The sequence below is a fragment of the Azolla caroliniana genome, unplaced genomic scaffold (genome assembly GCF_043228905.1).
Source record: "Azolla caroliniana isolate FFs.n. ecotype wild unplaced genomic scaffold, voAzoCaro1.0.p SCAF_1, whole genome shotgun sequence".
NCBI classification, from domain to species: domain Eukaryota; kingdom Viridiplantae; phylum Streptophyta; class Polypodiopsida; order Salviniales; family Salviniaceae; genus Azolla; species Azolla caroliniana.
In genome coordinates, this window is record NW_028230436.1 from 926,900 (window position 1) to 998,988 (window position 72,089).

A 72,089-nucleotide genomic window follows, 5' to 3' on the forward strand; every position below is an offset into this window, starting at 1 on the left:
TTTACTTCTCTACTTGCTAGTTCTTAAAAGAGAAAAGGGAATGCATTGCCTGCCGCATTGCCTGCCGGGTGCTCCTTTTAAAGAAAGGAAATTTAGAAATTACGGATAAAAGAACAAAGAAAAAGGAAGGCGTGTGAGTATATGTGTATGTATGTATGCTCAACAACATCCTTAATTTTGCCATTTACTCAAATTTTGATAAGCAAAAAATAACACAAAAGACGAAGGATTTCTAATTATTATTTTTTAGATTTTTAAAATTTTTAAAATGTTTTTAAATTTATTTCTTTTTTATTTGGGGGCGGGGGGGGGGGGGGGGGGGGGGGGGAGGGGCTTCATTGAATGCTCTGCTCTCGTTCTTTCTGAGATTTATTCACATACATACTTAAAATGGAGCGACAACAACACACACTTTCTTCAGTTCACAGTTCACTTATTCTCCTTCCTTCCTTCACAACCTGGAATCTCAATCTTAATCTCAATCTAAACCTCGATCTCAATCACAATCTCAACTCTCAAGAGAGCCAAAAGTCCATATGTCCTCCCAACCCCCAAAATCACCACCATCGTAAAGTGACTGACTGGAATGAATTGGACGGCCTTTTTCTGTTTGCTCACCTCCAAATGGAATGGGCCCCCAATCCCAGAAGTTGACCGCTCTCCCTTCCACACACACACAGACACACGTGTGCCACACCCCACCTTCCTCTACCCACCCTCCCGCCTTCTTAAAACAACAAAATGAATGAATGAAATGAATACATACATGATACATATACATACATAATACCCTTCCTCCCTCCCTCCTCGTCCTTCTTCCCATTCTTTCATTCTCTTCTCCTCCAGCCTGCTTCACCCCTTTCTTTCCTCTTCGCTTTCTTCTCTATTTATTTTCTGCACACCCTCCCTCCCCCCCCGCCCTCCTCTTCTTTCTATACGGGTGACCCATATTTATTTAATTCCTCCCTTTCTACAAATTAAGAAATAAGAACAACAACAATATATTATTATCATTATTTAAATTTACTATTATCCATATTTAATCTAATTCCTATCTAGTTAAATATATATATCTCTCATATTGTAAGTCGGAGACACACACTCACTTCTCTCCCTATCCCTACATCACCAAAATCTTATCATTCTTATTCTTATTCTCTCATTATACATGGTGAATTAAAAATGCTTATCACTAGACACTCCATATTATACATCAATCATTCAATATATGTATGTATACACTTGGTTGGATTAAATCCTGTGATAGACGTAATTAACTAATCATTTTCTTGTACTAATTCGCTAATTACTTGAATTAATCCATGATGAAGCCATCGGCACACTGCAGATCGAATCAAGATTGAATTGTTGCATCATAAACACAACACATATCCAGCCTGTTGATATATTAATTATGATAGCAAGAAGAAGTGGATACATAGACCGAGCCTAGAAGAAGTCGATATACCTAGATCAATCAGAAGAAGTACGGTCGTTTCAAATATGTGCCTAAATTAGTGTTATTTATTCAGGTTACAGAACACACAATTCCGGGAACAGCCCAGATCATCATCGTCTTCTTTAATCCTCATCTAATCGCGTCGAACAAAGTTAATAAATATTACATACTGATATTTAACGACAGTGAATTTATACATGATTTGAGAAATACAGTCTAAGTCCTCGTCATAGATAAATCTAGAGAATGGCCAATCATCAGCTTCAGGGATCGAGGTTATTATCACATGCGGGTCCTAACAGCATGTTGCCAGGGGGTGTTCATTCTGCGTATGGTAGCCACCTCAGTAGTCAGCAGCATCATCAGATTCATCATCATCAACAGCAGAATTCGGAGGAGGAGGAGGAGGAGGAGGACACGAGCGGGAATAACAGTCCGGGGGGCCATAACCACCTGGCAATCACGACAACAGGAGGAGGAGGCGATGGGGGCGGCGATTCGGGCGGATCACGCCGGCCCCGTGGACGGCCCCCAGGCTCCAAAAACAAGCCCAAGCCTCCCATCATCATCACGCGCGACAGCCCCAATGCACTGCGCGCGCATGTCCTGGAGATCGCCAATGGCTGCGACGTGGCGGACAGCGTGGCGTCCTTCGCCACACGACGGCAGCGCGGGGTGTCCATTCTCAGTGGCAGCGGGACGGTGACCAACGTGACGCTGCGCCAGCCAGCGGCTCCAGGCGCCACCGTCATGCTGCAGGGCCGCTTCGAGATCCTCTCGCTCACCGGCTCTTTCTTGCCACAGCCGGCGCCGCCGGGGGCCACGGGCCTGACCATCTACTTGGCCGGGGGACAAGGCCAAGTGGTGGGAGGCAGCGTGGTGGGCGCCCTCTTGGCCTCCGGCCCCGTCGTCGTCATCGCAGCCTCCTTCCTCAATGCCTCGTACGACCGCCTCCCCTTGGACGCCGACCCAGATGAGGGGTTGCACCACCATGCCCACGCTCACGCCCACGCCCACGCCCACGGGGGAGGCCCACAAGCACAAGCACAAGCACAAGCACAAGCACAAGCGGCGGCGGCAGCAGCAGCTAGCCTCCTGGCCGCCGCCCAGATGCAGCAGAACGTGGACCACAACAACGGGAATAACATCAACATGGGCACCCTCTACAGCAATGTGCCGCCCAACCTCCTGTCCGCCAACTGTGCCCCGCCACTCAACCCGTCCGATGTGTATGGCGCATGGTCTGCGGGGGGTGGGCCGGCCGGGAGATCGTCGGGCGGACCCTACTGAATTAAATGACCATTTCCACGCCCACCCGCCCACCCCCTTCCATATACCCAAGGACCACCGCCTGTCCAATACCATAGAATCCTTCCATCAATTACATAACCCTGCTGCTGCAAATTCTTACAGAAGGAGATTATAATGTTACTCAAGTATGTGGTTCTGCTGCCAATATTGACCCACCACGATCCTACCTAAATTTGGACCAGAGTCCTCGCTTCACATCGAGGGTTCGGAAGTAGTAGTATGGCGAGAAATCGTGTTCCTGGGATCCCAGGTACCACCACCAGATTGAGATTAGGCAGCCAGGATATTTGCTGGTTTCCGTCAGTCAGCGGTCAGTCTTTGGGGTGTATTTTTCAAATAAATTGGTGTGTGTTTTGGTTCGTCTTGGTTAAGTTTCTTTTCTAGTTGTTTCAGTTTCTGTGTAACTTTAGAATATGCACTTTGAATCCACCGTTTTCATGATTGATCAATTGGTTGATGAGGAGGAGGAGGAGGAGAAGGATCATCAACTATTATTAAGAAGGGGAGATGGATTGACCACACACAAGGTCATCAACCGACTAATGACTCCGATTATTAATAACGAAATTTATGAATTCAGTTTACAGTGGATTTTAGATTTTCAAACGTAGGTTTGATTTTGAGCCATTATTTATGTCTATTTTGCACATTTTTGTTTTTTTCAAAATATTTTGTCTGCTGATTTTGCGTTTTCTTTTATGTTAATTGTTTTCTATATGTATTTTGATTTGGGGGAAGTATGTATTTATTTGAGAATATCATCAGAAGGGAGAGGGCATTTATGTAGACAAGAATATGTAATACATATATAATATATGTGTGTGTGTGTGTGTGTGTAAGAAAGACAATCCGATGAAACGTAAGCCAACACAGGATTTAGGTGCAAAATTCAGAGTATGTACATATGTATATATGTATACGTAGATACGTACGTGTGAGAAAGAGATGCCTTAAGTTTATTTAGTAAGTAGCTTCTGCTTTTTCTTTTTTGGAGGGATTGCATGTGTGGACGAATTTGCGTTTTCTGCTTTTTCTGGATGAAACTGCACTGCGTTGAGAAGAGAGAGAGAGAGAGAGAGAGAGAGAGAGAGAGAGAGAGAGAGCCCATATTCAAAGAGAAGAAGAAGAAGAAGAAGACAACGAAGGGCAAAATATCGTGCTGTGTTTGTTGTATGGAGAGAGCTGTTACAAACGATGACGTGGCGATGACGCAATCAAATGACGTGGGTGACAAGTACACAAATAATGCATGGGTAATGAAGTGACCCCACACGTGCTATAGACTTATTCCTTTTAATCCACATAATTGACCTCGACCTAGAGTACATAAGCTATGTAGATAGATCGTTGGAGTGCCACTCAGATCCAATGTGTTACCGGATGAGAGATTGACATAGAGATCATGCTACTTACTCCTTTGATATTTGCCCCCCCCTAGTGGTTACGGTGAAGACGAGATCTTTATAAATTGTACCTTGCCATGCAAACTTGCGCTTCTCATTCACATGGACTTTTAAACTATTAGTCATAGTACAGACCCTTTATTTGTTCCCAGTATGGACATATTGGAATTTGGGACATAGACTTGCAGTCACTTTCATATCACATAGCCTTGTATCGACGTTAGTCCCATGTCATCCTCATCATCGGTTGCTCAAGTGAGGGACAATTTGTTATGACAAGTGATATACATTGGTTGTTGTTTACACAAATTTCATCTATTAGCTACCCATAGTTTCACAAGTTCAATGTGACGGTAACACATACTAATGTGCCACCTACTTCAATCAAGATGTGCCCATTTCTTGCTTGTTGATGTGTCAACTCTATGTTAGGATTCAACTTTTTAATGTGCCAATATTGTTATTTATTATCGGGTTTTGCTTTCGCACCATTTATTTTCTTCTCTTTCTCGTGTGTATTATGTGTGGTTTATTTAAACCATACATGAATCATTGGACTTCTTGAACATATGACTCTACATCCATGTGTCCACCATCCATAATATTATCTTTTTTTGGCATTAGAGTCATGGTATACTCTTTGTTTTATCTTCTTTGTGTTGAAGTACACTACTCTTAATGTTCTCTTAGTGTTCCTTATGTAATAGACACATATATCAATATGATCTTTGAATGAATTATATGGAGAGAGAGAGAGAGAGAGAGTATGAACTTAAATCTGCGGGAAGATGTTCAAGAATATGTTTCAATGATTTTATCATGAGTCATGTAATGACAAGGTGGGCATTCTTGATCTAAGTTGTAAATTAGATGTCACAATAGTAGAAGAAATCACATTCTTAAGCTTAATATAATCTACAAATTAACATACTTCACTAGCAACACATGGTTTCTTGGTTGAATTCGATATCCTCATTGTTCTCGTGAACTACAATAAGCCATCCGGATTTAAAGTAAAAGGTTGGGTTTGTAAAAAAAGGTTTCGGTATTCGTTGGGTTTGACCCCATATGTAATTGCCCATAAGAGTGACATTATAGTAAGTGAAACTACATTTTCTAGAAAGTTCTAGAAGATTGTGGAACTTTATGTTAACTTACAAGAGATACTAACATGCTCTTGAATGTTGTGCATCTATATGGAAAGTTATTGGAAGACAATAGAAGGCTCTATTGAGACATGGAAATAAGTAATGAGCTTGTATAAAAGGAATTACTAGAGGAGAATATTTTTCTATGGTAGATCAACACCAATTATCAAGCAGGTCTCCTTTCAGTGCACAACTTGTATTGCTTTGAATATATTTGCTTTGTGTATACTATGTTCTTGCCATGCCTAGTGTTGTTGTTAGAGCGACAGTCTAACGTAACCATATGATAAGGATAAAAGATATAAGAAATAAGAAAGGTAAGAGAGAAAGAAGGGTGTCGAACCATCCAACCACCCCCGAGCGAAGGGATCGAGACGGACTCGAGCCTCGATCGGTGTCCCATGCCGCCGTCATGGCGTCAGGTCGTACCTGGTGCTAGCGCGCTCGTTACAAGAGTTGACCCACCACAAGAACAGAGTCTCGACGTAGTCAAGAGATGATGAAATGAGGGTAACTAGGGCTCATATTTATAGTGATACCCAAGGCCCCCATGCAAGTTCACACTTGGACTAATGGGTTGTCTCAATCTCGAGGATTAAAAGTAATCCTCCCCTTCTTTACACTCTCGTTTGCCCTTACACTTATCCACGTGTATAGAATACTACGGTAAATTCTCACCACGGGATATTATATGGTCATGCCCGTAACAGTTGTCTTAGGTTTGTACCATCCCTTCCTTCCCTTGCACTGTGAACTTACTACTCCAACCTATTCACTTATATAAAACCTCTATATCACATGTGCTTAATTATTAATGAAACCATTATGATAATATGTGCAATGTAGGTTTATGTATGTGAATGTAATGCATTCGTTGAACTAAACGAGCAATCTAACTTTCATTTGTGAGCAAAATTGATGTGTTTGGAATATATCATGACAAGGATTCCATGTAAAGAATAAAAAATTGTGGGGACCAATCAACAAAAAAAGCATAAGAATGAGTTTCTAAATTTAATGTTATAACTATTCATTGGACCATGTGGATGAATAGGTTTTGTAATGTCACTCAATTCGTACCTTATAGGAAAATGTTATGCCACTGAGATTATCTAAAAGAAAGTTTTCATCTTCAAATATTATATTGAGCCTACAATGCAACATCTCGTTGCTCATTTAGTAGTTCTTATGAGTTAGAGGAGGTTAGAGAGAGAACGAGGGATTACATACCCTTCTTCCTTTTAGTTTTGGCCTTCCTAACAATCACAAACAACAATAACTATGTTCTAATGTGTAGGGATGTCAAACAACATAAAATTCAAGAAACATGCATAGAAAATGAAATTAAACATGAATTATTGTCATTACTAAATATAGGCGTTGATGTCTCATAATATATTCATGGCATTGTCTCCAAATGTCCATCACCACACCTAGAATTGTGTCTTCTCATAGGCTTGTAGTGCCAGCTTGATTATTATTGGGCCTTGCCATGTGGCTAGTCTAGGTTGAGTAATAAGCCGAGCTCATGATAATAGGCAACACATTATTTGTGCTCAAATTTGTGCCTTGTAAAATGTCACAAGAAGGATCATTCTAGCTAGATGCCACCTAAACCCTATCATATGGCCTATCATTTGACAGAACTTAATAAAGAAGAATATAGAGGCCACGGGGGTTGGTTTGGAGTTGCGGTGTTAAAAGTTTTATTTTTTATTTTTTGAGGAGCAATCCCAAACTTTCTCCACATTAGCTAGGATATGAATATTCTAGATGTATGAAAGACTAAAGGTTGGATGCAAATTTAGCTTAATGTCGTGAATTAAAATTTCTTTCTATGTGTACACCTAAGGGTAAGGAAATAATCTATAGGTCTCGTATATAAGGTGTGTTACAACATGTGACTTTATGTGCAAGTGGCAACTTACAAAGCCTAAGACCTTTTGGTGTTGCTATAGGAAAGTCTTGATCTGCTTATAGAAAAGTGACGTTCTACTTAGAAGGGTAACCAAACCCCTTGTTCGGGATTACAAAGAGAAAACACACAAGACAAACTATAGATTAAGCCATCCTTTAAAAACACACAAAGATGCATACTTCTTACTACTTAGAGATGATTAAGCCATCCTTTAAAAACAGAAACAAACAAAGAGTACATGTGTGTGAGGACTATTAAAGAATTCATATAAATGCACATCAATATAGAGGTCAATAACATTAAATGTCTTATACGTTAATGCACACATATTCTACATTGATAATGAAAAGCACCGTGTTTATATTTTCAATGAATGTTATGCATAATATCTTTATCAAAAAGTCCTCTTGAAGATCATGTTCATTCTCATAACGTATAGCTAATGGAGACATTTGGACCTTGCCTTTGAATGCCAAGGGATGATTAAAGTCAAACATTAAACAACTACAATACATCTTTTGTTAAAATAAAAAATAGTGGCCCAATGGTTCATGGTGCCTCCTAATCCTGAGCAAGACCCTCAAAGTTTATAAATGCTAGAAGGTCGTGCATGCCATGTTCTATTAGATCTCCAATGCAACAGTAGTTACCACAACTAAATTTAAGTTTGCTCTAGATCGTTATTGCAACAGTATACATTAAACATTAAACAACTACAATACATCTCTAGTTAAAATAAAAAATTGTGGCCCAATGATTCTTGGCCTGGCGCCTCCTAATCATGAGCAAGACTCTCAAAGTTTATAAATGCAAGAAGGTCGTGCATGCCATGTTCTATTAGATCTCCAATGCGACAAAATTTACCACAACTAATATTAAGTTTGATCTAGATCGTTATTGCAACATTATTGATTACAAATACATTAAGGCTTGGAAAGATCTCATCTCACCACTATAAATAAGGAAGTGAATTATTGTAGTGTTCTCATCCAAACAACAAAACACCAACCCTTATTGCGTAACATCCTTGAGGCCATATCAATGTAGAGAGACTACTTCTTTGCAACCCATTATGCAGAATATTCTCAAACAATACATGTTGTAAATTGTACAACAATATACAAGGTCAATGCAACACTATTTTCACATAAAAAACACATTTGTCCATTCACCACATGATGTGTTTTGTAACATGTGGATAAAATCTATCATCCTAACAATACCCACAGAATGAAGATCAGTTTGGTGTGAACTTGCAAATTAATCATTATTAGAAGCAAAATGATGTTAAAAGGATTTGAAGGTTTGTGTATATAGTTGATTAGAGGTTTGTATGTTGATAACGGTTATGCACGGTCCAGAGTCCAAACCTCCAACTTGTGACATTTTATTGTATAAATGTGATTCTTGGGGTGTGGACCCATGCGACTTTTGAGCGCTGAAATTGAGATGATGTTCATTGGATTTGACTTGCATAAATATATAAATAGGATTCTAGGACTTTCTAATGAAGATCATCCAAAAGTTGGCATCATATTCTCCAATCGTTCTTAAAATTATTTAGAGATATTTTATAAAATATAAATCTTATAATCTCATAAAAGCCCACGCATTAAGTTATTTAGCTCGTATTAGTATCAATGCAACATCAATAACTTTTGTAAGTGGCCCCCACTCATAAGGGTATAGAACAATGTTTTGCACTTTAATTTTATATTAGAGTTGTATATGGATGGGGGATGTGTATTTATTTCAAAGAGAGATTGGGTGCATTATGATGTAGTAGACTTAGAGATTGTGGGCAACCATGTACATATGGATGCAACATGCTATATATTTACCTCAAACATATATCTTTGAAGTAATTGAGAAGTATCATTTGTGCTTGCATTATCAAGCTTTACTATAAATATCCTCCTTGAGAACACAATTTGAACACAGTAATAGAAAAAAAAGCATTCTTCCATGTACATCATAGACTTAGAGATTGTGGGCAACCATGTACATATGCATGCAACATGCTATATATTTACCTCAAACATATGTCTTTGAAGTAATTGAGAAGTAGCATCTATGCTTGCATTATCGAGCTTTATTATAAGTTAAATATCCTCCTTGAGAACACAATTTGAACACAGTAATAGAAAAAAATCATTCTTCCATGTACATACGCATGTTGCATACTATATATTTATGTCAAACATATGTTTTTGAAGTACATAATTGAGAAGTACCATCCACGCTTGCATTGTCAAGCTTTACTATGAGCTAAATGTCTTCCTTGAGAACACAATTCGAATACACTGTTAGAAAAAAATTGTTCTTCTAGCAAACCAAACGGTTTTGTTTGAGATCTTCATAGATGTCCTATACACCTATTATAAATGGCTAGATTTTTCTTGAGGTTCTATACACACAGGTCATGTCCTTCTTATGTGAAGAGTGATATTTCCTAGTAAAAACATAGAGGAGAATCCGTTAGAAATATATTGAGCAATAGAGCACATCAAAACCATCCACTGAAGTTTGACCAACATTGTGGTTTGTATCGGTATTTATTAGAATGCCTATTTCCTTCCCAATAAGAATTTCAATACACATCTTGCAATTGTCCATAACATCAAGTAGAAAATATGAATGTTGAAAGAATACAACGAAGTAGGAGGATTGTAAATATATAGTCATTCTTTCTTATTTTATATTTTATTATAAATATATAATTTACATGAAAATCGTCTCTTGTAGTTTTGATAGCATTGGTACATTCCCCTCAATACATCAAGTTTGAGCATTGTAGTTCTAGTAACATCAAATTATCCCCTCATCAATCAAAGTTGTGTTGACTCTAGAAGATAAAGAGTTTTATTGAACTCAAAGTATGACTTTGTGGAATTTTAAAATAGAAACTATTTGAGTGGGATGAATACTTTATCGTAGTAAGGATTAGTATCTTGTTAACTACCCAGTGTTCCCATCATTGGTGTTGGCATGCATTAGGAGGAAAGAGAGTCAATATAATGTAGGGAAGGATCTTGTATCACACAATATGATAGGGGACAAAGAAAATTGCACTCAAGTTGTAAAGAGGTATTAAAGTTAATGAAATGATTCACAACATTCATAAGGAGCTTACCTCTCTCCCAACCTATGCTCATAGAATTAGGGAAGATGGCTTTGATGGTGTGGCCAATGAAGGATTGCGGAAGTCAATAGATGACTTGGACTCATTCATGTTTCTTAGTGTGTGCTTATTATCTTGAATCACACAGGTACACTTGTAACTATTCATGTTGTATATGTGGGGAGTAATGTGTTGTCTACGTCGACGAGAAATGTGTGTGCTCCTCAAAATGCAATGTGACTAATTGTAATGTCTTTCAATTTGTGTGTGTGTTTGTGTGTATTCACATGCAAATGACCTTTTAGATTGTGTGAGAATATCTACAAATAAATGTAGTAGTCTATGTTTGGGTGTGCTTGTGCACTTTTGTGTAAGTGTTACGTGTTAAATGTGCGTACAAACACATGTATGTAAATGTGCTTGCATTCGACAAGATTGTGTGTAGGATGTGTATATATGTATGGGTGGGGGAAATGTGTATGTGTGTGTGTTTGTATTGCCGACATCGGAGGGTATTTTGGAAAAATAAAGTTTCCTGCGGCCTCTCTCGCCTATGCCTACCTTGTGAGTAAGGTTCCTTCCTAGGGGGGTGATGTGTGTGAAAGAGGGGGGGGGTAAGTAGAGGTATAGTGAGGTGTGAAGTTTATATAGATGACGAGAAGTTTCAGGATTACTAGTTGGTAATTTGGCAGGCGGCGCAATTTGAGCCCGAGTTCAAAAAAAATTTGGCGCTTTTTAATTGAGCTACTCCGACAATAATTCTGACAGAATTTGCGATGGAGAAATCCGTGCAGCTGAAGTGGTTTTATCACTAAATCATCGTTAGGGCCCCTTAATTCAGTCCAAGGAATCGTTCTAGGGCCCCCTAATTCAGCCCTTGGGCCGTCTAAACCATCCCTAGGCTAATCCACCTAAATCTAACCTAGGGAACTCCCTAAATCGACCCTAGGCCAATTTGGGAAATCAGCCCTATTTAAGGCCGAGTTTAGAAATCAGCACTAGGAATTATCCAAATTCATCCTTAATTAGGTCAGCCAATTCAGATTCTCCCTTGAGCCTAGGAAAGTGTTGGGCTATACAAAGGGGACTAGTTACACCTTTCATTATGGAATCTTGATATGTTGTTGAGATTCTATTTGTAAGACAAAGCTCTATTGTTTTGAATTTGTTTGCCTCATCATCCAAGGTATAACATATAAGGTAATGTTTGGTGGTATGGGACACTTGAAGGTATTTTATGTAGTTCTCTTATCCTTTGCTTATGGTTGTTGGTGTGATTAAAACTCTTAAACCATTTTCTTCTTAATTTGAATATTCATTGATTATCATTGGTATTTGGATTGACAGTATACTATCTGAAAACTTTATACAACACTATTGATATGTTTTCATTTACTTTGGGTGTAGTTGGCCAAGGCAACAATGTTAAAGTAGTGTAAAGTCAATGGTGAGGTTTCATGATGCTATATGCTTGGATTGGTGTTGATCCATCATTTGGAGGGGCTAAAGAGGGCCACATTTTGAGCATCTTGTGTTGAGGATTTCTCTTGTTGGTAATTGATGGCATATTATGGCATAGTTGAACTGAATTTTCAAGCATCAAGAGTTTTCGTGAGATTTGTTACTATTATGTATGTTGTTGAAGCTTTTTTGAGGTAATTGCAAGCAAGTAACAAATATATGAAAGAGTGTTTCTATTTATGAGATTTGTTACTCTTATGTATGTTGTTGAAACTTTTTGAGATAGTTGCAAAACAAGTAACAAATAGCTAAAAGATGTTTCTATTCCTCGAGGACTTTGATGACAAGGCCCTAGGATAAGAGAGATAGGCCACAAAGTACCTGAAACAAAAGCATAGTACATTTAAGCATGGCATCTTGTACATTAAACGTGCCATACGATGAAATTGGGGTAGACGGGAGTGCTTATCCTCCCATACCAAAAGACAAGATGTTGCCAATTCCTCTAATTGCAAATAAGTTGTATTTTCCCTTTCAAGTGATGGTTGCTACTCTAAAAAGTCCAAGACATAGTACGTAAAATTCGTGTTCGTCTGCCATATCATTCGTTTTCCTACATTGGAAAATGAACACGAATGATATTCAAATATTCGTGTGTTTTTTTTTTCCTTTTTTTGTTTTTTCCCTCTTTTTCCCTCTTTTACCCCTTTTCCTCTGCACATCAACGTAACGTTACGCTCTCTCTCCTCTCCCACCTAGCCTCGAACGATTTGTTGCTTGAATGATCTACATACCAACGAGATTCAGGTATATTTAGGGTTAATAATAGGGTTTAAAGTTGTTTAAACTTTAGGTCATAGTATGTACTATGTAGTATGTGCTATGTAGTATAGAAATTTCTGTAATTTTTTAATAATTTCTGTAAATGTTTTGTAATTTCTATAATTTTTTTGTAATTTCTCTAAAAGTTCTGAAATCTCTTTGTAATTTCTGTAATCTCTTTGTAATTTCTTTATAAGTTTTGAAATTTCTATATCATTTCTTTGTGATTTCTGTAATTTTTCTTTTATTTGTTCTATAATTTCTGTAATTTTTCTATAAAGCTTGTAATTGCTTTAATTTTTCTATAATTTCTATCATTTTGAAAATGAGAGCCTCACCAATGTGATGGCTTATCTTGATGATAATGCATAAGATGAGGATGATGATTTTGAAGATGATGATATCACCTTGAATGAAGATTAGGAATGTTCGTTTTGATGTAACACCTCATTGAATTTTTTTGGAAGACTAGGCATTTTGGATAGTTGTTATTAGAATTTACGAAAAAAAGCATATTGTTATTAAGAAGGTAATGTGTTTTTTTTTTGCAATTTTTAAAACATATTTACCATGAAAAAATATTTACCTTATAGTAAATCATTTATCCAAAAGTATGGTATTTATCATACTTCGAGGGTGTTTACCATTCTTGAATGATTGAATCATTCTCGAGTACGAATGGTACGTATGGTTCATACTATGGTCCAAAACACTCTTTGCACTTTTTATTTGTGTATGTTATGCCCTTAATCATTGTTAGACTTAATACGAACACTTTTGATATTATATATAACTCCAATATGTTACAAAGCAGTTCCAAGATTTGGGACAAAACCAAAAGATTATTTGGGACAAGTAGTGACAAGTCGAAACTACACCCATCTAATATCAGGGGCAGAGAGCACCAAGCACCAACTTTTGAAATCTGAAAATGAGCAAATGAATGTTCATTCCCATACATTCTCCTTATATATGTCTGATATAGTTGTCGAGACTAGTCGTCGTTGGGACAAATTGTTGGGTTTAACTGTTTTTTGTTGCCTAGCTCGTAGTTTTTGCTCCACTTGTTTCCTATATGATATCATCTATTTGTTCAGATTTTGGTATTAGCCTTTGTATCACAACAGAAGTGAGATGAAATGTCTCCTTTTGTTTTCTATATGTACATTTTTGAAGTAATATACTAAGGTGTATCTTTCTTTTAAATAAATAAAAAAAGTTGTTGGGTTTAAATGTTGGGCCTTAGAGTTGGGACTAACCATAGAAGCATGCTCATTGGGACTAGACTAAGTTGTTTAGTGAATCCCAATAAGTTTTGGGTTTGTCTGCCAATTGGGACTGATTGAGTGCACCACAATGTATTATCATTTACCACATGCCAGCAAGACGCTACAATCTTCGTCTTTCCATGTTTGATACCTTCTCTTTTCAATGATGTAAACAATAATTTCTACCCATGATTGTTGTCCCTCAAACATAGCCTTAAGAAAGAGAATATTTGAGCCACCATATTCTCATATAGATTTAAAAGTGTCGTTCCACTATGTTTTTTTGGAGTACAAAGATGATTTCATGCCACCCAATCAAGGCATGATCTTTCTTTCCTCTTCCATAATGTGGAACCACATTGTGGTTGGCAACTTAATAGCCTTTATAGACTAAGGCAAAAATGGTATATAATACCATGTTTACTACCACCCCTATCCAACCAAGATCATCTAAATTTCTTTCTATACAGGGTTTGAGTCCAAGCATGTGCATGGGTGGGATCTCTCTCTCTCTCTCTCTCTCTCTCTCTCTCTCTCTCTCTCTCTCTCTCTCTCTTTGGTAAAATCATACAATTATATTAATTGTATGTAAAATACTCTTAATTACAACACTTCTTAGTCTCCTCTACCTATCATATGCCTATGTAGGGAGAGGGACGTTCTGTAGGGAGAGGGAAGTTTTGAACATATTGAGAAAAAACCCATTGTTGAGGTTGCAAACAACAATGGGTTAAAACTTGTCAAATGTCCAATAAGTACTTCCAAATGGTACAGGTTATAGGACATTTAATGAACCTATGTGTATTATCCTCCAATGGAACAGTGCAAAAGAAACAAGTGCCAGACCCTAGTCCTCACCCATATACAATCCCCAATTGAAATAAACGATTGAATTGAGATCTCAACTTCTCTTTCCCATGCCAAAACAACACTCGAGAGGAAACAAGCAATTCATTTTGTAATGAAATATTCTTAATCACTTGATGGTCCCCTTTCAAAAAGAGATAATGCATCTTGCCATGATCTTACCAAATGTTGTCCACATATAAAATGTCAAATCTTTAGAGGAATACTTCCATTGAGTAATGACCACCAAGATGCTTGAAACTTGGTTTTCCTGTGCACCAATCCTTTATGCTCAAAAAAATATTGCATCAAAGATATCCATGGTTGATCTTGTTGACATCTATCTCGTAATAATGCAAATCTACGAGCCATCAAATGTCTTTCCAAATCCAATATTGTTGCACCACCTAACCTTTTAGGAGTAGCCAAATGTTCCCATTAAATCCATGTAACTCCTATCATTTCTCCCTTCCGCCACAACATGAACCGAATAGGTTGTAACATGTTTTGTAATGCCTTCTTAGTCCAAGGTAGTAAAGGCAAAAAATATAATAACATGGGTATCAAGATACATTGCACCACTTTAAGTCATACATGAAAGGGTCATAATTGAAACTTCCAATACATAAATTTGTCCTTCAATTTACTACCAATTCAACCAATCAATTGCGCATTTGTAACATTGATACCCAATGGATAACCCAAATGTCGATAAATTGATCCTCGTGTAATCACTGACCCTCACCATCCCAAACATTCCAAATCACTATCCGTACAAGAAATAAGGCGAGACTTCCTCCAATTTATATACAACCCTGAAGCCAAAGCAAATTGATCCCAAACTTGCATACTTCATTCAAGATTTTCTTTTGAGGCTTGTAAAAACATAAAAGAATCATAAGTCAATGCTTGTGCCACCAATTGTCCACCAGAAGGAAGATGCAAACCCACAATATCACCACTAGCCGCAATATTTGACAACATTACTAACAAAGGATGTGTAACAATAGCAAATAACAATGGGCTTAGTGGACATCCTTGTTGCACGGATCTAATAAGAAACACTTTCGGAGTAACTCCGCCATTTAGCATCACACGTGAGGTTGCCTTTTGCCCTAACAAAAAGATAAGTCGACACATACGAGAACCAAAACCCATATTATATATCACACTTGAGAGGAAAGACCAATTAACATGATCATATGCTTTTTCCAAATCTAATTGCACCATAACCATTTCTTGATGTATATGTCGAGCATAATCAGTAGCCATTTGAATATTCAAAACATTATGCAATATATTTCTACCTGTAATAAAACCATATTGAGATGGATGAATAAGTTGAGGTAAGAATTTCTGAAGTTTGTTGGATAATATCTTTGCAAACACTTTGTATAACCCTCCCATCAATGAAATAGGCCTCCATTGATGAAATGACTTCGAGGATGGTATTTCTCTCTCTGTCTCTGTCTCTGTATGTATGTATCTATATCAACATATTTCTCTACCTTAAATTTGGTAAGGTAAGTTGCTAAACTATTAGTCTTAGGTCTTGGGTTCGAGACCCAACTTTTTTCACCTCTTTATTACTCCTTACTCTTCTTCTTCTTTTCGTAAATCTATGTTTGTTATTAAAACAAGATGATAGTACAACCCTTCACAAGGTAAACCCTCTTAAGTCTTGTAATACTAGATGACATAACTCTACCTTATCTTGAGACAATGTCCCCATACAACATAGTTGAGAAAATTGTCAAATCAACTTCCCTTTATCCTACGGAGTTGTGTTATCCCAAGAAGTTCATCAAACAAGAACCGATTTCTTATGGTGTAATTAACTCCGTATTGTGTGTGTGTGTGTGTGTGTGTCTTTCTCTCTCTCAATGTGAACAAGATTTGGATACGTATTGAACGATACAAAAATCTAATATAAAGACATCATGGAGTGGAGTGGCTACCCTCTCTCCCTCTCCCTCAATGTAACAAATATCTGGTCTCATTGTAGACAATAAAAAATCTAATCTAAAGATATCATCTCATAGAGTGGCTATCCTCCCTCTCTTTTTTATGTGCCTCCAAATAACCAAATATCATAAGGAGATTTTGGATGCCATATTATATTGTTGGAACATCATAACAAATTTGATCTAAAGACATAATTTCATGGAGTGGATATCCTCCCTTTTTTATGTGTCTCTAAATAGTTGGAGAATTTTTGGATGCCATATTATGTATATCTCTAGAATATCATCAATTGTATACAACATAACATGACTTTGTATATTTTAAATTGTTAGAATTTAATCTATTTTATGTTGTTACTGTGATAAGAACATGTCTTTGCATACCTACTATCCATCCCTAGCATAATAACATGGATAATATAGAGAGGGATTTTAAGAAATTAAGCATTTGCTATATAATTAAATGCATTCAAACGTCATTTCAATATGTACTAACTTCCCATTAGTTAGATGCACAATCATTTCAATTAGATGTTAGGGCTCTACATCGTGGAATTGCATGACCAATGTTGGAATAAATGTAGTATTTGAGAGTTGTCCATGAAGTAACTAATCATAATAATGGTGTTGCAAATTAGCAAAGCATGTCTTGTGCATGATTTGCATATTGTAGTAATGGACAAAATGTCTAGGATCCTCAATCATTGTTGGTCCTACAAAGTGAGATCTTGTGTAAATGACCTTTAGATCCTATTCTCATTAGTTATTGAGTTGTAATTTATCTGGAGAGGCATTGATATCATAAGTTAAAAGGCTTGGTATAAATTAGATAGCTTGGGTCTACGTTTGGAAACATATTATTTTTCACTAATTAGCACAACTTGTTGTTTACTACAAGGAACCTATTGTTTTGAGAAACCTAGTTGCAATTTATTTTGTAAAGCCTTTTGTTGAACAATAATACTAAACAAATTTTTATACAAATCTACTCAAAGTAAATGAATGTGTTTATTGCAATTGCCCATTGATTCCATGGCTACCAGAACCTTGGCGAGTAATGTCGTATCCTTAGCTACATTGGCTATGTCTTGCATACATAAAGCTCATACCCTTCTAAGACTCAAGCCTAGCTTTAACTTGCATTGCACCCCTACCTATGTATGGTATATCTTATATATAGAAGCCCATAACATTGAATGTGCATGTAGCATAACATATGTGATAAGTGTGTGTGTGTGTGTGTGTGTGTTGTTGAAGAGAACATGGCAAATTATTTACAATAATATCAAACATGATTCACTAAAATCTAACATTGCTCTTGTTCTTTGCCAAATAATATACACTACGAATCAGTTAATCACCTTCATTAGCTATTGTTTCCTAGGAGAAAAGAGCTCTCATGCATAAAGGAAACAAAATATGTCATTAATAATTATTATACAAATAATATGTAATTCATGCGATTGGGATATATATATGAAACATGAAAAGGAAACGGAATGCATCATTAAAGAAAATTTTATGCACCTCTCTGTTCCATCAAAAGTTAATACATATTCACTAAGTGACATATAATCTAATTTTAAGGTCTAGAAATGTCTTGATCTAGAAAAGGCAAGTGATGAACAAGAAGGTAGAAGAAGGTAGATATCAAGTTCATGATAACAAACTCGCGATGCGTCAAAATATTGGGTTTAGAGTAATTTCGACTTGACGTTATTTAAAAGTATCATTTCTTCCACCGCATGCCTCCCTTGGGTCAAGTTGCCCCTAGGTCCCTATCTACCTTGCATCAACATCGAATACAATGTGGTCCTTGACAAAATCACTTTTTTATTTTGATGAGAGGTACAAAAGTCTCTAAATGCAATAATGGTCTAGAATAAAAAGCTAGTTCACATCTTGAAATAATTTGGTGCCATTTCACAAAGTTTCGGCAAATATATTTTTATCCTTTGGAAAAATAATAATACCGAAAGGCTATTACACTCACTAGATGTAGTTTAACTTTCTTATGAGTAGATTTTGACGTTTTAAAAAACTAAGAGGGACAAAATTGATTGTGGTATTTTCTTAATTGTATTAACAATGAGAAACAAGGAAAAAGCAAAAAGCAAAAAGCACACAAAGGCTAAGATGACGGTGAATGATTTAAATTAGAATATTTCAAAATTAAAGTATTGCAAATAGTTTGCTAGTCTCGAAGAGCACGTGAATGATGATTATTTGCCCATTAAAAAGAAAGCAAAGCCCCAATGACATAATTGCCTCACCAAAACATTAGTTTCACTTTGGGGAAGAGTGGAGTAAAACTAAGTGCTAGTATAGTGCAAAATGATCACTCAAAGGCTAAATATACTATTATTGTTGGTGTTGATTGTATTAAGTGTGAGCTCAACATATAATCAATTGAGGGCAATGGAAGAGGATTATGATGGTGGGACAACAGAGCAAGAATTCAAGGCATGGGTGAGGAGTGTGAGGAGAGGTGAGGCAACACTTCCACATCTCCGACGAAAACTCTTCCATCGAAGCAAGAACACGAGCACCATCATTGTCAACGCATCAGGGAAATGGTCGTCAAGCAACCCAAACTACTTCACTTCCATCCAAAAAGCCATTGACTCCATCCCAATGCACAATAAGAACCCTGTCTATATCACTATCTACCCTGGCATCTATTGGTAACTATAGTTTTTATATTTTTTATTATTCATAAAATATTATTATTTTTGGGTTTTTTCCATAATTAGGCTTATATTTTTCTTAAAAATATTATTATCATGTAATGGGTTTAACAATTTTATTTGTTCATTCTAAAGACTCGGTGCATGTTCCTACACACATTGCATAAACAAAGTCTCTTAATATATTTGTCAAACCTATTGAACTCAAGTCTTTCTCTCCAGCATGCCTTGTTGTAAATTTCAAGATATGTGCGTGTATGACCATTAACTAGTAATGGCAAACTATTATTCAAAGTTTCCAAATAAGCAATTTGACATAAAAATGTTTTCTGCATTTTCCCTCACCCGATACACATCCCAATAGGTAGATTGTTGGAATAATGAAGCCATCTCCATTGTAAAGAATGGCATATATAAGGGTGGCGCCTTAAGTTTGCAAATAGAAGAATGATGAGACCAAACAAAGGAAAAACATAAAAGCCTTTTCCTACCTATGTGATTTTGTTTGTGGCAATACAAAACAACTTATTAGACCAATTCAAAAAGTCATGTTCATTGTTCTAGGAACCTTCATTATTAGTCTAGTATTAAATAGTGAAAGGCATGTTATTGAATAACGCTTTAAATTTAAACTAAATATACTCATAGAACTACATATTTTTTATCAATGTCCAAGGGAAAAGGTAGAAGTACCAATGTTCAAGAATTTTATTACCCTCCAAGGACATGGACGGAACTCAACAAGGGTAGTTTGGAATGACACTGCCAGTGTTGCAACATCAACATATAGGAGTGCATCAATTGCTATAGATGCACAATATTTTGCCGCCATGAATATCACTTTTCAGGTGATTCATTACATTTGTTTTCTCGTGTTGGTGAGGCACCTACTCAATAATATTATTTAACAGTGCAACCACTAAATAACATTGAATGATAATATTTGCATTCAAGGTTGATAGTGCTTATATGATTATGGTGTCAAAGTTGTCGACATCATATAGTTGTCTTTCCCAACATTCTATATTGTCTTGTTCATTAAATGAAATAGGTTTCATTAAACTTGAAACATGATGCATATTAATCTAAAGTATGTGCTACTCATGAAGTGCTTCACATCACAACTCTTCTTGGTATTTCAAATATGTGGTATTTTGTAGAACTCGGCACCTGCTCAACATCCTGGCGTTGAAGGGCAACAAGCAGTAGCATTACGTGTGTCCGGGGACAATGCCGTTTTCTATGGTTGTGGTTTCATTGGACACCAAGATACACTCTACGATCAAAAGGGTGAGCATTACTTTCGCGATTGTTACATTGAAGGATCAATCGACTTCGTCTTTGGAAATGGTCGCTCGATTTATCAGGTCTTAATACTTTTTCTAAATATTTATATTTCCCTTAAACATACATTCTTTCATATTAAAGTTTTACTGTAGTTTCAAAGTCATTTGTCTAATCTATGACATATACAAAGGATGCATCACCTCCTAGACATCCTATTGTAATGTGTCATTATTAGTTGAACAATCACTTCATGTACAATTTTTGCCTTTCACATTCCCATTCCCATTTCTCTAATAGAAGACCCATTAGTTGGACACAATTGATCATTTATGAATTCTTAAGAATCTTAGAATTCAAGAATTTATAATAATCAGAATGCTAAGAGCTCTTTTCCTTGAATGTTATATATCTTAGCAAAGTCATACAATATATTTTATTGCAAACTCCTTTCTTTTGTCACAAAAAGCTTAATCTTTCTTCATTTTGAAGGGATGTGAGTTACATGTCATGCCCATCACACCAGGATCATTAACAGCTCAAAAGAGGGCAAAAAATGACTCTGCCTCGGGTTTTGTGTTTCTCAACTGCACCATAACTGGTTCAGGAACTGTATATCTTGGACGAGCATGGGGTCGTTACTCTCGAGTGGTTTTCCTTTACACCTTTATGCAAAACATCATTGTGCCACAAGGTTGGAACAATTGGGGTGATGCACAAAGAAATGGGTACATGTCTCCCTCTCGAGTCAAACTTATACATACTTTTTGGAACCATTATAATTATTTGTATTCATTCAATAATTGTTTTTCTTTCTTTCATTTTTATTTTATAGGAAAGTATATTATGGAGAGTACATGTGCACAGGACCAGGTTCTGGTCCCAATGGAAGAGAGCCATGGGCACATCAACTCACTTTTGAAGAGGCAAAACCTTTCTTGTCTTTGGATTTTATTGAAGGACACCAATGGGTGCCACTTGTGATGCCCACATTGAGGCTCTAGCCATAATGATGTTGGATTAGTTTTTTATCCCAATAACATGGAAGAACTTAACATTTTCCACGTACATTGTTTATCGCAACAACACTATCCATTCTTATTTCTCACCTTGCAATTTGTGCATGATGTTGTTCATCTACTTACAATTGTAATGGTTGTAAACCCTAGAAGACACTCATCTAGGGAAATAAGAGTACCATTACGATCCCCCAACTCAAATTGTTGCAACATGTATACATTCAAAAATTATGTTAACGAGACCTAGGTACCACTCCATCACTTTCCAACTCAAATTTTAGCACTAAGAATCATTCCAACAAACCCATATCACTGATAGAAAGATCGTGAGATGAATATATAATAGAAAGAGGAGACTACGCATGAGTAAGGTGAGGTATGCACCTTATGTTAATAAGGTATTATTCCAATGTTTTCAAATCAGGATATGCATTAAAAAATTTCAGGATGAGAAGATGGAGGCGATGAAGGAAATAAGAGGAGAACAAAATATACAAAAGGAGGCTATATTGTTTACGTATCAATTTCTAAATATAAAAAATCTCAGATTGATTATCTTAGAAGTCCTTTGAGGCTTGATTATCAATGTGCCTCTAGAGCCATTCGATAGGAGATTAAATAAGCATTTCTAACACTAAAATATTTAATCTGAATGCATTGACATTGCACCAACATGGTGGGAAAATCATCTTCACATATTCATGGTAGCTCTTGCCTTTTCTAGATTGAAAATTTTGTTTTCCGCGAAAGTTGTTATCTTGGCCTAAAATCTTGTATACACTAGGATCATGTAGTTGGTATGGCTTGGACTATGTGGCGTGTCTATTATAGATAATATTTTATGTTATTTTCATCAAGTCTTGTCTTACCTACATATGAGACATGCAATTAGAATTGACAATGAAGATTGGATCTCTCAAAAATTTTAGATCCTCAATTGATCCAACATTATTCAATGATGAAATTCAAGGTTCATAATGAGAAGTCTTCCTTCTATTAGTTAGTGGGTTGAGAAAACCTGTCATGATGGGGCTATCATTCACACTCGATGGAAGTAACTATTGGCACTAAAAACAAACATATTTTATGCTAGAAATAATCTCATTGGTCAATAGCGAATTATTTGAGTTCAACAATAATTGGCGTCCTAATCTAATACGCAAGAGTCTTGTACATTACCAAATCTCCAAAATTTACAAGCTACTAGTGTAATTGCCACACCCCTCCTTAGCATTTTTCGACTCATTTTGACCGAGTATTGAAAAAATGGGATTTGTTTACCTAGCATTCCTTGTGCTAATATGATTTGCCATTTCCACTCATTGGGATCCCACAAAATGTGATCAATGGCCTTATTCTCATAAACCCACAATTTAGATTATTTGATTATATCATTTGGATGTGGATTCAACATCCATTTTTTATCTTTCTTCCACAATATACGAATAGGCAACATACTCCCTTGAGTTACAACTTTGTCTTCCATAAAGAGAGAATGAAGTCGTCTACAAGGCAAAACATCAAAATAAAGACATTCATGAGAGTTTTTATAACCCCTGAACCCCAACAAGACATGTAAGGATGAAAACATACCATACCAAAATAAACTAATTTGAGAAGAATGAAATGAAGACATTGTAAATAGACTATCTATTTATGCATGCATAATGTTCCCTCCCCAAATTATTCCACAAACATGGGTTTTGTTTTCCATTGTTGAAGAATAAAAAGTCTGCCAAATTCTTTAGTGACCCAACTTCTCCTCTATCAAAATCAACCCACTTCAACCTAGTTGTCTTCACTAACACTACCCCCTCCTTTGATAGAAATAATGGGTTCATTATGAGGGGTTGGCGCAACCATTCCTTCGTACGTGATGGTAGTCATTGGACCAAGTTATGTTTCAAATCCCACCATGCCTTCATGATACCCCTAAAAAACTTATCCTGGCAAAAAATATCAATGGAATGATTAAAATCTCTTAAAACCCACCATTTAATATTATCTTTCCAATTGCCACATGTAGAAGGCATAAGCTTAACCATTCTTTGCCGTAAGTTTTTTTTTCATGGCAACAAGCCTCTTATAGTAAAATTTCCCAAAAAAACCTTACACTGTAAGAGAGGATCAAGCAATCCAAGACCATCCTCATCCTTTGGAGTTGTAATAACATTCCAAGATACTTTAGCTCTCACATATTAAATATCAACAATCTTTAGATTCCCAAAGGAAATTCCCAATAAGCCTTTGTACTTGTGATAAAGTTGAACGTGAGCACAACCAAGGCGACAAAATGTACCAGATGGAAGCCAACAATACTTGATTGGCAACAACAACCCTACCTGCCAATGACAATTTAGTAGTATTCCAATATATCAATTTCTTCCTTATAACACGCAACAGAGGAGCTACGAATATTATACGTACCTGACATCCCAAGTATTTTATTGGTTTACCATGCGGAATCCATTGAAACCCTTCCTGTGGGCACCACAAAGGGCTTACTATAGTACCTACCCAGAACCCCACCGACTTATTCCAATTAATAACAGTTCCAGAAGCATAGCAAAATGTATCAATAACCTGATGTACTCTACAAAGATTATTGTGAGAACCTTGCAAATATAGGGTTGTATCATCAACAAATTGACAATCCACAATTTGCTCCTCTAACCATGGTCATTGCAATCCTCTTATATTCACAATGTTACTTGTAAGAAAACTACTAAAAGCTTCTCCAATCACCAAATATAAAAAAGGAGCCAATGGACATCCCTATCTCACTGACCTCGAAATTGAAAATACTTGGATTTGGTCTCTAACTACCAATACCCTACTAGTAGCTGAGTTGTGGAGTTGAGACAACTCTTAACCATTGATTAGGAAAACCTAGCTTTTCCACGGTGCCCCTAAAAAAAGACCAATGTACTCTATCATAAGCCTTTTCAAAATCTAACAACAAGATATCTAAATCCTTTTTCCTTTCTTGTGAAATTGCAACCACTTCCCGAAATAAGATAATGTTATCCAATACACTCCTATATTGTAAGAACCTTGTTTGGGTGTTTTGAAAGATGTCTGTTAAAAAATGTTGCAATCTCATAGCCAACAACTTAGCATATATTTTGTAAAAATTGTAAAGTATTTCCTTGTCAATCGAAGAAAGCAAAAACGTGAGTATTCTTCCCTTATTCGTTTTAAATTTCTTGATCTTTTTAATGGTTTGGTGATTGAGTAATAATATTTGTTTTGATTAATACTGGTTTATAATCTCTTTCCTTCTTACACAAATGATATCTTAAAATGGTTGATTGATCTCCGGATTAACATTTCATATTTCACTTGCATTCTCAAAATGATAATAATAATCTCTCTTTTTTGAAGCGTTTGTCAATCATCTACATTAAATCATTTTGATATAGCTTTATAGGGCAAAAAAAACGATCTTTATCAATTGTAAATTTTTATCATTCATTGATCTTTCAATATATATAATTTAATCTTTATTTTTTGTGGGTCATATAGTAGACATTTTAATGCACATGTTACACACATGATGAACAATACATCCATGCCACGACTCACAACATGGTTGACCATATGCACATACGACATGTGTAGGGCGTAAAAATTAATTACACCAATAAAGCCACCACCCACATTTGTGTCCTAAAACTCTAAGCAAATTAACACCTAAAGTTAAGTAGACACACACGTTTTACCCAACAATCAAGCTATCACAACATTTGCTTCTTGAAACCTTCATGAAATTAAGATACCAATTGTTGAGAATCAAGCTCAACATAGTGCAACGTGTGAACACACCTTTTGAGAATCTATGATTACTCAAAGGTCAAGAGTCACACCACTACTCTCTACACATTAGTTATGTGTCATATTCTATGACATATAACTAATGAGTTACATATTCCCCATGACTATGAGTCTTTACATTCCCCAAGAGAGAGTAGTAGTTGTAGTTAGTTAATGAAGAGAGAGGGTGACTATATATAAAGCACCCTTCTCCTAGTTCATACTAAGTTGGTTGTGATTCCTTGTAATGCTACATTTTGTATTTGCTATTTGTCAATATACATCTTCTTCTTCTTGAGTATTTCATTTCTCTAGCTTATCTATCTTGTGTTTCTCTTCTCTTCTCTCCTTTCTCTCACACATAACTGTTAAGAATTAGGTAAGTAATTAAGCAAGGATTAATTAGTACCTAATTATGTGATTAGTTTATAAGAGAAAGATTAAGTGATATGTGCGTGAGAGAGAGAGAGAGAGAGAGAGAGAGAGAGAGAGAGAGAGGAAGTTAACACTTATGAACAACACAAAATGGGGGATGATTAACTCTATATTAAATTAGCATTATCATCATCAAATACAAAAATACCTACAATGAGGTATATATAGATCTCATGTGCAAGGGTGCACATGTGTGACGTGCGACAAGATCAGGATGCGTACATTCGCAATGCTTCCGAACACCTTGACGTGCGATAGGATCGGCTTCCTTCTGACGAGGAGCTCATATGGAGTTAGCTCATGCACTCCATTAATGGTGCATCAATTCATGAGATAGGCGGTCGTGGATGCCGCTTTGACCCAATAGAAATTCGGCATGTGCTTCTACTTCACTCTTCTTCTTTATCGAGAAGATCCACGCGTAGCATGAGTAGTCATCGATGAAGGTGACGTAGAATCGGCATCCGTCGATCGTTGGCGTTTGAGCCGGTCCCCATACATCCGAGTGTATGATGTCGCATGGCTCTCCTCCAAGAATTGTCATGATATGGCAAGACTCGAACCCATGACCTTATGTTATATGGGTCGAGCTCTTGACCATTATACCATCTATTGTAATACGTATGATATTATTTTCATTTAAGTTTTATTATAGGAAATTAATGTATATTCCAAATTTCTCTGGAACATTCTAGAAGCTTCAGGATTACTCCTGAGAACGCTATAAAAGAAGGCACTATGCATTATTTTGAACTAAATTGGTTCAACGCCAGTCTTAAGCCTCATAGCCATCTTGTACTTACTCTTCCTATAATATATCATTTGTTATCATCATCTCTCTCTCTCTCTCTCTTCTCTTCTCTTTCCTCCCTCTCGGGAGTCTTACGCAGTCCTGTCCTCTTAGTACTAATAGTACTTCCCTTCTCTAGTACTAATTCTCTCTCTGTTTTAGTACTATTCCTAACAGTTTGAACCAATTATTCCTCTCTAGTCTTTCTTTTGGTTTCCCTCATCCTCTTATCCTTTTTCTATACAATGGCGCTTCTATTAGCGCCCAAGAATACCAATTCGTTTTCTCCGAGCTACAGTGTCTAAAAGATTTTTTTTTTGCCTTGGAACAAGAAAACCAACGGTTGTTAGGGGATCTTCAACAAATCGCCCTAGAAAAACAATAAACGCAGCAACAACATGTGGTGTTGCAACAACAACATGGGGAGTTAGTGTTATGTGTGCAACAACTCGAAGCAGCGTTGCAACAACAAGGATCAAGTCCCCACGGATTTCATAAAGAGCCCAAGATTGGACTTCCTATGAAATTTGATGGAATGCGATCGCAATTTAGGGGCTTCCTCAATCAAGTATGCTTAGTCATTCAAATGCATCCTTCTCGATACCCCACTGATGCATCCCGAGTCGGCCTAATAGGCATGTTGCTTAGCGGCTCAACCTTGGCATGATTTGCTCCGCTTCTGGAAAAACAATCGCCCTTACTTAATAACTTTGAAGACTTTATTAGTGAGTTTAAAGCTTGCTTTGGAGATACATACAACATCCGGACGACGATCAACAAAATCCGACGATTGCGTCAAGGCGATCGTCCAGCCTCTGCCTACGCGGCGGATTTCCGTCTACTTGCTTTAGATATCCCCTGGGATGAGCAAGCATTAATGGAGTAGTTTCGCTATGGTTTGTGAAACGATGTCAAAGATCTACTTCTAACCTTCCCTGAAGAACCAAAGTCTCTTACGGAGGCAATCAGTCGAGCGGTCTGATGTGACAACCGCCTTTTCGAACGACGTTCGGAACGTCAATTACAAATACCACGCTCTAGGCCGGAGCCCACTTACACCTCAATCACGGTTAAACCGTATTCACGAGACATACCTCAAGCAAATACTCTAACACCGATGGAGATCGACACCATGCGTCGACGTGGCCCATTATCGGAAGAAGAAAAGCAACGACGACGTGCAAATCGATTATGTCTTTATTACGGTGGACCATGGCATATCGCAATCAATTGTCCCCATAGGCCAAGAAGACAGGTAAATCAAATCCTAACTTGTACTAAACCCGAGTCAATTCTTCCCTTAGGAGTGTCTAATAGTATTAATAGTACTAATAGCCCAAGTATCTCAAACAAATTTGAAATCCTTAGTCAATTAGATGAAGAGTTAAACGATTGAGTCCAACCAAAATAGGAGCCATTTGGTTGGACAACCCTAGATCTATACAGCCCATTAGTAGTTCCATTCCCTCCAAGCAAGTTAGCAATGTGTTCCTAGCCCAAGTCATGGTTAGTACCATAGATTGACATATTCGCATTCGTGGGGTTTCCCATTCGAATGCAAACGAATACGAATACGAATATGAATGGGTAGTCAAGTATTCGTTTTACCCCCCCCCCCCCCCCCCAAAAAAAAAACTTTTTTTAAAAACATTTCCTAAGATAAAAAAAAGGAACTTAACAATAAATAGGGATAATAAAAGAGGGACTTTGGGGATTTGACACTACTAAATTTTTATAATAAATGTATAGTCGTTTTATTTTTAATAAATAAATAAAATAAAATAAAGGCTCATTAATTTCTCACTTTTTATTTCCTCAAAATTTATGAATATTTTTATCTTGACATTAAAAATGGTACTTTAAACTAATCATATCTTAAAAGTTCATACTAATCATATTTGTATAATAAATATAAACATATTCGTTTTTAAAAAATTAATTAATTAAAATAAGTTTCATAAACTCTCTTGACACTATAATCTATTAATGAATAATTGTTTTGTTTTGGTGAAATACATTTATTTTAATAAATAAATAAATTTTTATATTTATTTTACAAAACGAATGGTTTTTTAATATTCTTGGGGCCATCTTGTATTCTCGAATACTGAGAATATCGCGTATGGGGAATATCACGAATATCACGCATGTGTCAATCTATGGTTAGTACTAAAAGTACTCCCCCAATACACGTCCTAGCACTTCTAGATTCCAGAGCTAATTCCTATTTCATGGATCAAAATTTTGCCCAAGCTTCTAAGATATCCTTAAGAAAACTTCCTTGCCCCACATCTGTAGTAGTCATTGATGGTCGTCTCATTGCTTCCGGGAATATTGTAGAAGAGTCAAAACCCATTCAAGTTGTCCTAGGTAGTTTTGTGTGTGTAGTAGCATTTAATATAATTAGTAGTCCAGAGCATCCCATTGTCTTGGGATTACCTTGGTTTGAATTAAATAATCCAGACATAGATTGGAGAACAAGAGAAGTCCGACATCGACAACCCCAAGAATCTACTCATCGAGTTTCGACCATTTCACTACGTCAATTACGCAAAGAAGGACACAATGAGGCAATGTTCCTATTTGCAATATCAACACATCCTTCCAACACTATTAAGGAGGAATCCTTAATGCAACTTCTGGTGGAATATCATCCTTATGCCGATGTATTTGACAAGGTAAAAGCCTATACTCTTCCTCATCATCGTCCCTATGATTGTCCCATCGATTTACAATCAGGAGCAGAGCCACCATGGGGACCAATTTACAACTTGTCACCCACTGAGTTAGAAGTCCTTCGAGCCTACATAGAGGAGAACTTGGCAAGCGGGTTTATACGTCATTCGAAATCTCCGGCCGGTGCACCCATCTTCTTTGTCAAGAAGAAAGATGGCTCACTTTGTCTCGTCGTTGATTACCGCGGCTTGAATAAAGTCACCATCCGGAATAGGTATGCACTTCCTCTTATATCAAAATTCTTTTAGAGCGAGTTAATGGTGCCAAGTTTTTTACAAAAATCAATCTATGAGGAGTGTATAACCTCATGCGGATCCGGCCGGGAGATGAATGGAAGACCGCCTTTCGCACGCGGTATGGGCATTTCGAATATATTGTTATGCCGTTCGGTCTAACCAATGCACCCATAGTCTTCCAACACATGGCAAATGATATATTCAAAGACCTCTTGAATATCTGTTTGATCATCTATCTAGATGATCTATTGATTTATTCGAAGACCCAGGAAGAGCACGATTCTTTCGAATATATTGTTATGCCGTTCGGTCTAACCAATGCACCCATAGTCTTCCAACACATGGCAAATGATATATTCAAAGACCTCTTGAATATCTGTTTGATCATCTATCTAGATGATCTATTGATTTATTCGAAGACCCAGGAAGAGCACGATTCTTTCGAATATATTGTTATGCCGTTCAGTCTAACCAATGCACCCACAGTCTTCCAACACATGGCAAATGATATATTCAGAGACCTCTTGAATATCTGTTTGATCATCTATCTAGATGATCTATTGATTTATTCGAAGACCCAGGCAAAGCACGATTCTCATGTACTATTAGTACTAAAACGACTCCGCGAGAATGGTCTTTATGCCAAGCTAGAAAAATGTAGCTTTGACTACAAGCAAGTGGAATTTCTAGGCTACGTGATCTCCTCAAAGGGCATCTCCATGGATCCAGCTAAAGTCCAAACTGTGCTAGAGTGGCAAATTCCACGGATGGTACGAGATGTACAATGTTTTCTAAGTTTTGCTAACTTCTACCGCAAGTTTATACAGGATTACTCGAAGATTATTTTACCTCTCACACAACTTACGAACAAGGGACGAGCATTTCTTTGGTCCAATGAAGCGGACATGGCTTTTCGGCATCTTAAGAAACCCTTAACATCAACTCCCATTCTAGCTCATGTGGATACAAAGAAACCATTCATCATGGAGGCCGACGCATCGGATTTCGCCCTCGGTAGCATCCTTTCTCAACAAGGAGATAAAGAAGAGTTACATCCTGTGGCTTTCCATTCGCGCAAATTCAATGCCGCGGAAATCAACTACAAAATACATGACAATGAGTTATTAGCCATCGTGGATTCCTTTGTGCAATGGCGGCATTTCTTAGAGGGCTCTCCACATCAGGCCATCGTCTTTAGTGATCACAAAAACCTTGCGTATTTCCAGAACGCTTGGGTGCTAAATCGACGACAAGCTCGGTGGGCTCAATTCCTCACGCGTTGACTTCAAAATCACATATCGACCAGGGAAGCAACAAGGAAAAGCAGATGCACTATCACGACGTTCATATCTTGCACCTCGTCCTGGTGATCCAGCGTTTGATAATCAAAAGCAAGTAATCTTGGGACCAACACGATTGCACACAACGCGGATTTTTCACATCCCTATGGATTCCCGGATTATCGATGCCATACGTGCGAACTTGAAGACATACAGTTTTGCTCAAGACATTCTGGCGCACATTGATACCTCTCGGGCATCCTGTTCCCAATCTCAACAACCAAGTATCGACTACCGACAATTCGAATATCATGATGGTTTGTTATTCTTTAAAAAGCTTGTATATGTCCCTGATTGCTCCTGTCGCCTTCAAATCGTCCAAAATTGTCATGACACCCATACGACGGGACATTTCGGTAGTACTAAGACGTTGGATCTCATTCAACGATCCTTTTGGTGGCCCCATATGCGACGTTTTGTCGACGACTACGTTCGAACTTGTGATGCTTGTTGCCGACGACACCATCCATATGGCTTGTTGGAACCCTTACCGATTCCAAGTAAGCCGTGGTAGTCTATTTGTCTTGATTTTATCACAGATCTGCCGGTCTCGAAGGGGTTTGATGTTATCTTAACCGTCGTCGATCGATATACTAAGACGACACATTTTGTGCCGTGTACTAAGGCCATCACTAGCGAGGAAACCGCCGCCCTTGTCATGCGTGAGGTATTTCGGTATCACGACCTCCCAGACGATATGATCAGTGACCGATTACCTCAATTCGTCTCCAAATTTTGGCAACATCTCTTCAAGATGCTCATGGTCTCTTGCGACCTCTCCTCCGACTACCATCCCCAGACTGATGGGTGTCGAATACAGGTGTATAATGGACGTATTCACACTATCCCTTTGGGCCATTTGTGTAATTAGCATAAAGGGTGGTTGCCCTAAGTCGGTCACTACATATAGTGACCTTGTAACCTTTTTGTAAGGTTGGGTGTTGTATTATTTCTTCTATTGAATAGAAAGTCTTTTGTGTGTGTCTCTCTCTCTCTCTCTCTCTCTCTCTGTGCAACGACCTAGAAACTGTCATACGCAGGTATTCAAACACCAATTGAATGCTTCTTGATCTTCCGCATAGACGACCTTGTCTTCAACATCTGGTATCAGAGCCTGCACAGTATTCGGTCCTTCAATCCGCTGTCGGCAGTCGTCTCAGCCTGCACAGTATTCGGTTTCCTGCGTCATTCGAAGAAGAGAGAAGAAGAAGAGAAACGAGGCTTGCATCTCATTGCGTTAGATCATCTTCGCTTGGAGTAAGCCAGCAGGTTGTACTCTGTCCCTTGTGATCGTAACCGCTTGAGGTGAAATCCCCTTGTGCAACATTGACACGATCGTGCTCCACTCGGTTAAACGGCATCCGAAGAGGTAATCAAACGCCGCTCATTGTAACCACTCGGTGCAGATCGGTCTCAAGACAACAACCCCAAATTCGTGCTTCATCTGGCTGATCGACATTCGGGAGGATCAGTTGGATCCGTCTCTCTCGTTGCTGCAGTCAACCGAAGCAGAATCGGTCCAGATAATCGGTTTCAATAATCGGTATTCGGCATATATATCCGAAGCGAACCGGGCTCACTCCGACTCGGCAACATTCGGGAAGACCAGTCGGTTCTGTCCCTCAAGCTACCGGAGTCAATTCGAGCAAGTTCCGAAGCCGAACCGACTCGGGTTCAAATCCGACTAGAGCGATATCGGGTGAGCCAACTGGCTGCACTCCAACAAGGCTCGTAGTCAACTCCGAACCGAGCTTCGTCAACCGAAACCAAATTTGATGGCATCAACATCCGGCTCGTCAGAAATGAGTCTACGAAAGTTCGATGGATCGAACTTCAACTTCTGGAAGGAACAAATGCAGGACTATCTCATAGTCAAGGGGCAAATTGATCCCATCGAAAATGAAGAACCTCCAGAAGGATACAAACCAATTGAGTGGCAGAAGCTGGACAGAATCGTCCGCGCCACGATTCGGATGCACCTATCGGAATCGGTATACTTTACGGTGCAATCGTGTACGACAGCATTCGAACTGTGGAAAACACTGTCGGACACTTACGAAAAGAAGGTCGCCGCAACAAAGATGTTTCTGATCCGGCGCCTCTACAACTTGCGGATGAAAGAATCCGACTCGGTTCAAGCACACCTAAATGAGTACGAAAGCATAAGCTCCCAAATCTCGTCACAGGGGACGGCAATCGAGGATGAACTCAGAGCAATGATACTCATGAGTAGCCTTCCCTCATCATGGGAAACTTTCGTCACAACCGTGTGCAACGCGTCAACCACGGCTGTTAAATACTCCGAAGTCACGAGCGCAATCCTGACCGAAGCAGCTCGGAGAAAGTCTTTCGCCAAAGACTCAACAGACGACGCTTATGTAGTACAAGGTTCGACAGACCGATCGAACATACGAGGAAGAGATTCCTCACGACCGCCGAACAATCAGCGAAGACGGAGCCAGTCACGGGATAACCGAATCTGCAACTATTGCAAGAAACCCGGACACATCAAAGCCGACTGCCGCGCACTCAAGAACAAGAACAACAAGAAGAGTGGCCGGCATGAGGAGATCAATTACGTCAGCTTCTCAGCTGATGTGCTACCAGACGACCCGAATATACTATCAATCGAAAATCCAGTCGGATCAGAAGTCCTACTCACGACTGAAGAGTCGAGCACATGGCTCTTAGATTCGGGCGCGTCATTTCACGTGACTCCTCATCGATCCCAATTTCGGCAATATACGATCTGTCACTCCGACTCAGTTCGAGTCGGCAACTCACAACACTGTGACATCATCGGAATCGGCACAGTAGAGCTCAACCTTGCAGGTGGCTCTACACTTGTACTCCACAATGTCCGACACGTACCCGAGCTCTCAAGGCCATTGATCTCAGTCGGACAACTAGATGAAGACGGCATTCGTGCCGGCTTTTCTTCGGGAGGGTGGACACTCCACAGGGGGAACCTCCTGCTTGCTAGAGGACCCAAGATACACTCACTGTATCCGCTACATGTTACGCTCAGAGAGGGTAACCTGTTTTTGGTGGATATTCCTGTGTCATCACTATGGCACAGAAGATTAGGACACCTCAGCAAGGCCGGCATTACGCATCTATCTAGAGCCGGATACATCCCTAAACTCTCCTTCTCCGACCATCAATTCTGCGAGCATTGCCAGTATGGCAAACAAGCAGCCGCATCACACCCGACATCAGCACCAAGAGACACGAAACCTCTCGACTTAGTCCACTCGGACGTCTGTGGCCCAATGCCGCATCAGTCTCTCGGCGGTGCCTCTTACTTCGTCACGTTTATTGACGATTCGACTCGAAAGGTGTGGGCTTATCCGATTCGCACCAAAGATCGGGTCTTCTCGATCTTCTCAGATTGGCTCGCTATGGTAGAAAATCAAACCGACCGAAAACTGAAATGCTTTCGGACCGACAACGGGGGAGAGTTCAAATCCGAAGAATTCGTCAAATTCTGCCGACAACGCGGCATCCGACGTGAATTTACGGCACCACACAGTCCGGAGCAAAACGGGATTGCCGAACGCATGAATCGGACAATCCAAGAACGGATAGTTTCCATGCTCCAACACTCCGGACTGTCGGATGGCTTCTGGGCAGAGGCTCTACTCACGGCAGTACACATAATCAATATGTCGCCAAGTAGACCTCTAGGACTTCAAATTCCTCAGGAACTATGGATCGGCAGTAAGCCGAATTACGACAAGCTGAGGATCTTCGGATGCGAGGCGTACGCCCTTATTCCGAAAGATGATCGCCGAAAACTTGCACCTCGGTCCAGGAAATGCATTTTCCTTGGATATGGATCAGACGGCGAAATGGGATACCGACTCTGGGACCCCGAACGCAGACAAATCGTTCGAAGTTCGGACGTTGTGTTCAACGAGTCGGCTATGAATCCATCAGTCGAGAAACCGATCGAAGTCCGAAGGGTAACATTTTCCGATGTGCCGACCCTTCAAGAAGGCCCCGCTCTCAACACACGGTCAGCTTCACGGGTAGCTGAACCTTACACTACCGACTCGGACAACTCCGACTCGGCACAACAGAACAATCCGCTTTCGGACCATCCGACCGTGATACCCGATGCGACCAGTCCAATCATACCTCGACGATCCGAGAGACTGTCGCAACCTCCGGAGAGGTATTCTCCTGGAATCTTCTTCACCGACGCCGGCGAACCGACGTCTTACGAAGAAGCATCGACATCTGTCGATTCAGCCACCTGGCATCTGGCGATGGAGTCGGAAATGCACTCCATTCGGGCAAACAAGACTTGGGATCTGGTCGAATTACCTAAGAACCGACGTGCTCTTCCTTGCAAGTGGGTTTATCGACTAAAAGAGACGTCTGATTCGACCACCCCAAAGTACAAGGCCAGATTAGTTGCGAAGGGCTTCCGACAAGAATATGGCGTCGACTTCGACGAGATTTTTTCACCAGTGGTGAAAATGACAACCCTTCGTTTTCTACTCGGCGTAGTGGCAGCCGACAACTTGGAGCTGATTCAGCTAGATGTCAAAACAGCCTTCCTCCATGGTGATCTTGAGGAGGAAATTTATATGGAGCAGCCAAAAGGCTTCGTGGCAACTGGCCAAGAACATCTAGTCTGCCGACTCAGGAAGAGTCTATATGGCCTCAAACAGGCACCACGACAATGGTACAAGAAGTTCGACGACTTCATCCAATCGATCGGCTTCTCCAAAAGCGATGAGGACCATTGTCTCTTCACCAACACAGCTCAAGATGGATCACCCATCTTCCTCATCATTTACGTGGACGACATGCTAATTTCTGGACGCCACGCGGGCGATCTTGCCGATCTCATTCGGCAGCTGCGGTTGAAGTTTGCCATGAAGGACCTCGGTCCGGCACGACACATACTCGGCATGAAGATTAGTCGGCATCGCGATAAACGACATCTTTTTTTGTCTCAGACCGACTATATCCGACGTGTCTTGGAACGCTTCAACATGCAATCAGCCAAATCTACTTCAACCCCGCTCCCAATGAATTTTCGGCTCTCTCAGCGAGACTGCCCGACATCCGGCCCGGAGGGGGAAGATATGAAGTCGGTACCGTATGCACCGGCAGTCGGCTCCCTTATGTACCTGATGGTCGCGACACGGCCTGATATTTCTCATGCCGTAGGAGTCGTTAGCAGATTTATGCACAATCCTGGCCGATCGCATTGGAACGCAGTCAAGCATGTGTTCAGATATCTGGCTGGCACAAAAGACCATGGCATTCTTTTCGGTCCGAACCGAACCTCAGGCGTAGTCGGTTACACCGACTCGGACTTCGCCGGCTGTATAGACAGTCGGAAATCAACAACCGGATACTGCTTCAAATTCGGCAATGGAGCAATCTCGTGGAAGTCGAAACTTCAGGAGTGCACAGCGACCTCAACGACCGAAGCAGAATATGTAGCTGCGTCCGACGCAACAAAAGAAGCTTTGTGGCTCGGTCGGCTGGCGCACACGTTTCGACAAGTCGATCATGACTCGGCTCCAGTTGTCTACAGCGACAGTCAAGGTGCTGTTGCCTTGTCGAAAAATCCGGTTCACCACAACGCCTCCAAACATATCGACGTTCGATATCACTTCGTTTGGGACTGCGTCATTTCAGGGAAAATCGGTCTAGAGAAAATATCCACAACCGACAATGTCGCAGATGGAATGACCAAGTGTCTTTCGGCAGATCGTTTTCGGTCTCTTCGGCATCAGATGGGCGTAACGACAAACCAGTCCGGTTAGAGCCGGACACAGAGCAGGATGGTTCCCGACAACCGACATCAGTTCCTTAATGATCGGCTTCAACTGTTCCGACCCGACCAGTTCGGTCCTCTGCCTTCGGACCCTGCCGACTCGAACAAAGCTGATATGTCCGAGAACCTAAGTCTATACCTGTAATCTTAGATAACCCATGTATACGCCCATTACGGGGGAGTGTCGAATACAGGTGTATAATGGACGTATTCACACTATCCCTTTGGGCCATTTGTGTAATTAGCATAAAGGGTGGTTGCCCTAAGTCGGTCACTACATATAGTGACCTTGTAACCTTTTTGTAAGGTTGGGTGTTGTATTATTTCTTCTATTGAATAGAAAGTCTTTTGTGTGTGTCTCTCTCTCTCTCTCTCTCTCTGTGCAACGACCTAGAAACTGTCATACGCAGGTATTCAAACACCAATCGAATGCTTCTTGATCTTCCGCATAGACGACCTTGTCTTCAACAATGGGCTGGCAGAATGAACAAACCAAACGCTGGAACAATATCTCCGGTGCTTTCTGAGTTATCAACAGGACGATTGGGCCGAGATTCTCCACTTTGCGGAGTTTGCATATAATAATGCGGTTCACTCCTCGACTCGGGTCTCCTCATTTTACGCTTATACTGGTTCTCATCCTCGTTGGTCGGTGATCGACACCCCAGAGCTACCTACCAATCCTCGTGCCAAGGATCATTTGGAGAGGCTACGCAAGATCCAGATGGATCTCTCTACTAATCTTCGTCATGCTCAACACCCACAGAAGACTTATGCGGATCGTCATCGGCTTCCCTCCACTTTTGCCGTCGGCGATCGAATATGGCTCTTACGTCGTCACATCAAGACTACTCGACTGTGCGACAAGTTGCATTATCGACGACTCAGTCCTTTCCATATTACTAGTAAGGTTAATGATGTCACGTTCCGCCTTGATCTCCCTCCGCATCTTCAGATCCATCCGGTTTTCCATAGCTCTCTTCGTGAACCTTATAAAGCAAACACTATTCCCAATCGTGTTACACCACTGCCGCCCCCGCTTGAGTTGGAAGTCGGCCCGGAGTATGATGTTGCTGCCATCCTCGATTCCAAACTTGTTCGCAACAAACTTTATTATTTGGTCGATTGGCTCGGCTATAGTCCGGGCGAACGTACTTGGGAACCCGTCGACCATGTCGCCAATGCTCAAGATCTTCTTTCTGAGTTCCACCAAAAGTATCCAAACAAACCCGATCCGCAATCAGCGCCGACTCGTTCCACTCGTCGTCTTAAGGGGGAGATAGTGTCATGATATGGCAAGACTCGAACACATGACCTTATGTTATACCATCTATTGTAATACGTAGGATATTATTTGAACATTTAAGTTTTATTATAGGAAATTAATGTATATTCCAAATTTCTCTGGAACATTCTAGAAGCTTCAGGATTACTCCTAATAACACTATAAAAGAAGGCACTAGGCATTATTTTGAACCAAATTTGTTCAACGCTAGTCTTAAGCCTCATAGTCATCTTGTACTTACTCTTCCTATAATATATCATCTGTTATCATCTCTCTCTCTCTCGTCCTCACTCACTCTTTCTCTCTCTCTCTCTTCTCTTCTCTTTCCTCCCTCTCGGGAGTCTTACGCAGTCATGTCCTCTTAGTACTAATAGTACTTCCCTTCTCTAGTACTAATTCTCTCTCTATTTTAGCACTATTCCTGACAGGAATTGGAGTCAATGTTGTTTGCCGAGTTGACACGCTTCGCATACTTGGTCGACTCGAATGACAGAAGTCCGATGACGACTCCCTTTGATTGCATAGCTTGGAGCCGTTGGAGGTTTATGTGGTCGATTCTCTTGTGCCACAACTCAATGCTTGTCTCGGTTTTGAGACCTTTAGTGTACATTGTCGATTTCACCTTGTTCGAATCGAGGATGAACATTCAATTATATCTCCACCCCTTAGCTATGAGTCAACCATCTTTCTTGATGAAGCATCCTTCGTTGTTGAAGCGGACTTGCATGCCTTGCTCCACGATTTGGCCAATGGAGACCAAATTCTTCGTTATTGTGGGCACATGTGAGACATTCTTGATGCAAGTTTGCTCACCTTCATTCCCGAATGGGACATTGCCGATGTGCCGAATGGGATGTGTGGTGTCGTCTCCTATCTCTATGAAGCCGGGTCCATCCGGCGTTCGTAAGTCACGAAACCACTCTTGGTGTGACGTCATATGATGTGAGGCGCCGGAATCGACGAATCACATGTCTTCCAAGTTGGAGGTGCTTGCGGAGTCGGAGGCCGACATAGAATTCGCTCTATGCCTGATTACGAATAGTCCATCGTAGTCGTCGTATTCGTAGTTGGCGGCGTAATTCGTGAGTTGTCGACTTGTCGAAGCCAACTCACTTCTTCTTTTTCGGCACTCCTCCTCGCGGTGGCCAATTTTTCCGCAATAGTTGCAAGTTGTGGGCATCATTTGCCGACCTTGTTCGGCATGGAAGCTCCCCCTTCTTCCAAGGTTCCTCGATGGGTTCCGTCTTGTTGTCAAAGGTTTGAGTTGTTGGGAGACAGGTCCCTCCGGATGGGAAGGGAGAAGAACAATGCTGATAAGGAAACTCGGTCGAGGCCGAAACCGGATGAGGAGTACCCGGCTACGGAGAGCTGGATGGTGCAGACCCGGTGAGAACCAGATGACGAGTGCCCGGCAAGATCTGGATGATGCAGGCCCGGTGAGGAGCACTCTGCGGATGAAGAGACATATTCGTAAATATGTTTCTGAGAGTCCATCGTGGCTATATTTGTAAATAGCCGAAAAGTCATATTAGTATAAATATGACTTAGGGCAAACTTTTGAGTGAGTTGTTGTTATTCTTGTCTGCGCGAGATCAGAGCGTGTAAGTGTGTACAGAGAGAGAGAGAGAGGAAGAGGTTGTTGCCTCTGTTGTAACCGCCGCCTGTGGCGAAGATAGAGAGCTCGAGGTTGTTGCCTCGGTGCTTCACTGTTGTATACTATAACATAGTGATAGTTTGCAGCATGTGGGCTGCCGTGGTTTTTTCCCTAGTTTGGGTTTTCCACGTAAACATCCTGTGTGCTCTTCTCTCCACTGTGTCGTGCATTCATTCCTGTTTTTTTGTGTATGATTCTAAGCTCGGTTGTGGCCGAGCGTTGCGCATATGGAGCGTTTTAGTTCCCGTCATGAGTTCCCTTCGTGTGATGGCTCGAATCGACCTCTTCTACCGCCTCGACCTCGTCCTCGTCCTTGGCCACCATCCGAATTCGAAAAGAACATTTGTCATTCTGATGTCTTGGTTTTGGTTTGGATGTGGTTTTCTTCAACCATTAACATTGATTGAAGGTTGAAGAACGAAGGAGGATTTTCCCTCGCCAAGATTGCCGTCCTCAATGAATCGAATCATTGTGCGAGGCTGCCCAAGCATACTTGCACCTTCTCGTCTTCGTCGATGTTTATTTTGATGGAGCTAAGCAAGTCACAAATGCTCTTGATCTTGGCGGTGAATACTCCAACACGGACATGTCTTTTTGCCGAATGTTGTTCAAATCTTGTTGGAGTTGAAGCTTTCGAGTGGTTGTGTTGGCGACAAACGTTTTCTTTAAGTTCGCCCACACTTCTTTAGGCGTCTTGGCATCTTGAATGTGGCTAAGCATGTGGTCGTGGACACATGTTGCCTAGCAATACATGACTCGACTTGCCGCTTGCTCCCATGTTGCGTAGTCGACGTTCTTTGAGTCAGGTCGATTTTCTTGAGCATCGTTGATGTAGCTCCAATACCCTTGGCCGACAAGGTATTGGGTCATCTTGTAATCCCAAGATGAATAATTGCTCCGGTCTAGCTTTTCACTAGGGATCGAGCTACCCATTTGTGTGTTCATTTTGATGTAGTGTCTTCCTTTTTCAATTTCCTTCACTCGATCACTTACTCGTGCTACGTAGCGGCACTACGGTAGCGGATGGCTGGAATTTGTTGTCGGCGTTTCGAACACACAATTATGAAGAGGCGGATGGGCTTAGTGGATGCACTATACCACACACTCTGATACCATGTTAAGAATTAGATAAGTAATTAAGCAAAGATTAATTAGTACCTAATTATGTGATTAGTTGATAAGCGGAAGATTAAGTGATATGTGTGTGTGTGTGTGTGTGAGAGAGAGAGAGAGAGAGAGAGAGAGAGAGAGAGAGGAAGTTAACACTTATGAACAACACAAGATGGGGGATGATTAACTCTATATTAAATTAGCATTATCATCATCAAATACAAAAATACCTACGATGAGGTATATATAGATCTCATGTGCAAGGGTGCACATGTGTGAGGATAATATAAGTACAAAAGTGTAAGTCCTATATTAAATGTACTTACGAGTGGAGGATCTAGAATATCCCACTTAAGTACAAGGTTCTATTTAAGGCGTTATAGTCAGCATTTCTAACTAGATTCTATCTAGGTAACTACGAAGTTACATGGTTGACTAACTAACTAAACTAAGTTGAACTTGATCTCTCAACAATAACACACATCTCTTCTGCTACACAAGAATAATATCCGATTCTTTACACCAATCAAGTGCTAGAGAAGTCACGAAATATCAACCATGAAGAAAGAGAACTTTGTAATGTCATATATCATCATATTCGACATTTGAATTGGTGTGTAGGGTGTTAGTTAGTTAGAAGTAGTAGCACTCAACTCCGTGACGGGTTCTATACTTTGATGTAAGTTAATCATCGTGGTGTGTTTTTTCACTCGTAATGAAAGCCATTATTTATGAGAAAGAAAGAAAGAAAGAAAGAAAAATATATTAATGTCTTCTAAGGCCATATTTGGCCCCAAGACATTTGGACCATTTCTCCATTTGTGCGTGTCATCCTTGCACAACGACCATGCTTATCTTCTATGTATCGTTCCAAATTTATCAAATGTCCCCGAAGGGTAAGGATGTAGCTGAGAGGGAGAAATAAAGAGAGACTAGTTGGATGTAGTTTAGTTGGTAAGGTTGCCCAATGGAGACCATGTGGTCATGGGTTCAACCCCTACATTTCATCCACGCGAATTAAGAGATATATATGAAGCATATAATAGAGAGGTGAGGAAATCGGGTTTCGCAACAGATGTAGAGGCTTGTAATGTAACGACTTACCAATAGGGTAAGCTAATTACGAAGAGAAAGAGAAAGAGAGAATTGGACTCATCATTTGAATTGTAGGGTGTCATTGAGGTTGGAGTACTAGTAGTATTTAGATCCCTAGAAGGGTTCTATACCTTGTAGTAAGTTAGTTATGGTCGTGTTATTTTCTTTCCTAATGAAAGCCTTTATTTACGAAAAAGAAAATAGAGAGAATTTAATTTCGAACCCAAGTTTAACAACTTACCACTAGGGTAAGCTAATTACGACAAAAGAAAAAAGAGAGTTAGCCATGAATGTATGTATGTATATATGTATGGTATGTATATCATAAGACATGGGTAGGCAGAGAATTAGCCATTGAATGCATGTATGCCATATGGTATGTATGTATGTACATATGTATATATGTATGTACATATGTATATATGTATGCATAAGACAAGACATGGTTGGGTAGAATTATGAATACTCAGTTTTTCAAATGATATAACCCTAAAAATTGTAACAAACACAATTATTTTACCAAGAAGGCAGGAAGACTGAAACCGAGGAGGAAGGAGGAGGAGGACGCACACTTCTGTGTTGTTGTTGTTGTTTCGGCTATGGCAATGGCGAGCTCTGCTGCTGCTGCAGGTGGAGGCGGAGCTGGAGCAGGAGCTGGAGCTGGAGCAGGAGCAGGAGCAGGAGGAGGGCCAGCCGCCGTGAGCAGCGTGAGAGTGGTTGTTGTGGGAGACATGGCCTGTGGCAAGTCCAGCCTCATCCATGCCGTCTCCACAGACTCCTTCCCTGCTTATGTGCCCCCTGTTCTCCCCCCCACTCGCCTTCCGTCTGATTTCTACGCAGACAGAGTTCCCCTCAACATCATCGATACCTCCTCCAGGTTAGTACTACACGAACAATGGATTGGAAAACAACAATAGATCGAAACAAGACAAAAGAGAAAAATTGAAACAAACAGGAATTTTCTTTCCTTATTATTATTGTTATTTCTTCTTCCTCCCCCCTGATGGCCCATTTTGTGTTAGTTTTGTTAAGTTTTTTTTTCCTCATTTTGTTCTACCTTTTGGCCCTTTTAGTCATGCTCTTTTGTAGATTCAATAGGTGTGTTTGTATGAAGCCTTTTGTGTTTTCGTTATTGTGTGTTTCTGCTCATTTTGTTTCCCCCCTTGGGCCTCATTTGTTTTTATCCATCATAGCTCTTAGTTCTTATCTCTGTCTCTATTTTTTTAGTCATTTTGCTTGGTTTTTTTTTGCTTCAAAATGCGGTCTGTGCATAAACTCAACATTTGTGCTTTGGTTCATTATGTCCTTGCTTTTTTAATGATGCCTGACTTTATTTATAGATTCAATTGCCCTTACGCTGAAAAATGAGCAGGAGGGAGGAATTCAAACAGGACTAAAGTTCTGCCTATCCCTTCAATTCGATTGCCTAGATTAAATGCATGCGTTATTTCTATTTGCATTTTATTCATTAATGCCTTTGTGAATTCACTGAATTCAGTTTTTCCTAGGGCTAGATTGTCATCTTGGTTTTGTTGTTTCTTTACATTGTGCCTATGTATTAATTCCATGAATCTTCTCTAATGACATTGTTTCTGTTTTCTGCATGCATACGTTTTTCCACATGTATAAATCTAATGAATATCCACCTCAAATTGTTGTAGGTTTTTACACATAGATTCTATGAATCCTCACAATGCATTGTTTCTGTTTTAGTGTGCATATTTTTTTCCATATGCAGAAATTTACTGTATTTCCTCGTCAGATTATTGCTGGTTTTTATTGCATTATATCCCTTCATTCCATGGCCAGTTGTTCTTTTGTGTCAATATGCCTGGTGCCTGTTCAATGGAAGGTACCACAAATTGTAACTGTTTTTGCTTGCATTACATCATAACAGTCTGTGGCGTGGTAACATATATTTGTTCACGAGCAATTACATGGATTCAGATGTATTTCACACGGATTTTGCATCAATTTACATCATATCATTGAGTGAACAGTTATCATTTTATTTTGTTTCATCTTAACTTTCTGTAGATTCAGTGGCTTTGCACCTCCAATTGACAATATGTTTGATTGCGTTACATCATCTATGATTCACATAATTCCAGGCCACAGGACAAAGTGAAGTTAGAGGATGAATGCAAGAAGGCAGATGTGGTTGTGCTTACATACTCTTGTGAAAGGCTTGATACACTTGAGCACATATCGACATATTGGCTTCCTGAACTGCGACGTCTTGATGTAAGTAAAATCTCCTATCTATGTTTTGTCTGGGCTTGACATCATTAACCACTCTTTAAGCTACAAAATACCCATGGCAGGTGAAAGTCCCGGTTATTATTGTTGGATGTAAGCTGGATCTTCGAAGCAATCAGCAAATGAGCCTTGAGCAAATGATGACGCCGATTATGCAAGAGTTTAGAGAGATAGAGACATGCATTGAGTGCTCAGCTCTGAAGCAAATCCAGGTATATACGTATTTCAGTATCCACTTTGTGATGATTGTGTGCTAGGGATAGCAAATAGAGATCATGAGATGAGTTTCAATACAGAAGGGATTATAGTATAGTAATGGTGTCAACTCAAACCAGTGCCAAATTCATCACATTTTGATTTTGACTTGCCAAAAGTTTCTTGAAAACATTTTGGCCATACAGAAAGCACTAATGGACGTTGGCATTATTATATGGACAGGGAATGTGTTTGCAAACTAATTCCCAAACCATTCATTGGGTTTTATGAATGTGAGAGTATTAACAATGCATCAGTTTTTCTATCTCCCCTTGTTGATTGTTACATTTGTCATGTAGTAGACATAGAGAATCCTAAATCTAGAACTATGGGAGTTAATCAATTTCAGTACTACATAAATAGGACAATCCGTGTATACATTGTCATCAAACCTAACTTCTCACTATATTGCGATGGTCTCTTTCTTAACTTCATTTTTAGTGCAGTTTCTCTCATGATCATTTCTCCTAAAGCTGACTGCAAATGTTTCTGAAGTTATGGACAAATCTAGGTGAAGAGCATTTGGACAGTGTTTCTCCCATTATGTTAATGCCTTTGAATTACATGCTCAACTTTACAGTGTTTACATACACAGATTGTGCAAGATTATGAAGGATAAGTGCAGTCGGATAGTTAGAGACTCATGTCCACTATCCAATTGTACATTCTGTTGTTTATCTTGAATAGTTACGCACAACTCATGGCAAAGGGCATTTGAATATAATGTTTGGATTACTATCTTGATGTTGCAAAATATGCTCTTAATTTCATTGTGTGGAACATACATGATCCGCTCAATAATCAAGGCGAAATGCAATTGGATATATGAACCAATTTTTGTAATATTTCAGGGGTATTTTCTCGTGGGACGATGCTGAAATGATTCGAGATTCAATGTTTGATATAAATGGACATAGCTTTAGTTATTAAATGTGATGCTCGGAGGAATTGGGAATTTAGGGTCATTAAGTTTAGGCTCTATTAGTGTCATTGTCTATGATTAGGTGTATCTAGCTCTGTGCAATTGTAATGTACAATGTTTTCTTGGCATTGATTCTGCTCCAGATTTACCATCTTCTGCTGTTCCAAATCTTTTGAAAAACCTTTTCCAAAATTGTTTCCCTACCAATAAATGTTTTTCATTATTGTACACTTGTGGCTGCTATTTCTGGATTGTGAAACTGTTCCAGGCATTATAAAACACATGTTCTGAAAAAGTATTCCATTACACTCAGCATTGGCCATTCTTATTCATTACTAGATATCGGTAAAGGCTTCTTGGATATGTTGAGTTTGTCATTGAAAGTCATGACAGTTTCCAGATGATATTTTTTTTTGCAGGTTGCAGAAGTGTTCTATTATGCACAGAAGGCTGTTTTGCATCCAACAGCACCTCTATTTGATCAAGAGCTTCAAATTTTAAAGCCACGCTGTGTTCGAGCATTGAAAAGGATATTTATTTTATGTGATAATGACCGTGATGGTGCATTAAGTGATGCTGAGCTGAATGATTTCCAGGTTTGCTCCCAAAGTATTTCTTTCACTGATCAATGCACATTACCTGAGCTGATTTATAGATAACAACTAACAACTATTGTTAATAGACTCATTTAATCATTATATGGACAACACAATTTGAATCCTGTTTGTCTGAGCTTATGCTTTATTTTTTGTACATTATACGATATGTATATATGTATGCTTTGACAAATTGTACATCTTCTTTTGAAAAAAACTCAATGCTGGGTTTCTTCATTAGTGAGTGTGCTCATTACTCTCTGGGAAAGTGATAAATACCTAGTGTGGTCGTCCATGCACTCAACAGTGCATACTATGAATGATTATATATTAAGTTTGAGTAACTCTTTCTTCACGATGACTCACCAGTGATGTGAGGAGGCCATAGGGATACTGTTACATCTTGTCCATTTTATGCCCAGTGCTTGACAGTCTATACTGCTTTTAGATCTAGTGTAGAATGTACTAAAGTATCTATGGCTATGTATTTGGTCTATTTTCTTCATCATTTTTATCATGTTTCTGTCATCTTATTTCTCTTACCTAAACCCACTCATTCACTCAGTCATATGCATTTAGTTTGAAAAGCCAAACTATTTTGATTTTATGAAGGTAAACAAGGTTCATATTAACATTAGCGTGTTCATGATTGTAACTGTTATTTACAGGTGAAATGTTTTAATGCTCCCTTACAACCATCAGAAGTTGTAGGAGTAAAAAAGGTAGTTGCTGAAAAGCTGCCAGAAGGGGTGAATGAAAATGGGCTAACATTGACAGGCTTCTTGTTTCTGCATGCACTTTTCATTGAACGTGGACGTTTGGAAACCACTTGGACAGTTCTAAGAAAATTTGGGTATGATGATGAGGTCAAATTAAGAGATGACTTGCTTCAAACTCCATCTTTTAAACGTGCGCCTGATCAGGTAATACACCATCAATTTGAAACTTCATGCTTGTTCTAGAGTCTTTATGGTGCATTCATTTTATTTGTTTGCAGAGTGTAGAGCTGACGGATAAAACAATAGATTTCTTGAAACGTATTTTTGCTGCCTATGATCTTGATGGAGTAAGTAAAGCATATCTCAATATAGGAGTTTTTTTGTTGTTCTACTGTATGTGCTTGAATTTGGTCTGACTCTGATTTGATCTTTTAATAAATGCCTATAACTATACTGGAGTAAAATGGACGTTTTCTCTGCTGATTTGTTGAAAAGTAACCACTCTATCTTGGCTTGAATCTTAAATAAAACATAATGATTCTAATTATTTCATGAAACTTCATATAGAATAAATTTGCAAAAAGATTTCTGTGCGTGATTGATTTGTAATAAATTTGACGCAGGACGGAGCATTACGGCCACAGGAACTTGAAGACCTGTTCTCTACTGCTCCATCAAGGTAACATTATTAGACACTTCTTTTTTGTGCCATAGAAAATTTTGAGAAGCAGAGGCTGGTACAGAAATACTACAAATTCTATGTTGCAATAGTTCTAACACGGTATCACACAAACCAAGCGTTGTCGAAAAGACATTTCCGAGGGATCATGTTCTGTGCTTTGATGGATCCAGTACAAATCTTTATGGGTTGATTCTTTCTTATCTGCTATATTTGCTTTTTGCAGTCCATGGGAGGATCCACTTTATAAAGATTGTGCAGAGAAAAACGCCATGGGTGGCTTGACCGTGAATGGCTTTCTATCTCAGGTTTCCTTCACTTTAATACAAATGTATTGACTAAATTTGTTTTATAATCGTATTGAAGCATGTATGTGTATACAGTGGGCTCTGATGACATTGCTAGATCCTGTTAAAAGTCTTGCACACCTTATATACCTTAACTACCCTGGGGATTTGAATACTGCTTTTAACATAACAAGAAGACGACGTTTGGATCGGAAAAGGGAGCAATCACAACGCAATGTCTTGAATTGCTTTGTTTTTGGACCAGTAAGAGCTGGAAAGACTGCCCTTCTCCAGGCTCTTATTGGAAGGTAATTATCATCTGGTGCTTTTGAATTTCCTAGAGAATGTGGAAGCCAAAGAGGAAGAGGTCTTACATACACTGCATTATGAACCTCTGGAGTTGAAGCATGTTGTATAGAACATCTCAATAATGTTAAGGGTTCTCACCATTACAGGCCCTATGTTGATACATACACCCAAACTGAAGATGAACATTATACTGTAAATATTGTGGAATCCATTGGGGTAAGATTTTGTTTTCCCGAACTGATTTTTGTCAGTTTTAATTTTGAACGTAGTTTGCATGGAAGACCAACATTTGCTTGGATAATGGATTGCTGCAGGGTCCAAGAAAAACACTTGTTTTGCGAGAGATTCCAAGTGCATCTGTCCCAACAATTTTAGCAAAGAAGGATGCATTGGCATCTTGTGATGTGGCAGTGTTTGTGTATGACAGGTACTGACTTCATGTGTTACATGTTTTTTGACAAATGTGATTGTATAGGAAATAGTCTGGTAAAGCTAAATGGAAAATTTCTTTTTAGCACTATATGAAAATACGTGCCTCGTGGAAGCAGTTGATTACTAATAGGTCAAAATGGTCACTGCATCTCCTGATCAATTTACCCTGCTTTAGGATTTATTTCAAGCTTTAAAAATTACATGTCTGTTCTGATGTGTGTGAGAGATTTAAAATTTTTACTTGATCTGTGTTGTTTCAGTTCGGACAGATTGTCATGGGAGAAAAACTTTGAACTTTTATTGGATGTCACAGTCCATGGTGAAAAGAATGGTTTTGAGGTTCCATGCCTTCTTGTGGCTGCAAAGGATGATTTGGGTCCACAAGCTGCAGCCATATCTGATTCAGCTCGGGTAATAAAATGTTCATAAAAACGAAAAAACATATATCATTATCTTCAGAATTTCCGATTAGGCAATTGCAAGATTGACATTCCTCAAATTGGCTATATCCATCTTTCGATATTTATATATAAGTAAATGTATGTAGGTGTCAGTATAAATATAAATGCACATATTTTGTAGTGTAGTTGTATAAATATAAAAATAAAGTTATATAGATGTATGGTTGGTCGTTGTTTGAGCCTTCAAAATTGATACAGGTATGCCAGGACCTGGGAATGGAGGCTCCCATTTCAGTGAGTATGAAGTTGGGTGATATTTGCAACATTTATCGCCGAATTGTTGATGCTGCGCAGCGTCCACATATGAGCATCCCGATCACTGAAGCAGGGAAAAGCTATCAGAACTACAAGCGGATAGTGAATCGCTCACTTGTGGTGTTATCAGGTTTGTGACTTCATTTTCTAAGCTGCTTCTGTTTAATGTTTAGTAAATCTTTGATATAGTTACAAATTGTAGTCTATGTTTGATACTCATATTATATGCATAATGAATTCGTGGCTTATGATTTGCAGTGGGTGCAGCAGTAGCTGTTATAGGATTTGCGGCCTACAGGGTTTATAGTGCAAGGTCACATGGATCAAACTAAAATTATGTCATATATGTCAGATCGTTTGAACATATCAAAATTGAAAGGGTCTAGGTACATATATACGATGATGAAAATGCCTCGGGAAACTTTTTTTCGAATTGTTTGGCATCATGTTTCCTATGGTGTTTGTTTGATCAAATGGGATTTCATCTGTAATCCAATCCATCTTTCCTCCACTAAAAGCTATTGTCCCATTGTTGTCTATATCCTTTTTTCTTAAAGGAAGCAAGGTTTGTTAATAAGTTTTGGATATCTTAAGGGCATTCACAGGATGCCATCAGCACTCTAAAAGTGCATTATTGAATGAAATAATGCTTTATGTATCAGACATACGAATATATGTTTATTGGAAATTTTAATTTGGAGTTGCTGTTGTCACCAGTCACAGTCATGGGGAATCTGTAGTTTTAAGACTTTGAATATTACATTGCAAGGTGTCTTTAGCCAAGAGGATTATTGTAGCTTTTAGCGTAATTATTTTTGAAACATGTCTTGGACTTGGAAAGAATCTCATAAATATTTCCAATTTAACAATCAATATGAGATTTACCAAGGCATACATTGAGATAATACAAATTTGATCCTTGCGATTGGCTTTGCCCAACCATGTAGAATATTATGATTTAAGTAGACCTCCCGAAGGTCAAAATTGGCCTGAGTAATCATAAGTAATCTTACCCTCATTAGAGAGTCCAACTTTAGATTATTATGCCCAATACTAGAATTTGTTTTTATACATTTCCCGCAAATAAATTATGGGGAACATGTGGTAGAGGAGAGAAATAATTACATGATAGAATCAGAGAAAGAATGATATATTAACGTCTTCTAAGACCAAAATTGGGCCATGAGACAATTGGTTTACAATAAAAATGGGGTGTTTACCCATTCATTGATAGTGAAAAATAAAAATAAAAATATAGAGCGTAAGCTAAAGAGTTATAGAAAAAAAACATGTTCTATAAGGAAATGGATTTATACTAGGCCTAGTTTCATTTCCATCCAAGTCTCTCAAAAAGAAGCGGGAGGTCAAAGGGTTTCAATGTGGAGGTGGCCCGTGGTCCCAATGTAAACGATATCGTAACCATAGTTGCTAGGCGGCGTAGCTCACGATCCCTTATCTTCTTAATTGTTTCTACTCCACATCGAGTTGCTTTAAAGCTCGACATTGGAGGGCGTTTGGTTGTTCTTTGCATTTCTGCTTCCTCAAGAGAGAGGTCAAGTGGTGTAGGTGTGTCCACATTCATCATCTCCCCTGAGAAAGTTAGAAATGATTAAATCAGATGAATTCAATTATAAAAGTAGTGAATAAAGAAAAGTGATTGAAATCATTACATGGATGAGCAACAAGGAAAATGATTGAAATTATATTGCACAAAAAGTTCAACCACCAACATGACATTAAATAGTGATATCCCATAAGAAAAAAGATTGGAAATAGTCACACTTGTCATGGATATTGAACAAGGAAAAAAGTTCAACCATCAACATGATACTTGGACGAGGTTTCGGATGAAAAAGTAGTAACACAAAATTTCAACATGTAAAAAGACTACAGAACCTAACATCACCATTAAGAGTTTTTGCTTAAAATTGGTAACACAAAACCTTAACTACTCCTAATGATGCCTAATGGGCCTGCCTAGAAAGAAAAGAAAGAAAGTGACAATTGATATTTAAATTCTATTGGACCATTGTTACCTTGTTTGATGTGTATCATGATACCTCTAGGAAGAAAAATAAAGGTACCACTTTTTTTAAAGTCCTTATCCATATGATCACACTTCTTGGCACCAAAAGCCGTGTTGCTAGCTTACCACAATATGGTTAAAGTTGAATACATAAGCAAGCATGTATTGCAACTTCTCTTTAATCAAATTACACTGTAAGGTCATTGTTCACTAGGAAGACATCTGTCAGAATACCCCCACGTTTTTTCTTCTCTTTATTTCTCTGAGTCGTTAATCAAATTTAGGGTTATCTCCTTGAATATCCTTGGGTTAATCGCGTTGCTTTTTGTTCAAGCAATTCGTATTTTGCTATTTAAGAAATCATATTTGGCCCATTTGTGATGTTTTTCATTAATCATACATGCTATTATTTGAGGACTTTGGGGGAACTAAAGAAACTTCGGAATACACAAGTAAAGAAAAAAGAAGCAAGAATAATATATCGGAGTTCTTCCCTTAATTCAATTCGAGAAATACTATTTATGGAGAGGGAGAGAAGAAGAGGGGGGGGGGGGGGGGGGGTGTATGGAGAAATCACAAAACCATGATTATGTGAACATATTTTTTATATTTCTTCACAAATTATACATAGAGTAGGTAGTAACATACATCATCATGGTATACTGTGGATGAGAGAGCCCTTGTTATTGAAAAAGGGTCACAATAGCAAGGTCACTAAAACCAAAGGTGTTATTGGGTGTGCATACTACATATAGAGACTTTGGAAGGTTATATTAAGTTGATGTATGTGTTGAGAGCACTTATATATGGTTAATGGTGTCTTGGTCCTCCTTGGGGGGGAGGTGGAGAAGGGCCATGGTGAGGTGCCGGATGAGCGGGAGCGTGATGTGGTGGTGGAGGTGCGGGGGTGTGATGTGGTGGTGGAGGTGCAGGGGTGTGATGTGGTGGTGGAGGTGTGTGGTGTGGTGGTGGAGCTGGTGTAGGATGAGGGTGTGGTTGTGAGTGAGGATGATTGTGATGAGGATCCATGTTTGTTTGCCTTATGTTCTCTCTCACCCACCCTTTTTATACCCCCAAAGGATAGACACTCACCAATTTGTTTTGCACTTTACCTTTGCATCATCTCATTTGAAATAAAGACTCTTTAAACAAAAATAATAATCATTACTATAGTAGTGACACTAGTTTAAACTTTATTCATCGCGCATGGAAAACAATGAAATTTTAATCTCCTTAGATGATAGACGACTATGGCTTGTAGTGGTCGACAAGATTGTAGCCCCATCCTCCTTTGGGTATTTGCTTTATAAAGTGTGGCATGCCTTGACACTTGTCTTGCATACAATAGTGTCATATTTGTCAAATACGCAATCACTCTATGAAAGACAAAGCTCTTGAGCTGTGAGTCCTTGGTATTGTTAGCATGAAGGAAACCTAGTTAGGCCTCTAGCTCATACATTAACGTGAGATGTATGCAACTTGGCCTCCATATATATGTTTGTGTATTCAACTCTACATCTCATCAGTTTGATCCTTGTATTTTGTGACGATTTCCAACAATTACTTACGCGATCCATAATTTGTCAAAATTCACGTTTCTATAAAGATGACAACTCTCTAGCAATGCATTAAGGTTTTCCCAAGCTTCTATATATTCTTAAGATGACATATTTAAGGATTTGTCAAAATTTACGATGGATTGGGAAGTGTGACTAATATTTATGAAACATAATCATTACTTAGAAAATTTAAAAGATTCTCTAGCCTTGAGGGTTCCATAACCTATAAATTTGTGACACCATTGTAGATTCTTTCTTTTTTACATCACATTAGAAGTATATCACACCTTTCGGAAACCCATCATGGTAACATGACAAACATCACTTTAATTACACGACCAATGTATAATAGCCCATGGTCAAATATAATGCCACATCCTGCATCCACTTCATTGTAGAAGGTCATAGCTCTAATGATCTCATTGGAAGCATGAGCTTTATCCTCTTGGCTACCCATCCGGCTTGGCAATTAGTCAAAATTTACAACCCCACTTCTATGAAAACAATAGTGCCACGGGGCACACATTTCGAGATGTTGCCCATACTTGTTATATGCATACTAGTTTCTCCTGGATATTCCTAGGTTATACTCTTTACAATTTGGATTTCTGAGTTTAAAAATGTTAAAAGGCTAGAGATATAGATAAGAAGAAGATATTGTATATAAAGTTGCTAGATTTTTAAAAAGTCTAGAATCTTCACTTGTCGGTTTTAGTTGCCTCATGTTAGTCAGTCTATGTACAGTGCATGTGCCTTTATCTCGTTGCCCCTTTTTCTCTTACACGTTCCAAACTACAGATGCTCATTTTAGAAAGGTAGGCTCCCTTTCATTTTCAATGGTCCAAAACTCTTGAATGACAAGAAGAAATTGAACTCCCCCATCTTTTGGCACGTTATGCAAGGGACCATATATTTACGGAAGAACAAAATTACAATATATAGTTTTGTTTAATCAAACGTACTAAATACTCTTAAGATGTTACATGTAGACTAACACATAGATGTTACTTGTTTTTTCTGCGTGGAAATTGTCCCTATTTTATGTATGGGGGCTTACGAGGAATTTCCAAACAAAAACAAAAAACATAAACACCATGCACACGAAAATTATGAGCAACTGATAATGGCCATTGTGATCCAACCTACCTAAGGAAACACCCATTGAAATGGGGACTTTGAAATCCTAGTTATGGAATCCAATGTTAGAAAAATATATGTCAAGTGATATCTTGAAATGAGACAAGTGATAAAGTGGCGTGGTATGTTCAGGAAAGAGAAACATTCAATTGGCAATCTTCCTCACCCTTAAAGCATCTCCCATGTGTAATTTCTCGACCATGACCCTCAATAGAAACACTTCAACTCTAAATGGAAGATAGAAACCATGTGCCTAGCACACATTGTGACCATATTATGAGCGTCATTCACACCCTCATAAACTTATCCGCCATCACTTCATGGTTGAAACATAGCTCATAAAAATGGAAAATCTCCAAACCAACATATGTTTGTACAAATTCAACACTGCAACAAGCCCCAATCTGCTTGGACCTACTAACATGATTCCATGACACTCAACGGAAGACCCATTTTCTACCTTCATTCAACACTTTGTGTTGTAAATTGATCACTTGTTAATGTGGATCATTCTGCTTTTCTTTGAGGGTTGGTCCGTCAAGGGTCACGTGGGGTAGTGAAAATGCCCAAATCACTATTGAGTTAATGAACTCCTTCCACCATGTAAATTGCAATGATGTTGTCAATATTTAATGTCCATTTTAGACCATAGTAACAAAGGTATATAGTAGGATATTATAGGATCTATTATTGAATGTACTACTTTAAGATATTCAACCTCAAATTCCTCTCCCAAAGCCGATGCTCCCGCAATACACTTTATGGTGCTCTTCATAGCTTCTATTTGTATTGGGCAAAAGGTATGTGATGGTTCAAATATGATTCTATCATTTACAATTGTCACATTCATTAACAATTGTAGGTATTGCACGATGTAACTAGTTAATTCTCTTAACATACTTTGCTCAACTCTGAAGCTTTTCTCAAGCTCACATAAAATTTTGAATTTACATATCAGTTTTTTCATGGTTTAGACAAAGATTTTGAGGGTGTTTTTGACTACCTCGCACGTAATACAAATGATGGTCATCTTATTGCCTAAAAAGATTCATCATATATGAAACTCCAAATATTTTTCTGATAGAAGATACATTAATGAGGAAACAAAAATGTTCACTTCTTTGGGATTTGCATGGAAACATTACATCAAAGTGGCCTCCATGCATGTTGATCATAAATTTATTCAACAGTCTTATTGAGACAAGGACCAAAACATTACATCAAATTAGACTCCATGCATGTTGATCATCAATTTATTCAACAGTCTTATTGAGACAAGGACCAAGCCAGTATTCTAGATACTAAGATTACCCACGACTGATGTTTCATCATTATTTATTCTGCATTATTTGAAGAGCTTAGCTTAGGTTTCAATATGAGTTTTCCGCAATTGCCCCTTTGATTTGATTCTCTGTTACTTGTGTCTCTTCTATGGTCAATGGTACAGTCTTTACCTGTCACACACACACACACACACAAATACTCTGAAGATCAGTTCTTCAAAACCACATTTGTAGAAACAAGGCATCATGTAAATCAACGTATTAGCATTAAAAGAGATGGTTTTCCACGCAAGAAAAATGTGATGTCAGTAGGCTAAAATCATGTAAATTAACACAACTCTCCTTCACAAAACGCCTATACAAATTCACATGATGTTCATTGACAAAACCTGATTTTCTTCTATAAGATTGTTCACACAACACTTACACTGCTAACAAAAAGGCTGAATTAATTGGATTGGTGGTATTAGCAAAAACGTGAATGTAAACGAAATGAAAGGAAGTGCAAAATATCTTTGATTGAAATAATATGACCATTATTATCAAAACGTATCAAACTTACGAGGTTTCTGAACTTCAAGATATAGAACATCTCGATATATCGGCGTGTTTCGAGCCTCCCAAGCTTTGAAACGTACTTCCAGAAGCTATAAACCCTTGTTAACATCATAAGACGTTCGGCATATATCTTCCATGTGAACCTGATCCCCGGCCACCGAGTCATTATACAGTTGATGTTAATTACATGCATTAAAACATGGTAAATGCATGGCTTAAAACATAGTCAATGCTAACCGCTTAAAACATTCTCTCACTTTTCGTAGATTCTTTGCAAAGACGCTTCGGATATCTGAGTCCAGTAGGCAGGATCGCCCTTGCATTTGGTGAAGAAGTGCGTAAGCTTTGCACTTGATTCAGCACCATTGTAAGGGTCGATGTGGAAGCCTGAAACTCCATTTACGATGATTTCTGCGGGCCCTCCATGACAAGTTGCAAAAGTGGGGAGCCCACATGTCATAGCCTCGACAACTGTGAGCCCGAATGCCTCATAAAGGGCGGGCTGTAATGGGAATCCAATCAATTGATTTTTTCCACACGATAATATTAACATTATAAACACCACCTAGATTTAGCTGGACAACTCTCATCTTTCTTGTATGGCCAACCAATTATAACATTCTTAGCAAATCAGATGACACATCTAGATTATTTTCGATAATCACTCTCTTTTGTCATGTCTCATTTGCTCAACATTTTGGCATTCATAAGGTCTGATTTGGATTGCTTGTTTAAGCAGGGCAATATCACATTACTACATACATGGGCACATTGGATGAAATATCTACTTTTAAGCCTAAAGTCTTTCGGGTGTGACATGGATATTTGCAGTTAAGAGGGCAGTCATACAAACGCTCTTTGCTTCCTCAGCGATGTCATATAGCATTACAAGCACATCAAAATTTTACACATGTAGATTTAGTAAGTATATATGTATGCGGCATTATAGGTATGTCATTGGATAGCATCTAAGTTTTGCTATATGTGTGTGTGCGTGTATGTACCTGTACAAAAGCTCCTCTTGTGTCAGCAATATATCTGTACAATTCCCCATTCCTGACACGATTCTTTTGTGCACATATCCATCGGAACTGACCTGGTAGATTGTACTCTGCCATAAGGCTATGCATTATTTCAATCTCTTTCACTTCCTCCCTATCCCTTGACTTGGTTGGATTAATGTCACCCCCTACAACCACCAGATTCACCATTTGTCGAAGTTCCTCATTCTCACCAAACCACTTCACTAATCCAGTTAAATTTTTAACTCGATCCAAACGAGCCATAGAGAAGATGATTGGTTTCGCTCGATCTTCAAGGAATCCTCTATAAACAATAAACAAACCAACTAAATCATGAGAAAATGTGACAGCATTGATGGTGTTAGGTGTAAGGATTTGAATCTAGGAGCTTGGGTTGATGGCCTAATTGCTTGGCAAATTATGGTAATAAAAGGAAAAAGGAAAGAGAGAGAGAGAGAGAGAGAGAGAGAGAGAGACATGTGCTCATCAGTTTGACTGCGACCATAGACAAGGTCCTCAATATCGGCATGAAGTGCTTTCAATCGTCTTTTTTCATCCGAGAATGGGAAGTATATATTCATGTCTGCTCCAGGTGAGACGATGTTGAACTTTGGGTCGAAAACATCAATGCCATTCACCACCCGATAACATCCCGGCAAAGTGAAAGCCATGTGACTCTCATATTGTCCTACCGTATCTTTGCTGCAGTTAGAAACAAAATACAAGGAAAACAATCATTTGTTGATTAAACGAAAAACAACAAAAAAACATGCTGAAATATCTCTTTTTCATTTTAAAGAATACAAGGCCTTCCTTGGGCACACTTTAAGAAGGAACTAATTCAACCTTCCAGCAATCTCTTGGTAAGTGCTTGTTACTATGAAGTCGGCATGGTTCATGGCTATAATGTCTGCTGTAAATTGGCATGAGAAATGATATTTGTCTTCAAATTTCTTCCAGTAAATATCAGAGTCTGGATACTTGGTTTTCTCCAATGCATGTGCTATGTTGCACTGAAACAATGCCCATATAAATATTATTGAGGGGAAATCGCAGACCGAAAATTTAAAATTTAGAGTAGCTTATAAGGTTGCACGCATACCTGAGTTATACCCAATTTATGCGCAATTAAAGACGCAACCAAATTTCCATCACTATAATTCCCTATTATCAACTCAGGCGGGCCATTGAGCTCCCCACATATTTCACTAGTTGCATCCTGCATGTAAGATAATATCAGCTTTAGAAACTCGATCAAAACACTTTGCCTACTCTTAAGCAGAAGTTATTTTCAGCCACTAATATTAAACTACCTTCGAAAATCTTTCCATGTAATGCCAAATACATATATATAAATAATCAAAATGGAAAGAAAAGAAGAAGAAAGATCACATATGCTACCTCAGCGAATCTTTCCAGGTAAGGCCAGATATCAAATCGGGATCTCCACCGGCGAACCACTCCTTTATCGGTTCGGAATGGAACCCTTAAAATCTTTGAGAATTGAGTACCACTTATCTTTTCAATACGTTGGTTGCATGACGTCCCCTCTGCCTCGGGAATCAAGCGAGTTACCTTGAAACATTGATCCACCCCAAATCAATCAAACTAAAAGAATTCCAGTCGAAAGTCTTCAAACTCTCTCTGAAGAGAAAATTTGGTAAAATATTATAGATCCATTTCATCCAGCAACACTATTATACATACCACAAGTATTTTTGGCTCGATCTCAAGCCCTTGCTTCTTAATATTATCCAGCATCTCACTCTCCAAAGCACGAACTTGATCCAGAATATACACCACCTATGTCCCCAACACATATTTTATTTAAAAATCATATATAAATGTATCAAGACTCTACAATACTTTCGGTAATGAAAGACAATATATCTATATCATGTCTTTTATGGTGCTTTCTAACCTGTCCACCTGTGTCAGGCAAGCCCAGTACATTAGCCTGGCCAAAATATCCATGGGGTGATAGTATCACCACATTAAAAACCATTGGGATTCTTCCAAGAAATTTCTCTAGAGTATCTGGATCAGGCGCTTGTAGGATTTCAAGCAATAAGTGTATCATCTCCAACACACATTTAGCTGTGCTCCCCCATCCTTTCTCTAGTCCTAACTCTTGAAGCCTGAAGCGAACATTAAGAAAGCAAAGAAAAAAGAGTTAAAAGCACACATACGTTAAAGATTCATCAAGCTTCTGAAATAGAGTTAAAAATATATAAACCTATGGCCAAATTCCATATACACAGTATCCTCTGGAAGCTTAAGTAGTAGTTCCTCTGCTTTTAGCAATGCGGACCTTAGCTTGAGTAAACTTGGAATGCGTTCATTCAACATCAACGTCTAATATAACAGACTCAGATTAATTTATAATGAGAGACTTGTACACTAAACAAACCCAAAAAAGAAAAGAGTTTTTTTATAGTAAAGCATAAAACTATATAACCTGGCCCTGGTATTTGTGGGTCCGAAGAAACTCAAAGAGGGGTTGCATGCTCTCTGCATCACCAAAGAGCCGAGAGCAAAGATGTCGATTCAGGAATTGAACTCCATTTCCAATGGAGGATGGTCTCGTTAATCGTGGGAAATTTGCATTAAATGGTCCAAAATCCAATTCAAGGACATACAGATCCTCAGTCCTGTGTTGAAATAAGAACATACTTTCATGGCAAGAGCAAATATTGCTAATTTTGTTGGGTTTCCCCCCCAATTTCCTTAATGAATATGAACCAAATTTCTTGTTTTTTAAATTCATATGAGTCTCTTAATAATCCACGTTGAATCCTATCCATCAACACGAACATAAAACCTTGAAACAAAAATTCAGATATAGATAAAATGGAAATAATATACGATTCATCGACGAGTAGCTCTTTGAATCCAAGGTATTCAGAAACAGTAAGTTCATCGAGTGTCATCTCATCCACATTAACACGAACATATTCCCATACACCTGGCTTTGGGCGAACCGCCATTGCGACCCAAGGAGGATAGACGATAGCTTCCTGTTTTAGACAGGTCCACCCAAAAACAAAGGTCGGAATTTTGTGAGTTCTTATAACCATAAATTTTAAGGCTCCGGAATATGGGTATGCAAAATACAAAAGAAAACAGAAACAAAAATGAAGCAAATTTTTACGCAGACATTGGTACATTGGGAGTCCACCATTATTACATAACCAATCATTATGCAGCAATGCTATGAGACTAGCATACCATTGGAACACCGGGAATCGTCAATAAGGTAGCTTTTTGGAAATTACAAGACTATAGCTGCTATATTAAAACATACTAGATTTACAAATCAAAACTTTCAATATCCAAAATCGGACCTCTGATATAGTATTCAGAGATAAATGATCCAATATATGATCAAAAACAAATGACACGTTTATTCATTATAAAAATGAGACTACACATATATATATAGTGATAAAAATGATGCCAACCTGAGCAGCCTGGAGGACAACGGAGAAATCTTCTTGAACAAGGAGACCATCATAAGCATGCATAAGGATCTCGAGCTCAGCAAGGATCTCATGTGGCTGAAGTATAGATTTACCACGAGCAACATACCTTATATGTACATAGCACATACCCGCAAGAAATCGGGGTTAGAGTATACTAAAAGAAAGAAAGAAAAAAGCTCATATACAAACCATACGCAAACATATACATTCATACATATACATATATGAATGTAAGTATTGATGCAGACAACAAACCTACAAGTCTATGCATATACACATATACAGTGGAGGCAAAGTGAGAAACACAGACTTTGAGAACAGAGAAACGAGCTCGTTGGGATGATCGCTGAGGCAACCTTGTACGCGATCCCGCATACTCGGAAGCCGAGACAGAGTGGGTTTCCTTTTCGGCGCAATGGAAGTGAGCATCTCTCCTACTCCCTTCCTTCTTCCTTCTCTTCTTCTTCTTCTTCTTCTTCTTCTTCTTCTTTTTCTTTTTCTTCTGAGAATGATCTCTTCTAATCAATGCAATTTTTTCTTTTCTTTTCTTTTGATTGATGAAATCTGCTTATCGTTTCAGCAGGAATTCGCGCCTCGTCTGTGTTGGTTGCAGGGAGACAAACAGGGCAGGAGCAGAGCGGGGCGGCTGGTCCTTTTCTCTCTCCTATAATCTAATACATTCAGTCCACGTAGGCATCCACTTGGCCTACCCAAATAAGGCCACGTGTCACCAAAACACGACCCACATTTCCATTGGACCCACAAGTCATGGTCAAGGTCAAGGTCAAGGTCAAGGTCAAGATCATGGCCATCCACAGGACATGAGCCACATGCATACGTCCATGGGGTCGGTCCACCCGACTCTCATCCCACCCTCACTTGCCCAACCAATTCACAAGACCATCAATTGCAACTGTCCAACCAAAATGTAGGTTTTAATTTTGAGCAAGAACTCTATATTGAGTTTGATCTGCGAAACCAGCCTAGCTCTCATTGCCTCAAGGTTATCTCGAACGACGATTTTCTTTGCAATAAAAAATACGTGTCATCTATTCTTTGATTCATAGTTATTTCGATAATGCGAGACTCGCCAAGAGTTTCTTTGTTAGAACACAAGCCTCAACACAAACATATGTAGTTGCCAACTCTAAGCTTCTTGATTTTATTTCGTCCATATTCAAAGGCAACAAAACAATTTAGGAAACTTCAATCCCTCTTAAAACTATGGGCATCAGTCAGCCATTATTTTTACTCTCAACATAATGCAACATTCTATGGAAATATACATTTCAAAAATTCAAAAATCTTTTAGACCAATCTAAGAACACATTTTTTATGGTACGGATTTGTTACTTCTCATCTTATCACCTTCTATTATGATGTTCAACTGTATTCCCTCATTAATACAGAAATCTTTCATCATGCATAAAGCAATTCTTATGTTCATCTATGAATGTAGTGATTAAGAGTTGGTGAAGTCTATGTATGTTTTGGCATAAGGAATGTACGTGGAAATTCAGAAGTAAATGCATGTGCTTTCGTAATTGTGCCACCCAACATTTCACCTTTTTCTCAAGTAACTTTTGCTCCAAGTGAAATTCATCTTTCATCACTCCAAGTGATTATGATCTTTTTGAACGATCGTTTTTTTTCAATTACTTGGGCAATCCTTCATAAATTTTTGTAGTACGTGTAGATGACCGCACACATAATATTATAGTTTTGATGCAAATAGTTCAAACTAAAAGGAAGTGTAGGTTTTCCAACCTTTGTACTTACTTAGAAAGGATGGGTTGCCAATGCCCTTCTAATTTTCTCGAGCCTTGAATAAACGAGGGTTCACTCATTGATGCCCCCATGAGATAGCTGAACATGGAAAACACAAACCAAGTCATAATTGTAGGACATTGACAAATACAAATGAGGGTTTCAAACATGTTTTACAAATATTTCCACAATAGCAAAAATTATTGAAAACAGATAAAATGTTGAAAGGATAAAATGTCAATAAATGCCTCCTCTTCCTTTGAACACTCAACCAAGGCTTCATGAGGGGAAATCCCCAAGTCACCAAATGCTATGCAATCTCTAAGTGATGCAAAGGATGTGCACATAATGTCGTTCGACTTACCATTTTGAACATATACTTTTATGAGACATGTATGCAAAGATTTTATGCCCAAAGATTTATCATTTAAACCTAATTCACCTAGTGATCAACATAATGTCTAAATGGGAATGATGGCTAATGAAAATTGAAAGAAACCTTTGTAATCAAGCAACAAATGTTGATGATATTTTGGTGAGGGTGCAGGAGAAACGTTTCTTCAACCAATTTATATGCGAATGACAACATAACAACACGAAGGGGAAATAAAAGTTTTTATCGATCCTAGTCCCATATGCTGCATAAGAGTGAGTAACAAACAATGTTTGAAAGTTAAAGGTATTGAAACTATTTTTATGTATAAAATTTTCACATCAACCAAATTTTCATTTGTCGTTTACAAATCTCAAGAGTTGGGGATATTTATGCTATGTCTTATACATATAATTGACATCTTGCATCAAAAGGAGAAGATGTCATTATCCATTATTTATTATTGTGAAACCATTTATTCTTTGGTATGTGTACATTGAAATTAATTTGGGAACACATGGGTTTATTTATATGTTTTAGTGTACACTTGTTTTCTATACATACATACATATAGGCATATTCATAAAACAATATGTGTTGGTATATGCATAGTGTATGTGAAGGGAATTTCTAAGACATACGAGCACATAGTTTAGGAGGTGAATGTTTTTCCATGACGGCAAGCTTCTCATCTATCCATAACCCATTCAATGCTTCGATGTCAATTGATACTTAATAAGTTTACATGAGCAATGTTGTAGAAAACAATCTTCCAGCACATGTACTCTTGAGTGAGTAGATACATAACAACACATTGGATGAAGTGATAGCTATCCCTAGAATACAATAGATTGTTAGACCCAAGCACTAACCCATCCACCTTATAGGATGATCGCACATGAGCGCACTTTTTCACATCTACCACTCCCCCCCCTCTTTGAAAAGCTTTACGGATAGAAACAACATCATATGATAGATTCACATTTTGTTTCATAGTTGATATTGTGAACGCTTGCCTCCTTCAACTTAGCCTTTCCTCCACCTCATTGGAGTTATCCCAATCGAGTACTCCATGGCAAGTTAATCCAACACGATTCTCATTCAAAGGGCTAAGCACAAACTAAATCATTCTCATATGAATTGAGACTTCTATAACGTGGAACTAAATGTCAATATGTTTGGCCTCCCTATTGAGAAAATTATTTTCAATATTAATTTAAATTTGGCTTTCGTGTGCTATCCAGATTCTCTCTCCATCAATCAACACCCTAATTTCCATTATGACGTGCTTTCTTAGGTCACAATTGTTTTTCCGTATCTATCTATCTTGACCACATTGCTTCATGACACGCATTGCATGATGCTTCCTTGTATTCCCTCCACCTCCATTGAGGACAATGACACACTTGATTGCTTCTTGTTAGTTTAAGACAATATTTCATGGTCGGGAGGAAACTAGACTCCGATTGTCAACCTCTTGTCCTCTAAAACCATAGCCGGGTCAACATCTTTGAGCCAACTATACCTCCTAAATAAATGGTTTTAGAGTGGAATAGTTCATATCCATTTGGTATGCTAGCTAATTTATTGGAATGGAGACTATTGGACCACTCTTAGGGTTTCAAACCTCCAATCGTAGCAAATAACCTACTTAATTCTTCTACACAAATAACTTTTGTTATTATTCTTTCCTTGCATTAATTCACAAACCTATTAGCCTTGTACTAGTCTTTCAAACCCATTTTGTCCCCGTAATTGGTCTATCCATTAGCTCCCATATGTGGTTATCCAAACTACTTTCCTTCTCAAAGTCCATGGTCTTCCTAGACATCAAACTCTTCACTCCCACCTACACAAAGATCAGCTTCATAATGTGAGGTTGACCATTTGATGGGTTGTATGTTTCCATCATGGTTGGTCCTTTATTTGACTATCTACAAAAGTGCAAGGTTGACTACATTTATTCAACAAACTTATTCTAGTGGCATGGAGTCTATCTTCCATCTCAAAAAGTGGCATTCCATCAAGAATTCCCAGTTTCAAAAATGAAAAGAAGCAGGTTGTGTATCTCCACAAGAACATGATCTTGGGAAAGAGGGATGTCCGCAATCAACTTCTTGTCATCAATTACATATTCACTATTAATTACCACAATATTTAATACATTGACAACTTTTGGAAGTACATTCCATACCTATTGAACATAAAACCATCACTCACAAGTCAATGGACTGATGGACAGCATTATTTAGACTCTAATGCAATATTTGCAATGCTTCATTAATTATAGACACAATGATTACTAGATTGGATATCTATTATAGAATTGGCTTAGTGTGGAGCAACAAATTATCAATGGGTCTTATGCTACAAAATTGGTTTCCTTTTCTTACACTTACAAAAGTAATCACAATGCCCTAAAACACTACCAATTCACTTCCATCGTTGCCATTGACGTTTTTAGCCCATTATTAGGGTAGGTTCTATTTTCTATCAATTCATTTCCATTGTTGCCCTTAGTAAGGATATGTCCTAATTTGCAACAAAAATAAAAACAACAAAATGGGTTTTCATCGTGGTAAGATGGAATGCCAAATCAACCATAATTATAAGATCCCATACGAGCAGATAAGTGAAACTTGCCAATTCTGTCATAAATCTCAAATAAATCATACCTACCTTACATGACATTATTTCATTGTACGCTACATCAAATTAATAACTCACTGAAGTAGGATGACAATGCAAATCAATTTCACCAAATCTTTTGAGAATATCGTTACTGTTATTCCATGCCTGTTTCATTTTACTATACCGACCATTACTCATAAAGACACTCCAAATATACACAAAACCACAAGCACTATTTCATTCCAAGCTTTATACAGATATCACACTGCTCGGTTGTCCACTAGAAAGCTCTCAGTCTAACTTAAGATTATTACAAATACGATACAGTTCAGGCCTTGCTTTCATCCACTCACTGAAAAGCCTCTCTCCAGCATTTGTATTACCGTGAAATGCAACAGAGCTGAACAAATATAATCTGAATGCTATAAGGAAACAGTATCTTCTGCAAAGAGTTTATATACAATAAATCATTACAATGATAAAACATATTATTTTGCCGGAAGGTAATAAACCGTCATTTAAGTTTAGTTGAGATTGCAAAACAAAACATCATGATTTTGGATGCATCTATAACTTTAATTTCAAAATTGAAGGGTGATTTTAAACAATGCAAATGAAAAAAATACATGGAAGTCAGGTTTCATTTTTAACACGGTAGTCTTGACTCTTTTTACCAAAACCAAAATGTCCTTCCCTTGGGTTTTAGAAAAGTCATAACAACTGCAACATACAAAATATTTTTTCCCAACTCATCTTTATAAGACGATGGTTAAGGAAACAAATCTATGTACTCCAAAGTAGAGGAAAACTAATCTGAAAGTTATTCTATAGACACATTCCAAGCTATTCCATTGACAACAACAAAAGTAGTTGCATCCAGAGACAAGCCGTCGCAGCTCATAGATATGAACCATTTCAATGCTTCTTCAACCTGCTCTTGTTCAGCATAATTTGTAATAAATACATTCCAAGCTATTCCATAAACAGAAACAAAAGTTGTAACATCCCGAGACAAGCCCTCGCAACTCCTAGAGTGGAACCATTAGAATGATTTTTCAGCATGCTATATTTCTGTGCTTCTTCAAGACAACACATTTCATATGCACGTCTGTAAACACAAAAAGAATGCTTCCTCTTTCCACATCAATCATCTTGTTGGTTAGTCTTGACTCTTTTTCCATCGTCTCTCAGCTGTTTCGTACCACCACTCTTCTCCATAACAATGCACAGAAGAGCCCTAGAAATAAATTTTACAGCTAGTGGGGCTTCAAACTAGGAATTCTTCAGGTAAAATCAATCGCCTGTAATAGACCATAGAATGGCCTGAAAGAATCTAGGCTACTCATTATGAACCCTAGAAAGAAACCTTAGAACAATTGAGGTTTCAAACTAGGACTTCTTTTGGTAAATGGAAACATCTATGCTACCGTAAAAGACCGTACAGTAGTCTCCAATCCATTATATTACGCACTTTTTAGCGAAAATAGGATCCTCATTATGGTTTAGTAATATGCACTTGGCATGTTCATATCATAGCTTCATTAAGCATATGTAATAGGACAAAGGCATGACAAGTTCTTAACAGACGTATTTACCTTAGAGCTTTAATGCCCATGTCCAGGTTATGAGTTTTGAAATCCTCAATAGCTAAACTACAGTTTTTCAACTGTTGCTTGTAAAAAACAATGTCCTCATGAAGACTCCCAGCATCTTGACACCTGCGAATGAAGATAGTAGTTATGATTATAAGATATATCAAACTAATCTCTTTAATGAAGGTGTTAACCATCAATTGTGGCTTTAAGCAAGAGGCTGATATCAAAGAAAAAACTCTACAAGGGTAATGTATTTTCCCTTTTCGACCCAAGTGTGCATAGTTAAAATTTGTAAAATCTACTAGGGTACTTCCATATGTTCCCAATATAGAGGTATGTTGAAATTTTTCCTAATTAAGTTTGACAACACTAGGCAAAAGGGATATTTCTTACAATTAAATCTGAACGAGGAAAATGCAATAAGTAGATACGAAAGTAATAAGAAAGATAACCAGGCGGTTCTCGATTAACGTGAAAATTGATGGGAAGATGCTGAACACGTCCCAACCTCAGTTGGGCAAAGTATGGATCTGAATCAGTAAACCAAAAAGCTGCGAAAGGAAAGGATAGAAAATAAAACCAAAGTTTATAAATTTAGTCTGTCTGTTTCCAGAAGTTTCAGCAGGTTACAGCTGATAGTGGCTCAGTGTTATTAATTAGGGAAAAGTATCAGGATACCCCTGGAAGTTCGTCTATTTAACAGAATGCCCTTGGAAGTTCCAAATTTACCAAACTACCCCTATGTCCAAAAAAATACACTTTATAAAGTAATTATACACTCAAATCTTTGGTAAATAGGGCTAGTTCGGGTCCATTTCTTCCATCTTTGGTAAATAGGGCTTGTACATTTGAGTGTATAATTACTTTATAAAGTGTAATTTTTTGGACATAGGGGTAGTTTGATCAATTTGGAACTTCCAAGGGCATTTTGGTAAATAGACGAACTTCTAGGGGTATCCTGGTACTTTTCCCTATTAATTATAAGGCACATTCCCCTAAAGACTTCATCGTAATCAACCTTGGACTGTATGTCGCTGGCTTAGGGCACATCTATTGGTGTCAAGCAAATTGTTCTGCATTTTGAACTAGTCATTACTACGGAACTTTTACTTGTTTTAAGGCAATAAAATTAAAGTTTCTCTTGTAGACAAACTAGCGCTTTTATTAATTTTAGGGCTTCATAGACACTGTACTAGATTCTAACTCATGTGTGTTGGAGGGTGGCAGCCCCAGACCTGCACTCTCTTTCATCTTTATTATCTCTGTTCTACATTCCCTCTCTTCCTAGATTCTTCTCTCTCTAGAATCTCCAACTCTTTAAATGCCTTCTCTCTCTAGAATCTGCATCGCTTTAAATGCCTTTTTCTCTCTTCCACTTTTTCCAAGATATTGGACCTGTTTGGTAGTACAAGGGTCACTTAACCAGCCTCTTTTGTAAAGTCTTTGTTTAGCTGTGTTTCTATTATTTGCAACCATTTTTTCTACTGTTGCCTAACAGCCTTCTCACTGCTTTGGCTGAGTCTATGTGTTTCTAACAACTGTTCCATTGCTGTTATTAACAGCTTTTCTCTCATGGTATAAGAGCAGTGAGGTCTCCATATCCTCAACCTGAATTTTTTTGCCAAAGAGCACACAGACCTAGCTTCTTTTATCTCCCCCTCCTAACCCTATAGAGGAGGTTCTCTTAGCAGCCACCTCCCAACCTACAAAGGAGGTTCTTTTTTCTTTTCCCCTCATCTAGGGAGGAGTAGAAAGACCCTGAGCATCTACTTACAGCTGCTGCAAATTGTCCAGTTGTAGCTGAAGAGGAGGATATCCATGGCCTTGCATGCCACCATTGTGTCATCAACCATTCCCCAACTCCCCAAAGAGTCCAACTTGGATGGGAGCAATTACTTGGATGGGAACTTGGATTGCTATAGTACCATCGTCTATGGAATGTAGTCAATGGTAGTGACAAGAAACCGCAGGTAACTTCATCCTCTTCAACCAAATCAGTTGTTGGCTCATCTAATGCTGAGATTGAAGCTTGGCTAGATAAGCATTCTCGTGCTCATGCTTTCCTCATGTTTAATATTAAACCGAGGATCGCTCGTCAATTTCACGATACAGATGACGAGACAGCCAATGAACTATGGGCAGCCATCGAAAAGAGGTATCATCGAGCTAATCAACTTATGGCACAAGCGGATCGGCCATGTCAACTACTAAAGGCTTCAAGACTGCAATCAAAACAGGTAGTATTCGGATTGCCGAAATTTAGTGGCCGGAAGGCACAGATTTGTGAAGCCCGTCAACTTGGGAAGCAACACTAACTTCCATTCCCCAACGAGCGAAACCGGAGCCGGAACCTGAAGAAAAGCGAAGTCTTTGACTGTATCCGAAACCTAAAAAGTCTTGTCGAAAGGGAAACGGAAAGACAGATAAAGTATCTGCAATCGGATGGCGAAAAAGAATACTTTTCCAACCAATTCAACTATTATTTGCAAAAGATGGGAATTCAGAGAAAATTCAACTGCAGATATACGCCGAAACAAAACGACGTAGCCGAAAGAAAGAACCGATCAATTGTGGAAGCGGCAAGGGCAATGCTGGAGGAGAAGAGCATGGCCAGATTTTACTGGGCCAAAGTGGTTCGTACCACGGTCTACATCCAAAATCAAATCGGGGAGAAGGTGTTAGCACATGAGCTGTATTTCGGGCGAAAGACGAACTTGCAACACCCAAGGGTATTCAGTAGTATTGCCTACGTGCATGTGCCGGATGAGAAGTGGAAGAAGTTGAATGCCAAGTTGGAGAATTGTATCCTAGTCGGCTACTCACATGAACAGGAGTATAAGCGTTACAACCCCCGAACAAAGGAGGTCCGAGTGAGCCGAGATATTGAATTCGACGAGTCGGCATCATGGTACTCCCTACCGACTCCAACTCCGACTCCGACACCAACCCCCAACAACTCCGACCACCGATCACTGAGGATGAGGCCAGTGAGCCTGAAATGATTCAGGAAGAAGAAGAAGAAGATATCGGTGCTCTAGAGGAGAGTCTGATTTCATTCCGGCTGAGTGGGCCGAATGAAAGACCGAGTCAGAACAACCAATTAGATGATGAGCCGGCAAGTAGTGGAGACTTGGCCGTGCTCTCCCCGCGCAAGGAACAATGGAGACGGTTCACCCAGAACGAAAAAAGGAAGAAGAAGATGCTGGAATACGGCATCGACAAAGAAGAGTCGGATAGAGCGACTCCGACTCCAGAAAGCATGAAGACGAACCTTCAAAGACGAAGTCCGCGTTGGCCAAGAGGGCCCTAAAATCGGCAAATGAGAAGTTACGGCGATCGACCCGCCAGAAGAATCCCGTGAAGCGGTATGGTTATAATGAGTATATGGCACATCATTATGCATACATGACAAAGGTAGCGGATGTGCGTGAGTCGGAGAACTACGCAGAAGCGGCAAAAGACACAAATTGGCGTGCCGCAATGGAGGAAGAGATGCGAGCAGTAACGGAGAATGAGACTTGGGACTTGGTTGACGCCCCCAAGGGCATGAAGCCGATCAGATGCAAGTGGGTGTACAAGATCAAGTACAATGCCGACGGCTCCGTCAACCGCTACAAGGCCCGGTTAGTGGCCAAGGGCTATGCACAACAACACAGCATCGACTACGATAAGACATTCACGCCGGTCGCGAAGATGAAGACCGTCCATGTCTTGCTTGCGGTCGCCACGGCGAAGGGTTGGCATTTGCACTATATGGATGTGAAGAACACGTTCCTACAAGGAGAACTTGAGGAACAGGTATACATGGTGCATCCACCCGGATTGAATACCTCAGCAGTATGCAGACTGAAGAAGTTCCTTTACGGATTAAAGCAAGCCCCGCATGCCTGGAACGTGAAGATCACACAGCGCCTGCGTCGGATGGGGTTTGCTACATCAAAGTCGAACTCTTCACTCTTCATCCGGCAAGGTCAGAATGGGGCGGTAAGTCTCTTACTTTATGTTGATGATTTAGTCATCACCGGCATCGACCCAAAGGAAACTGGTCGTGTGAAGTTTCAACTTGCAGCATCATTTGAGATGAAGGACCTGGGGGACCTTCACTACTTCCTCGGGATCGAAGTGATCCACACCCCCGACGGCATATTTTTGTCTCAGCAACACTATGTTTTGAATATGTTGTTCAAGTTCGACATGACAGTTTGCCGACTGGTCTCAACGCCCCTTGACCGGAATTTGAAGCTACGTCTTGACTCCGGAATGGCCTGCGACAAGAAACAGTTCCAACAAATTGTCAGAAGCCTCATATACCTAACTATCACCTGACCTGACAGTTATCCGGTCGGAGTGATCAATCAATACATGTAGCGATCGACCGTCAAGCACCTTCAATGCGCGCATCGACTACTGCGATATGTGAGCAGCACTAAGGATCGGGGATTGTTGTACCGACGCGGTATAACCGAAAAGTTAGTCGGTTATACATATGCCAATTGGGCTGGTGATGCGTCGGATCGTCGGTCAACATCCGCCTTCATGTTTTTTTTCGGGAGCGCGGCTATTGCGTGGAGCAGCAAGAAGCAGCTGACAATGACTGTCGAGCATTGACGCTAAATACAGAGGAGCTACCGTCGCAACCTGTGAAACCATATGGCTTCGGCAACTACTGAGACCTTCGGATCAAATTATCAACTCCGATCTCGATCTACTACGACAACATTAGTAGCATGCAGCTCGCCAAGAACCCCGTATTCCATGCTAGCACAAAGCACACCAAAGTGCATTATCACTTCATGCACGAGTGGGTCCTGAGCGGTGAAGTCAAACTCCAGTATGTTCGAACCGATCGGCAGCTTGCCGACATCTTCACCAAGCTACTTGGATCGAACAAGTTGCAACACTTTTCGAAGATGCTTGGGCTACAGCATCTCGACATGCCGCATTTGAAGGGGAGAACCGAAATAGGAACTGGGAGAACAGGTAAAGGCACCGCCGAAGACAAGGAGAACGAAACCAAAACAGGGGGAGACAAGGAGAAAAAGGGAGCCAAGTCGACTGAGAAAGTCGGCACATCCGATAAAGTCAAAACGAGCGGCTACAACGGCAGAGTCAAGAAGGACAAAGCCGATCGGAAGATGAAGGCCAAGACCCAGACATGGTTTGATGCGGTAAAGGGCCTAAAGGATGAAGACGAATTAGAGTCAGCCAATTCGGACAAGAGCGGGAACGAATCAATGGAAGTCAATTCGGTTGAACAACTCGATTCAGAAGAGCCAGATCAGTTGAAAGCCAAACAGATGAAAAGGCATCAAAAGTCGACACCGACACAGGGAAGCCAACGAGTCAAGAAGCGTTGAAGTCACAGCAACGAAGGAGCTGAGATGGGCCTTATGAGCAAACAAGCTGACCGAGAACGTCGAAGTGCGCAGAACCGGCGGGTTGTGGCAAGTAGCAATGGGCACGGTTTCGGCTCGAAC

General features: G+C 39.0%; 4 protein-coding genes, 1 long non-coding RNA gene and 1 other non-coding gene across 7 annotated transcripts in view; 3 read left to right on the plus strand and 3 right to left on the minus strand.

The window, feature by feature from the left end:
* Positions 1 to 1,224: 1,224 nt before the first annotated feature.
* Positions 1,225 to 3,345, plus strand: LOC147868134 (uncharacterized). The gene has a single exon (XM_087315724.1). It carries the CDS (start codon positions 1,706 to 1,708, stop codon positions 2,747 to 2,749), a length of 1,044 nt encoding a protein of 347 aa, XP_087171850.1. The 5' UTR covers positions 1,225 to 1,705; the 3' UTR covers positions 2,750 to 3,345.
* A 15,615-nt stretch (positions 3,346 to 18,960) lies between these two features.
* LOC147868135 (putative pectinesterase 53) lies at positions 18,961 to 21,801 on the plus strand. Its single transcript, XM_087315731.1, has 5 exons — positions 18,961 to 19,405; positions 20,085 to 20,256; positions 20,569 to 20,775; positions 21,185 to 21,420; positions 21,528 to 21,801. The coding sequence occupies exons 1-5, from the start codon at positions 19,056 to 19,058 to the stop codon at positions 21,694 to 21,696; spliced, it is 1,134 nt and encodes a 377-aa protein (XP_087171857.1). The 5' UTR covers positions 18,961 to 19,055; the 3' UTR covers positions 21,697 to 21,801.
* Positions 21,802 to 41,706: 19,905 nt separating this feature from the next.
* LOC147868136 (U6 spliceosomal RNA) lies at positions 41,707 to 41,814 on the minus strand. The gene has a single exon (XR_015532374.1). It is a non-coding gene; the product is annotated as a U6 spliceosomal RNA (small nuclear RNA).
* A 741-nt stretch (positions 41,815 to 42,555) lies between these two features.
* On the plus strand, positions 42,556 to 49,877 carry LOC147868137 (mitochondrial Rho GTPase 1-like). Of its 2 annotated transcripts, XM_087315739.1 has the most exons (15): positions 42,556 to 42,635; positions 42,666 to 42,882; positions 44,117 to 44,249; positions 44,330 to 44,476; positions 45,861 to 46,037; positions 46,706 to 46,960; positions 47,035 to 47,103; positions 47,380 to 47,435; positions 47,662 to 47,743; positions 47,819 to 48,030; positions 48,178 to 48,247; positions 48,346 to 48,458; positions 48,724 to 48,874; positions 49,123 to 49,309; positions 49,438 to 49,877. In XM_087315739.1, the coding sequence occupies exons 1-15, from the start codon at positions 42,605 to 42,607 to the stop codon at positions 49,509 to 49,511; spliced, it is 1,974 nt and encodes a 657-aa protein (XP_087171865.1). In that variant the 5' UTR covers positions 42,556 to 42,604; the 3' UTR covers positions 49,512 to 49,877. The 2 variants fall into 2 exon arrangements, with proteins under 2 accessions (XP_087171865.1, XP_087171871.1); XM_087315745.1 differs by lacking the exon at positions 42,556 to 42,635 and having other exon boundaries at positions 42,660 to 42,882.
* A 5,187-nt stretch (positions 49,878 to 55,064) lies between these two features.
* On the minus strand, positions 55,065 to 60,876 carry LOC147868138 (sucrose synthase 2-like). Its single transcript, XM_087315754.1, has 15 exons — positions 60,557 to 60,876; positions 60,226 to 60,352; positions 59,630 to 59,781; positions 59,223 to 59,415; positions 59,001 to 59,119; positions 58,686 to 58,902; positions 58,472 to 58,567; positions 58,166 to 58,339; positions 57,867 to 57,983; positions 57,611 to 57,777; positions 57,242 to 57,466; positions 56,747 to 57,068; positions 56,000 to 56,244; positions 55,747 to 55,885; positions 55,065 to 55,355 (listed from the first exon to the last, which is right to left on the minus strand). The coding sequence occupies exons 1-15, from the start codon at positions 60,673 to 60,675 to the stop codon at positions 55,272 to 55,274; spliced, it is 2,496 nt and encodes an 831-aa protein (XP_087171880.1). The 5' UTR covers positions 60,676 to 60,876; the 3' UTR covers positions 55,065 to 55,271.
* Positions 60,877 to 65,712: 4,836 nt separating this feature from the next.
* LOC147868139 (uncharacterized) overlaps positions 65,713 to 72,089 on the minus strand; it is an 8,795-nt gene continuing 2,418 nt past the window's right edge. The window contains exon 2 of the long non-coding RNA XR_015531152.1: positions 65,713 to 66,735. This is a non-coding gene — a long non-coding RNA (uncharacterized LOC147868139). The remainder of the gene's footprint in view (positions 66,736 to 72,089) is intronic.

What these genes read in the sequence shown, in the direction of transcription:
- LOC147868138 (XM_087315754.1), bottom strand. Translation starts at nt 60,675, where the DNA reads ATGCTCACTTCCATTGCGCCGAAAAGGAAACCCACTCTGTCTCGGCTT. An exon ending in GAGCTACTCGTCGATGAATC is followed by an intron (nt 59,416 to 59,629) that starts GTATATTATTTC and finishes ATTTCAACACAG; the next exon opens with GACTGAGGATCTGTATGTCC. An exon ending in TACCAAGAGATTGCTGGAAG is followed by an intron (nt 57,467 to 57,610) that starts GTTGAATTAGTT and finishes TTCTAACTGCAG; the next exon opens with CAAAGATACGGTAGGACAAT.
- LOC147868134 (XM_087315724.1), top strand. Translation starts at nt 1,706, where the DNA reads ATGGCCAATCATCAGCTTCAGGGATCGAGGTTATTATCACATGCGGGT.
- LOC147868137 (XM_087315739.1), top strand. Translation starts at nt 42,605, where the DNA reads ATGGCAATGGCGAGCTCTGCTGCTGCTGCAG. An exon ending in TTAAACGTGCGCCTGATCAG is followed by an intron (nt 46,961 to 47,034) that starts GTAATACACCAT and finishes ATTTGTTTGCAG; the next exon opens with AGTGTAGAGCTGACGGATAA. An exon ending in CTCCAGGCTCTTATTGGAAG is followed by an intron (nt 48,031 to 48,177) that starts GTAATTATCATC and finishes TCACCATTACAG; the next exon opens with GCCCTATGTTGATACATACA.
- LOC147868135 (XM_087315731.1), top strand. Translation starts at nt 19,056, where the DNA reads ATGATCACTCAAAGGCTAAATATACTATTATTGTTGGTGTTGATTGTA. An exon ending in ATGGTCGCTCGATTTATCAG is followed by an intron (nt 20,776 to 21,184) that starts GTCTTAATACTT and finishes TTCATTTTGAAG; the next exon opens with GGATGTGAGTTACATGTCAT. An exon ending in GGTGATGCACAAAGAAATGG is followed by an intron (nt 21,421 to 21,527) that starts GTACATGTCTCC and finishes TTTATTTTATAG; the next exon opens with GAAAGTATATTATGGAGAGT.